Raw genomic sequence first — 72,089 nt, forward strand, 5'->3', positions numbered from 1 at the left:
AGAGAGAGGTGGAGTTTTCCATTGAGCTTATGCCAGGTACGGCTCCGATATCCAAAGCGCCGTACCGACTAGCACCGACAGAGATGGCAGAGCTTAAGAAGCAGATCCAGGAACTTCTCGACAAGGAGTTCATTCGCCCGAGCTTTTCTCCATGGGGCGTGCCAGTCTTATTTGTGAAAAAGAAGGATGGCTCGATGAGGCTTTGCATTGACTACCAGGAGTTGAACAGGGTTACAGTGAAGAATAAATACCCACTGCCGAGGATTGAGGATCTGTTTGACCAGTTGCAGGGAGCTTCGATTTTCTCCAAGATAGATCTGCGTTCCGGTTATCACCAGTTGAGGGTGAGAGATGCTGATGTCTCGAAGACAGCTTTCAGGACTCGTTATGGCCACTACGAGTTCCTAGTGATGCCGTTCGGTCTGACGAATGCGCCAACGATCTTCATGGATCTAATGAATCGCGTATTTCAGCCGTACCTCGACCAGTTTGTGATAGTGTTCATAGATGACATTCTCGTCTACTCCAAGAGTCGGGAGGAGCACTGCAGGCATCTGACCACAGTGTTGCAGACATTGCAGAAACATAAACTATTCGCAAAGTTCAGTAAGTGCGAATTCTGGTTAGAGAAGGTGGCGTTCTTGGGCCACATTGTTTCTAGCAGTGGCATTGAGGTAGACCCGGCGAAAGTTGCAGCAGTCAGAGATTGGGTTGTGCCTCAGAATGCATCAGAGATCCGCAGTTTTCTTGGGCTAGCAGGATATTACAGGAAATTCATTCAGGGATTCTCATCCATTGCCGTTCCACTCACAACACTTACCAAGAAAAATATGAAGTTTGTGTGGAGCGAGGAGTGTCAGAAGAGCTTCGATACTTTGAAGCAAGCTCTTATCTCAGCACCCGTTTTGGCTGTACCGTCAGGATCTGGTGAGTTTGTCCTTTATACCGATGCTTCGAAGCTTGGTTTAGGTGCAGTTTTGATGCAGCATGGGAGAGTGATAGCGTATGCTTCTCGACAGCTGAAAATCCACGAGAAGAATTACCCTACCCATGATCTGGAGTTAGCGGCCGTAGTTTTTGCTTTGAAGATTTGGAGGCACTATCTGTATGGAGAGAAGTGTCAGATCTTTACCGACCATAAGAGCCTCAAGTATTTCTTTACGCAGAAGGAGCTGAACATGCGTCAGAGGCGTTGGTTGGAGCTTGTGAAAGACTACGATTGTGACATTAGCTACCACCCGGGTAAAGCTAATGAAGTTGCGGATGCTTTGAGCAGGAAAGTCGCAGTGATGGCTCACTTGACGATGCAGAAACCTCTTCAGATTGAGATGCAGAGGTTTGATCTTGAGACTTACCCTCGAGGTAGAGTTACTCGTTTATCTACCTTGACTATCCAGTCCTCTCTTATTGACCGTATTCGCAGCGGTCAGGCAGCAGATGAGCAGTTGGCACAGTGGAAGAAGAGAGATGAAGCCAAGGGCAGTGTTTTGTATACAATCAGCGACGGTATTGTGAGATACCGAGACAGGATGTGGGTTCCTAGCAGTGGTTCTATCCGAGCAGATATTCTATCAGAGGCCCACATGTCCCCGTACTCTATTCACCCTGGGAGTACGAAGATGTACAAAGATCTGCAGCTATTGTATTGGTGGCCAGGGATGAAGAAGGACATCAGGCGTTTTGTATCCGAGTGCCTGACTTGCCAGTTAGTGAAGGCCGAGCATCAGAGACCAGCAGGTTTGCTCAAGCCTCTTCCTATTCCCGAGTGGAAGGAGGAGAACATTACCATGGACTTTGTGACCGGATTGCCGAGGTCAGCCAGAGGATCGAATGCTATTTGGGTGATTGTAGATCGTCTTACCAAATCAGCGCACTTCTTGCCTATTAAGACGACTTTCACCATGGTTCAGTATGCAGAGCTGTATATCCGAGAGATAGTCCGACTCCATGGTATTCCAGTTTCTATCGTATCCGACAGAGATCCCAGATTCACTTCCTCGTTTTGGAAGAGTTTGCATTCGACTATGGTTACGAAGTTGCTGTTTAGCACAGCTTTCCATCCGCAGAGAGATGGACAGTCGGAGCGAGTTATTCAGATCTTAGAGGATCTTCTCCGTGCTTGCGTCATTGATTTCTCTGGGAGTTGGGAGTCGAACTTACCATTGGTAGAGTTCACCTATAACAACAGTTTCCAGTCGTCTATAGGTATGGCTCCGTATGAAGCGCTGTATGGCTGCAAGTGTAGATCTCCTGTTCATTGGGATGAAGTAGGAGAGAGAGCAGAGTTGGGTCCAGAGATTGTTCAGCAGGCAGCAGATGTAGTAGTCAAGATCCGTGATAGAATGAGGACTGCTCAGAGTCGACAGAAGAGTTATGCCGATCAGCGGAGGAGAGAGTTAGAGTTTGCAGTGGGCGATCATGTCTTCATGAAAGTGGCACCTATGAAGGGTGTCATGAGATTTGGCAAGAAAGGAAAGCTCAGTCCGAGATTCATTGGACCGTTTGAGATCCTTGACAGAGTTGGGACGCTTGCTTATCGTGTGGCTCTTCCGCCAAATCTGGCCGGAGTACACAATGTCTTTCACGTCTCCATGCTGAGGAAGTATATGGCAAATCCTTCGCATGTGCTGAATTTCGAGCCGTTGCAGCTTACTCCGAACTTATCTTATGAGGAGAGACCCGTGCAGATCCTAGACAGATAGGAGAAGAAACTTCGGAACAAGCTCGTTAAGCGAGTCAAAGTCAAATGGCTCAACCATTCAGAGGAGGAAGCTACGTGGGAGTCTGAGCCGGAGATGAGAAGTCGATACCCTGAGTTATTCGGTGAGTTCTAATTTCGAGGACGAAATTTATTTAAGGGGAGGAGGATTGTAGAACCCGTAAATCAGTAGACGTATAAGCCATGCATAATTCTAGATTTTTAAATTTAATTGACTTCATTGCATGATTATTTTAAATGCATTTATTTGAAGTTAATTATTTATTATTTCAGTTCAGTAGATTGATTTTTAGCATTTCAGTATTTTCAGTGAGGCCGGACCGGAGTTGGAGTTTTGAGATAGAATTTAAGATTTCGAGAAATATTTCCAGAAGTTAATTTAGCCAGCAACCAAGTTCATTTAAGTTAGAAAGGGAGGTTTGAGGATTTAATTTAATTATTTGAGGTGATTAAGAAATGAACTCATTTAAGTTATTAAATTAAGGGGTTAGCTCACTAAATTATTTAAAGGATTAGTAAGGCTTTCAAGGATTATTAGTTGACTAGATAATCAACATTTCCCTTTATTTTATTATGCATTTTTCGGCCACCCTTAGTGCTAGAAGATTCATTTTCCAACTCATCAACTTTGACCAATTCTTTGCATGTAATTAGTAGGATAATTCTAGGATTTTTGGGAGCACAATTTAATTAATTAATGGACATATCCTAGACTAGAAAATAAGCAAAATTTCGGCCACTACCTCCTAGAAGCATCCACCAACTCATTTGATATCAATTCAAAATTTAAAATTCAAATGCATGAAGACTTGGTCTTGATATGATCCTTATATCTTGCACCATCCTCTTCACCCCTCATAACCACTCCATCACACTCCCTCCCCACCGAAATCAGACCCATTTTCAGTAGAAAAAACGTGAATAATAGCTAGGGAGAAAGGGAGAAAAATCGAGAGCAAGAAAGGTAAGGTAGAAAAGAGAAGCGCTCCATCTCCTCCGTGCCGCGTCGTCGTTGTTTCGTTCGTTTTCTTTCAAAACGAAACCAGGCATGTCTAGATTTCTTTCAAACCTCAATCAAGTCATATTATAATTTATTTTTCAGTACATGATCATGTTTATTCAAGTAAAAATCGAGATCCAAGTCAAAACATTTTGAAACCACACATGCAGAATTTTCGAATTCCTTGGCAAGCTTCACGATTTCTTTTGGTTTGTGAGTTTCAGGTATTGGATCGACTCCAGGCTCCCAAGGCGGCTTGTATACATGTAGTAGGATGCATTAGGACCATGTTGGTCCATTCAAACCAGCCCCATGCTTGCTGGAAATTCAGAATGACAGCAAGTCCCCATAGGTGCAGAAATGTTGTTCGAAAAATTCAGTTTGTTGTCATGGAGGAAGGATCTGATCTTGGCTGCCCCAAGGGCCTATAGCCATGGTTGGATCACTTCCCTAGCATGTCTAAGACGTGACTAAGTTGCCCTTTTGGTGGCTTGGTCCATGGTTCATCGGTTTTTAATCAAAAGATCACAACAGCCCCTATACCCCTTCGGCTACTTCGGTTGGACAGCTTTTGGTTTCGTTTCTTTTGTTGCTTGGTATGGATCTTGGTTGGCCTATGGCCCTTAGCCACGGTTGATATCATGCTCCTAGATGTCTAGATCGTGCCATGGTCAATCAAATGGCCACTGGAACGACGCAAGACATCGATCATAGCATAAACACTACACACGCATGCACGTTGCTCTCGGTTGGACCCTTCGGTTGAGTTTTGGTGTGATGCGGATTGTGGCTGGCCTAGGGCCCTTAGCCATGGTTCAAATCATTCCTTGGGATGTTGGTAAGAGTCTCTGGTTGGTGGTTCACTCCCCTAATGGCCGATAGTCTCGAAACCAACGCAAGTCTTGTAGTTGCGCAGCTGCTGGAAATTACAGCAAGTTGCTGTGTCGGTTCAGAGGCTCGTTCGAGTTCTTGGTTGGCTTTTAGCCCATGGCCTTGGACTGGACAGTGCCTCATTGAGTTAGGAAGGTCATGTTTTTGACCGTTTGTCATTTGGATCATTTTTGAGGTCGTACGAGAATTTACGGTGCAATGTGCCAAATTGACTCTCGAAAGAGCGTTTCGTGTTTTGGCCTCCATTCCACCTAGATTTCGACCCTATCATTTTAGGAGCATTATTTTATGATTTTTCAGCATATTTTAATCATGACTATACGTCGGTTCAGTGTCGGTTCAGGTTGGCTCGGAGTCATGATTAAATGCGAAGTCATTAGGCGTCATAGTCGCATCTTTTGAACGTAAATTGCATAGTTGGTCATGTTTAAGCTATTGCATATTTTTCATGGCACAGTTAGGTTGCAGCGAGCCTGGGAACGATCCAATCCAATACAGTTGGTAAAATTACGGGACATTTTCATTATGCCAGTTAATTATTTTACGTGCATTAAATAGAAAATGATTATTTTTGAGATTTATGCGATATGGCTTGTGGTTCATTCACTATGTGGGAGTGTTATTTTATACGGTCGCCAGTGGCCGATCAGTTCAGTATGGAACCACCCGGTCGCCAGTGACCGGCCAGCTCAGTTCAGTTTCAGCCTCCCCGGTAGCCAATTACCGATCAGTTCAGCTTAGTGCAGTGGCCACAGGCGTAAAACATAATCTCAACAGAAAATTTTACCAGATATTTCAGTACAGGCTCCAAGGAGCAAATATTTTTTTTACAGTAATTTCCAGTTCAGTTATGCACGTATTATAATTGCTCAGTACAGATTATTTTCAGTATGCCTCAGGACAGGATATGTTAACTCATGCATATTTTAAATTCAGATTTTTCTCGTTACCTGCGATATATGCATGCTGAGTCTTTAGGCTCACTAGACTTGATTGTTGTAGGTACTGATGAGGCCAGGGCCGAGGGCGGGGACCAGTGAGCCAGCTTGGGTCGGCAGTAGTGGCACCCGAGGACCTCAGTGCAGCAGTTGTTATTCCGCAAACAATTTTTATCAGTCGTTGGATAATTTTTAAATTGTTATTGTTGGCAAAACTTTAATTTTCTTCCGCTGCAATATTTTGAAATATTGAACTTGATTCACCAGTGATTTTATGAATGAGGCCATTTAAGTTCTTTTAAAAAGAAAATTTTCAATTTTCCGCAAATTTTCAAGAAAGGAGTTTTAGGCCCCTTCACAGTTGGTATCAGAGCGGTGGTTTTGTATAGGGTTTCACTACTACTGACCGCGAGAAGCTCACGAAGCCACGCCTTTGGTCTGTAAGTTTTTCAGTTCAGCATTTTGTTCAGCATTTTAGTTAAAGCATGAATTAGTTTGTCAGCATGCTTCCAGATTTTCAGTATTTCAGAGTTCATTTAAAATAAAGTATGGAACTATGCATGTTAGTTACGTATGGGTTATGTTGGAACAGTATGCCCCCTAGACGCATTTTAGAGCGCAACAGAGAGGAGGAGCCTCGCCGAGAAGACAGGGAGGAGCGTAGACCAGAGGGAGACCTACCACCTCCTCCACCGCCCCCACCGGACATGAGTGCCCAGATGTTAGCTGGGATGGCACAGTTCTTCGCACAGTTTGCGGGGGGCAATGCCGCAGCCGCAGCCGCAGCCAGGCCGACAGGGCCCGAGGCTGTGTATGAGCGATTCATGAAGATGCGCCCGAAGGAATTCTCTGGGGCATCTGACCCCATGGTTGCCGAGGGATGGATCAAATCCCTCGAGGTTATCTTCGATTTTATGGAGCTGGGGGACGCAGACCGAGTCCGATGTGCCACCTACCTGTTCACTGGAGACGCCCGCTTATGGTGGGAAGGAGCTTCGGTAGCCCTGACCTTGGCTACACTTTCTTGGACCCGCTTTACGGAGGTTTTCTACTCCAAGTATTTTGCTGAGGAGGTTCGCACCAGGCTGACCACCGAGTTCATGAGCCTGAGACAGGGGGATATGACGGTTACGGAGTTCATCCGTAAGTTCGAGAGGGGCTGTCACTTTGTGCCCCTGATCGCGAATGATGCCAGAGCAAAGCTGATGCACTTCTTGGTGGGTTTACGGCCGATCTTGCGTCGGGATGTTAGGGTATCTGACCCTGCTACTTATGAGATTGCCGTCTCCAAGGCCTTAGCCGCAGAGCAGGATCTGCGGGATATCGAGGAGGATCGCCAGGGCAAGCGCCCAGTCCAGGCACCGCACCGCCCTCATCCTCATCAGCATCAGCAGCAGAATAAGAGGCCTTTTCATGGACCGCCCAGGAACCGAGGCCAGCAGCAGCAGCAGCGGGGACGCCCAGCCACGAGGACTCAGGTGCACCCAGTCTGTCCCATGTGCTCACGTCGCCATCCTGGAGCATGTATGGCTGGCTCAGGAAAGTGTTTTAAGTGTGGCAGTCCAGACCACATGTTGCTGCAGTGCCCTCAGAGGAATCTGCCTACCCAAGGCAGAGTTTTTGCTCTCCATGCCGCGGAAACCAACCCGGAGACTATGTTGTTGACAGGTACCTTTAAACTTTAAGTTATTCTTCGAATTTCAGCATTTTGGGAATCGGGATTTAGATTTTTGCACTTAGAACTGTTATAGGATTGCATGCTCTACTCAGATTTATTTCAGAGGAATTAAGCTAGAGGAACCTTGACCTTTGCATGTCTATAAGTTTAGATCTTGTAGTGGGATTCAACTTAGAGCTCCGCTCTTTCAGGGAGAATTTTTATATCTGGTTCCGCTACCAAGGCCTTGATAGATTCAGGGGCCACTCACTCGTTTATTTCGGAGGTCTTTGCAAACTTTCTCAAGATCCAGACCATTGGGCTAGATACAGCCTTTTCAGTAGTGTTGCCGTCAGGCGAGGAGATGGCAGCTACCAATTTTATCCGAGATATAGACCTTGAGCTGCACGGTAATCTTGTTTATGCGGATCTGATCGTGTTACCGATGCCGGAATTTGACATCATCCTAGGGATGGACTGGCTATTGAGGAACAGAGTGTTGATAGACTTCCAGCGGAGATCCGTTCTTGTCTGACCGCCTGGAATGGAGCAGTTCTTATTTGAGCCGGACAGGTACTTTTCTTTACCGCGCATTATTCCTTATGTTCAGGCTAGGAAGCTCATGCATAGAGGGTGTCGGGCATTTCTAGCAACCTTTTTATCTGTCCCCGAGGAACCCAGCCAGTCAGCCTCAGATGTTCCGATTGTCAGAGATTTCTTAGACGTTTTTCCCGAAGACGTCTTTGGTATGCCACCCGAGAGAGAGGTGGAGTTTTCCATTGAGCTTATGCCAGGTACGGCTCCGATATCCAAAGCGCCGTACCGACTAGCACCGACAGAGATGGCAGAGCTTAAGAAGCAGATCCAGGAACTTCTCGACAAGGAGTTCATTCGCCCGAGCTTTTCTCCATGGGGCGTGCCAGTCTTATTTGTGAAAAAGAAGGATGGCTCGATGAGGCTTTGCATTGACTACCAGGAGTTGAACAGGGTTACAGTGAAGAATAAATACCCACTGCCGAGGATTGAGGATCTGTTTGACCAGTTGCAGGGAGCTTCGATTTTCTCCAAGATAGATCTGCGTTCCGGTTATCACAAGTTGAGGGTGAGAGATGCTGATGTCTCGAAGACAGCTTTCAGGACTCGTTATGGCCACTACGAGTTCCTAGTGATGCCGTTCGGTCTGACGAATGCGCCAACGATCTTCATGGATCTAATGAATCGCGTATTTCAGCCGTACCTCGACCAGTTTGTGATAGTGTTCATAGATGACATTCTCGTCTACTCCAAGAGTCGGGAGGAGCACTGCAGGCATCTGACCACAGTGTTGCAGACATTGCAGAAACATAAACTATTCGCAAAGTTCAGTAAGTGCGAATTCTGGTTAGAGAAGGTGGCGTTCTTGGGCCACATTGTTTCTAGCAGTGGCATTGAGGTAGACCCGGCGAAAGTTGCAGCAGTCAGAGATTGGGTTGTGCCTCAGAATGCATCAGAGATCCGCAGTTTTCTTGGGCTAGCAGGATATTACAGGAAATTCATTCAGGGATTCTCATCCATTGCCGTTCCACTCACAGCACTGACCAAGAAAAATATGAAGTTTGTGTGGAGCGAGGAGTGTCAGAAGAGCTTCGATACTTTGAAGCAAGCTCTTATCTCAGCACCCGTTTTGGCTGTACCGTCAGGATCTGGTGAGTTTGTCCTTTATACCGATGCTTCGAAGCTTGGTTTAGGTGCAGTTTTGATGCAGCATGGAAGAGTGATAGCGTATGCTTCTCGACAGCTGAAAATCCACGCTGAAATCGCGAAAATCCTTCGTAAACCCTGTAACTTCTCGGAGCACCACGCTGAAATCGCGAAAATCCTTCGTTTAGGCCTCCGAAACGTCGTTTTTGCCGTTTTAGGAAATATTCGTAAACCCTGTAACTTCTCGTAGGAAATTCCGAATTCGATTCCGTCAATTGTCCCGGAATCCTCTCGACATTTGCTTCGAATCCATATGTCAAATTCAAAACTTTCCATTTTTGGAAAAAAAAAAATACTTATTTAAATTTCGAAAATTTCATATATATTGCATATTCTCACTTGTTTTATACTGTCTATTTCGGATTCTGAGCATTTCCATTTTTGATTTCAGGAAATGGCTCCATCTACTCTCATGCGACCCCGTATTCGTGTCCAAGCTGCCTTTCGTTTGAAGGAGCTTGCCCTTCACTACTAGTCACGCCAGATTCGAGGACTTAGAGTCCGATTAAGTGAGAGGAGGAGTGAGGTCAAAACCTTAACCGCTGAGAAAGAAGAGATTCAGGTCCGCCTTAATCAGTCTATCTATCAGGGTGAACTAGTTAGGGGAGATAACATGGACCTACGGGACGTCATAGAGCAATGCAAATATCAAAATGGAAAGCTACGAGAGGATGCGGAGCGCTGTCGCAAGGAACTTGAAGAGGAGAAACAGCAGAATGCCAAGGGTAAGAGGAGACTCGAAAATTTAAGTGAGGCGATAAGCTGCATTGCCAAAGGGAACCACCAGCTGACTCAACAGGTTGAAGCGCTGAAGAACAAGATCAAGGAGAATAAGAAGGGGTACGAACTACGCCATCAGAGTACCATAGATCTGTTGGACGAGGCAGAGGCAGATGTTCAGGGGTGGAAGACACAGGTGGCCCAGCTTAATGCAGAGAATGCCCAGCTCACCCACATGGTGGAGCTACTGCAAGAGGAGGAGCCGGAAGAAGAGGAGCCGATAGAGATTGACGAGCCTATAGCTGCCATAGGAGATGGAGAGATAGATGATTAGAGTTCTTAGTTACCTTTCCCTATTACTAGGAGTTTATCTTTCCATTGTTGCTATTTTCAGTCAGTATGATTTATTTCCATTCAGCACGCTTTGTTCATTTAGTTGTTTCTTTACATTCAAAAAAATTAATAAAATTATGATTATTTATTAATCTCAGTTGTTCATGTATATTCAAGTTATGCTTACTTATTAACTTCAGTTGTTCCAGCATAACTTATCTATTCAATCTTGTTATATATACAACGAATTCTTAGAAGCGTTTAACTTGTAGGAAATGGCCGGTAGACCACCAAGACAAAACCGCAACCCCCGTTATGCTAACAACAACGGCAACAACAACAACAATGCCAACGAAGAAGGCAACGCACCTCCACCTCAGTTCAACCTTAATCAAGCAGATTTGATGGCTATAGCCAAGATCGTGGCGACAACACTCCAAGGGTTAGTGAACCAGAATGCCAATCAACCACCACCTCCACCACAGCATGGGGTCAAGTTTCATTATGAATCACTGCGCAAGAATAGGTGCCCAACTTTCAGTGGCGCTGCCGACCCCGAAGTTAGCCAGAATTGGCTAAAAAGCGTGGAAACTCAGTTGAGACTGTTGGAAGTCCCGGATGCACTAAAATTGGACGTGATAGTGCCCTTCTTGGAAGACAAGGCAGCTAAATGGTGGGAAGCAGTCTCGCCAGCTATGACCGCTGCTGGACCAATCACGTGGCGAATCTTTCGAGAAACATTTCTGAAACAGTACTACCCGGCAGAAGTCAGACTGCAGAAGCTAAGTGAATTTGAAAATTTCAGTCAGGCTCCAGACATGTCAGTAGTAGAATATACCTCTCAGTTCAACGCCCTTGGATTATATGCTCCAGCGATTATGGCAGACGAAGTTCTGAATTTGCATCGTTTCAAGAAGGGGTTGAATAGCAGGATCCAATCTGCTCTAGCAGTCTACCAACCTACCAACTTTTCAGACCTAATGGGTGCGACTATCCGAGCCGAAGCTGATATTCGTCGAAGAGAAGGGGAAACCAGGAACAAGCGACCCCTTAACAGTCAGCCCTCTCAAGGGAAACCAATGTTCAAGAGGCCCAATCAGTCAGGTGGACCTCCCTCAGGGAAATTCCCCGCCAATAACCATCAAGGACTTGAGCCATGCTCAACATGTGGCTTCAAGCACTCCGGGGAATGCCGAAGGGCCAGCGGTGTATGCTTTGGATGTGGAAAGTCGGGGCACAGAATTGCAGAGTGTCCTACCGCTGCCAACCAACCAGCAGGGCCAAACAGAGGAACTGGGCCAAATACGGGAGCAGGCCCTAGTAAACCAAAGGAGGACAAACCCAATGCTAGGATCTTTGCCATGACTCAGGAAGAGGCTGACAATGCAACTGAAGTCGTGTCAGGTACCATTCTAATTCAATCAGTACCTGCCTACGCATTATTTGACTGTGGTGCTACACATTCCTTTATGTCTAAGAGGTTTGCTAAGAAGTTAGGACGTAAGCCTGATAAACTAACTGAACCTTTCCGAATAGCCACACCTACTAATAGAGCCGTTGAAACGAACGAGATTTACAGAGATTGTAAAATCAGTATTAGTGATCAGACTTTTAGCTACAGTTGATCATGGTCGATTTCGACGTAATCTTAGGAATGGATTGATTAGCAAGAAACAGTGCAATAGTAGATTGTAAGGGGAAGAGAGTCAAACTCCGAACCCCAGATCGGGGAGAAGTCGTGTTCCACGGCAAATCCAAGGACCGGAAGTTGCTGCTCTCCGCGTCTCAAGCTTGGAAGGCCATGAAATCCGGAGAAGACATGTACCTAGCAATGGTCAGTGAAATAAAAGAGAAATCCAAGCTGAAATTGGAGGACATCCCTATAGTAAGAGAGTTCCCAGATGTTTTTCCAGAAGAACTCTTGGGGACGGTCCCGGACCGCGAAGTGGAGTTCGAGATCAATCTGGTTCCCGGTGCGACCCCAATCTCTAAAGCGCCTTACAGAATGGCACCAGCCGAACTCAAGGAGTTAAAAGAACAACTCCAAGAATTGCTAGATAAAAGGCAGATTCGACCGAGTGTGTCCCCGCGGGGAGCTCCAGTACTCTTCGTAAAGAAAAATGACGGTAGTATGAGATTATGCATCGACTACAGAGAATTGAACAAGATCACAATCAAGAACAGGTACCCTCTACCTCGGATAGACGATATGTTCGATCAGCTTAAAGGAGCCGCCATCTTTTCTAAACTGGATCTGAGGACAGGTTATCACCAGTTGAAGGTCAGGGCTGAAGATATCCCCAAGACAGCCTTTCGAACCAGGTATGGGCATTACGAATTCACAGTGATGCCTTTTGGTCTGACCAATGCACCGGCAGCATTCATGGACCTGATGAACAGAGTATTCAAGCCATTCCTGGATCAGTTCATAGTGGTATTCATCGACGATATCCTCGTCTATTCTCCTGACGAGACATGCCATGAAGAGCACCTTCACCTTGCTATGCAGACCTTAAGAGAGAATAAGCTCTATGCTAAGTTCAGCAAGTGTGAATTCTGGCTAAGGAGTGTGTCATTTCTGGGACACGTGATTTCGAGAGAAGGAGTGTCAGTGGACCCAAGGAAGGTAGAGGCGATTACTGAGTGGCCGAGACCGAAAAATGCCACCGATATCAGAAGCTTTCTTGGATTGGCAGGTTACTACCGGAAGTTCGTCAAAGGGTTCTCCTCGATAGCCGTGCCACTGACGAGACTCACACAGAAGAATTCTAAATTCAGCTGGAATGACGATTGTGAGAAGAGTTTCCAGTCACTGAAAGAGAAACTCGCATCCACGCCAGTATTGATCCTGCCCGCAGAAAATAAAGATTTCACTATTTACAGTGACGCCTCTAAGGACGGTCTAGGATGCGTACTGATGCAAGAGGGAAGAGTGATCGCCTACGCATCAAGGCAGTTGAAACCGCACGAACAGAACTACCCTACGCATGATCTGGAATTAGCAGCGGTTGTCTTCGCCTTAAAGATTTGGAGGCACTACCTCTATGGTGCTAAATGTGAAATCTTCACAGATCATCAGAGCCTCAAGTACTTGTTCACCCAAAAGGAACTTAATATGAGGCAAAGGCGATGGATCGAACTTCTGAAAGATTATGACTTGACCATAAGTTACCATCCGGGTAAAGCAAACAAGGTGGCTGATGCGCTAAGTCGGAAGGGCCGTGGCAAGGTAACTCTAGCATCCCTCTCGGCCCAGCCATGTCTGCAGGAGACCGTCAAGTTAAACCAGGATCGAGACCCGGTACTGACTAAACTTAAGGAGCAGGTCAGAGAAGGGAAGACTCAGGATCATCAGATTGATGACAAGGGAATTTTGTGGATGAAAGGAAGGCTGTGTGTGCCCGACAGCGACAACCTTCGCCAAGAGATAATGGCAGAGGCGCACAAGTCAAAATTCGCAGTCCATCCAGGCAGTACGAAAATGTACAGGGACCTCAAGAATAGTTTCTGGTGGAATGCCATAAAGAGGGACGTAGCGGAATTTGTCTCCAGATGTCAGGTATGCCAGCAGGTCAAAGCAGAACACCAGCGGCCTGGAGGATTACTGCAACCTTTGGAAATTCCCGAATGGAAGTGGGAGCATATTTCCATGGATTTTGTGGTAGGATTGCCAAAGTTTAGGCAAAGCCACGACGGTATATGGGTGATCGTGGATAGACTCACAAAGACTGCGCACTTCCTACCCGTCCGCATGAATTACAATCTCGATAAGTTGGCTTCTCTGTACATGGACCACATTGTGAGGCTGCATGGAGTGCCAGTGAGCATTCTATCCGATAGAGATCCGAGGTTCGTCTCGCGCTTTTGGAAGAGCTTTCAAGAGGCCATGGGAATGAAAGTGAGCCTAAGTACGGTCTATCATCCTCAAACCGATGGGCAAACGGAGAGGACCATACAAACTTTAGAGGATATGCTGCGAGCATGCGCTCTTGAATTCAGTAGCAATTGGAGCACCCATTTGCCCTTAATTGAGTTTGCTTATAACAACAGCTATCACAGCAGCATTGGGATGGCCCCATATGAAGCTCTTTACGGAAGGAAATGTCGGTCACCACTTTATTGGGATGAAGTGGGAGAGAAAGCCATAGTGGGACCCGAGCTAGTACAGATGACAGTGGACAAGGTTAAAATTGTCCGAGAAAAGCTCAAAGCAGCTCAAGACCGACAAAAGAGCTGGGCAGATCTGAAAAGAAGGCCGGTAGAGTTCAACGTGGGCGAGAAGGCGTATGTGAAAGTCTCACCTATGAGAGGCGTTGTCCGATTCAGTAGGGCAGGGAAACTGAACCCTCGATATGTTGGACCCTTCGAAATCCTGGAAAGAGTTGGCACGCTAGCATGCAGACTGGCATTACCACCAAGTATGTGAAGGATACACAACGTGTTCCATGTGTCCAAACTAAGAAGGTACATTCCAGACCCGAGTCACGTATTAGAAGTAGAATCGCTCGTGATCGAAGGGAACTTGGGAGAAGAACTGAAATACGAAGAAGTTCCTATCAGAATCGTGGACACCAAGGAACAAGTCCTCAGACGACGCATCATTCCCTACGTCAAAGTGCATTGGTCCAATCACACTGAGCGGGAAGCAACTTGGGAAGTTGAAGAGAAGGTGCGAAAGGAATATCCCTACCTATTTGGAGACCAAGCCAACTCCAGTTTCGAGGACGAAACTCCTCATAAGGAGGGAGGGATGTGAGAACCAAAAATTTGTATATAATTGAATATTGTAGGAAAATTTTAGAACAATATTTTATCATTAGAATAATATTTGTATATGGGAAATAGTTGTTGGAAAATCTTTTGTTAAGTCAATAATATTACACCAAAGCATGCAAATTTCGAAATTGGGAAGGAAAATTTTTGCAAGATTTGAGTATCATACAAATTAAAAGAATTGAGGTGGGATATTGCTAGGGAATCTCGAAAATTCCTCCTAGATTAATTGCCTAGTATGGGAATGGATAGATACTAGTGTACATGGAATTAAATCATCCAAGGTTGACCAAAATCCTTTTCACCTAGCAACCTAAATCTTGAACCAATGGAGAGCATGAGATCAAGGAATAATTTTCACTAATTAAGCATCAAGAATTTCGAAATAATGGCAAGGAGATGAGAGCCAAAATTGAGAGATTTGAACAAAATTTAGGCATGATTGTGCTATCATATTGAGCTCCACCCTTCTCCCCTATAAATACCACATCAAAGCTTAGCATTCCCTACACTAAAAACTCGAAATTCCCTTGCTGAAACTCACGAAATTCAGCAGCCTCTCCATAGCCAAACTCTGCCCGAAATCCACTCAAAGTCGTCCAAGGAAAATCGCGCCGAAGTGCCGCCGAAGTGAGGATCAAGGAGCGACCTATCTTCTAAGCCAATCATCCACGTTTTTAGCATCAAATATTCAGTAAGTGGGCTATTTTTTTTTAAACTTTAAAAATCTCGAATTTATGCATACATGTTTTCGATTTTTACAAGAAAAATAAATAGTCGAGTACAATCTTCTTTCTACTCTTTTTCGTGTAATTGTCATACGATTTCAAAAGCACTGTGAGGAGTCGACTGTATACGGGAGGGAATCCCAACCACGACGTACCCTTACGCGGTGGGGGACATAACCGCTATACGGCCTCGCCCCCTCAGAGGAGTAAAAATTAGGGACTGACGTCAGTAAACCGTAGAAAGTAGATGAGTCGCAGTGCTGTGTCAATGTTATGCATGTTTATGAAGTATGTATGCAAGTCATGTTTTATTCTCGAAATTTATGCATGTTGTCTTTATTGTGCTCGATTTTCTCCCATTTACTGAGTATTTCCAAAATACTCACCCCCCTTACAACCCTTCCCAGATAAGCCCGAAGAAGAACTCGAGGATGAGGAGTCCGAACAGTTCTGGGGATGGTGAACGCTCAAGGAATTTAGTTTAAGTTATTATTGATTAGATTTATGTTTCCGCATTTAAAACTCTGTCGTCTTATTTATTTTGGGAATTGTAAAGACAATGGTTATTTAATTTAAGATTATGATATATAAACTGGTTCGGTTTATACTGTGCTACAAGAGGCTTGTTGTTGCGATTGTGTGATTGTTAAACAACGCCGGTGTCATTCCCGAGTTTCGGGGCGTGACAGTGAAAAACCGTTGTCGTATGTCTTGTAAAACCGTTGTTAAAGACCCTGTGGTTAAAGAGTGTGCTCGAAGACAACGGTGAAAAACTGTTGTCGTAGATGTCTAAAGACGACGGGGAAAAACCGTTGCCGTAGCACTGAAAAACCGTTGTTAAAAGTCCTATGGTTAAATGGTTCGCTCAAAGACAACAGTGAAAAACCGTTGTCGTAGATGTATAAAGACAACGGTGATAAATCGTTGTCGTAGCTCTTAAAAACTGATGTCTTATAGAAACAACAACGGTATTTAACTATTGTCTTTTATCGCATTCGACAACAGTTTGTCAATGTTTTTAAACCGATGTCTTTCGCTGCAATATACAACAGTTTTACAACATTTTAATATGTTGTCTTTGGATTTGATTTACATCATTTCAAAACTGTTGTCTTATATATATATATATATAATCATTTTACCAAACCGTTGTATATTATATTTAAACCATAAATTGTTTAATTAATAAAAAAAATTGGGTGTGAAATATATATCAATTAACCCTTATATAAAATCAATTCAAACATCAACATACTTGATCAAGAACTACATGCATGAATTACAACAGAAATATGTCATTCATAGACTTGTAATCTACCAAACCAACAATTAAAAAAAGTATGTAACCATATTCAAAAAACTTTTAGTCAAGTTCACAAAAATAAAAATACCCTACAACCAAGACTTGCACATATCAACTCCAAAATATCTTCTGTAGCTTGTTGAAATGAATTTCTCTGCTGGTAGTGTCTGTGAAAATAAAAACCACATTATTTTAATCATTGTTAATTTTCAACACTTGCACAACTTAGCATTAAAACCATTAACATGTAGAACAAGTCATGTATAAAAAAGCAAAAAGTCTTGTTAGAAGACAATAAGCCATGAATTGAGAACAATATGCAATAGATAAGTTTGTAAAAAAATCGCTACAACTACTTAACAGTTACGAAGATCCAAAACATTCCCTAATGATAATTAATTATAAAAAATAATGGTTGGCTTAAAATCTGAAACAAAAAATGGTTTAAAATACTTTAAAACGGTCATTGACCTCAACAACTGTTCCATATGCAACAATGTCTGTGCTAGAATCCAATGTCAAAATAACTGGTTTCCCCTAAAAGACAAATAGTTATGTCAATGAATTGTACTAACTCTTTAGTTAAAAAATATTAAGTACTATATAACCACAAAAAATTATATACCTGTAAAGCAACAGATTTTTCCACAATTTCAATTCGACATCATTCAAATCTTCATAACTGGGGAAAAACTTGTCGATTTTCATTTCACTTTCCTTCACTTGATGTAATTTTACCGAGCAACTTCCTTTGTCATCAATCTCATTGTCCCATGCACCCTTTTTGTAGAAAATTGCTTCAAGTTTTTGAATGCGTGTATCTTGTTGTTGAAATAATTTTCTAGCCTCTATCAACTCATTTTTTTACTCAATCATTAGCTCTCTGTCAACATCCTCAGTCTTCCAACTTCTACCAACATTGAAATATAATGTTGGAGTGATGTGACCTCCAACATCTCTCACACGTCCACCATGTTCATCTGAATTGATTGCTTTCGTGAGAATATTATTTTTTGTCCCTTTTATTTCAAGTTTCCCCTCACGCTTTTGTTGTATGTAATCATCCTATCATCCACTTGAAAATACTAATTACTTTAAAAGGTTTCTTTAAAATAAAATAATTGATTTTTATGTATAGTTTGCTCACAATCTTTTCTACTGTTATTTGCAACTCCTGGCCATCCAAATCCCCTTATTTATTCACTCGCCCTTTTTTTCCAAATAATAGTTCTATTGATATCATCATTGTCACACAATTCACTTGCCTACATACAAGAACAATCAAATGATATTTGTCAAATAGGTTAAATGTAGAAAAAAAAAAAGCAAATGCAATGATATATATCACATGCTAGGAAAAAAACAGCCACCCATGTTACAAGTATTCATGCGAAGGAAAGAAACAGTCACTTCTTGGACAACACAAATGTTGAAATATACTTACTATTTCTTCAGCAAATCGTGCATATCCCTTACGAGCAAGGCGATGAGGGTATATGTTCTTCTTCCTTCTTTCTTGATATGAATCCTCGTACGAACGAATAGCAAACACTATTATTTCGAACTGTGCCCTTAGATCAATAACGTTAAAAGGGTTCATGTTGTGTCCCGATCTTTTGAATCAAGTGTGTGCGTGATTTTTACCTCTAAACTATAAAAAATTTAGCAACAAATAATCACAAAGAAAACAATCAAAAACTCGAACGAACCTTCAAAGAACAAGTCTATGACAATCCACACAAGAACGATTGACAAAGCTAAAAAGCATAAACTTTGATAAGTTTGATTTTTGATGAAAAAGAAAAAAGCTTTTAGTTGTTTGAGAGAAAACTCAAGAACAAAAATTCTATTTAATCAATCTATCCAAAAAATGTTCAAAATTCTCCCAAATATACATATCAAATCAAAAGATTAGAAAAGATAACTTCCTAAATTATCTAATGCATAAAATAAGGTAAAAATCGAGTTTTTTCCGCCAAATATATCAAAGGACATGGACCCCGTGTATGGGTCCGGAGTGGGGTCTGTGTAGGCACTGTAATTCTCATTTTCGAGGATAATTGACACGGACCCCGGGTACAGGTTTGGGGTGGGGTCCGTGTACACTCTGACGTTTTTCTTCTTTGAAATATAATGGTATTCGGGGATCTTCCTCAAGTATTTCTTGAATAATGTTCATTTGGTCCCCAAACGCACTCCTCTGCATCACGAACCCTTCGGAACTTTGCAACTTACGCGTAAGCCCTTCTTTATTGCTCATTACTCCTTGTAGTGCCTCTTTGAATTTCTTTAGTCGTCATCTCATGATTGGTCTCTCCGGCAACTCTAATGGACCCCATGCTTTCCTCGGAGCTTGGCCTACCATGATCGCATCAACGCCACGCCCATTCAGGTTCATATCATACTCCCCTTCTTCAAAAAGATTTGTCCCCAAATCTTGTCTACCTATGCAAAATGAAGCATGTCAGTAATAAAAAAAATTAAATTATCAACATGCTTACCTTTCAACTCAAGTTTGTAGGTGCTATCATTTGCTCGCTCCATCAGCACTGGAAGTCCCGACATCACCGTTGCCTTTCCTGTAAACTCATTAACCTCACCACATACCAAATAGCTAATGACACCATATGATAAAATATCATTAAGTATGACGAATATCAAATTTCTCCCCTTCTTAGACATAGTTAACACCAAGATAAAATCCATACACATGTACGACCATAGCTCTCTAGGTAAGATATAATTAATGCACGACATATGAGTACACTCGACATGTCATTCTTCCGTATGCAATGCATGTATCAAAATCACACTCAACATGTCGCTTCATATGCAACCAACACAAATAATCATGTATTATATCAAGGATAAAGTCGCAACAATATGCCTCACTAGCACGTAACTCAAACAATAAATATAAATTATCAATTTTTTTCTCTTTAAACATATACTCAACATGAACAAAGTAATTATCATGTCCAACCATGCACCTTTCAACAAGATCACCAAAAAATATAACTCATGACAATAGGACACACTACATGTACTATCCATGCAATCATTTAATTCATCACAAGAATTTAAGTCTAATGCAAGTGAACTCTTGTAGCAAACAAATCCCACTAACTTAGTAACTCGTGAGAAATCAATGTTCATAACAAGTACATTCATTTCATCAATAGTCTCAAATCCATAACAATCAAGGAATAAAGACAAACTGACACCAGGTCCCTTAAACACCAAACTTGCAACCCGATCTACAAATTCTTGAAAACAAAACAACACAACTTTAAGGTAACGAAGAAAGTCATACCTCATAGTTGTAGTGTTGGCAACTAACCTTACTTGTAATGCCTGAAGTAAATACCACAAGTTGTTGATTTAGTAATATGATATTACTAAATAATTAATGATTTTTAAAGAATGAAATATGACATATTTCGGTCATATGAAGTTCAAATGATTTGAAAATTGGATATAACGTAGAAAACTCAAAGATATAAAAGTTTCATGTTTTGAGTTTTGAAAAATTTGATCGTTTGACTAGTTCAAAGAGATATATCGGTGTTAAAATGTTAAATATTATAAATTATATTATTTTATTAATATAATATAATATTAAAAAAAAAGAAAGGATAAATTAGAAAGCTAGGTACATGAATTCTACAGAATTGACAAAGAGGAACGAGAGAGGTGAGAGAAATAAGAGTTTTGATTTTCTTTTCAATCGTGCGACTTATCGATTTATCCAATCGATGAACCGATTTCAGTTCTGGAATCGTTGACACGAGGTCTTCGATTTGAGGTATAAATTTTATATTTTTGATGATGTTTGAAATTCGTCGATTTCTGGAATAAATCCGATAAATTGTTAAATCATAAAGAAATTGAAGATTGTTGAATAGTGAATGATTTTAACGAAGTAGAGAAGATTATAGTGATGTTGTTTTGAATTATTCTCAATTTATTTTAATTAGGGATTTTAATTGTTGGATTGAGATTAGAGGGTTGTTTGTCAGTTGTTATTAATTCTCATTACATATTCGGAGTCTACGAAGTATATGCTTCATGTTGATATAAAATTTTCATAGCTTAACGGATGTTGTCAAATAACATATTATTTGAAGTTAATCAATTATGGTGTATTTGATGGTAGTATTGTGAATTAAATACACCAGAATATTAAATTGTTAAACGATAAGAATTTATAATCGAGTTTTATATTTTGTTGAATTAATTATTGTTGGGCTATTTGATGTCATATATTGAGACTGTTATGATTGTGTTGATATGGTAACAATGGTCTGATAAATATTGTTGAATTATTTAGAAATATCACAAGCCTCGGGATCAAAGAAATAGCCAGATTTTATATATACTTGATTATCAGGTACGTGTTGACGTACGAGCATACGTTGTTATTGTTTAGTATTGATAATACTATTGTGTTGAACGTTGTTAAATCACTGGAATTGGGTGATTTGATATTGTACAGTTGTTATTTATCATTGTTGTTGTTGTTGGCCATCGTTGTTGGGAGACGTCACGTTGATGTTGTTCGTTCAACGATATTGCTTTCGCCAGAGTAGGGGTACGACGTATCGTTGATGTTGTTCGTTCGACGATATTGTTGTCGCCGGTGTTGGGGTGCGACGTATCATCGATGTTGTTGTTTCAGTAGTATGGGAGTGATGACGTTGATATCATTGGTGGCTTGATTGTCCAGAGACAGCAAAATGAGTATTTCTGTTATGATTTCAGTTATATTTTATGTTGTTAATATAACTGTTATGTATTATGATGATGATTGTTGTGTATGCTCACCTTTTGGAGGCTGTTTCTGTTGGACATGTTACAGGACTATGCCGTGAGACAGAATAATGGTGAAGGACTAGGTATGTCTAGTCAAACAGTCGTGTAATCGATAGTAGATAGAGACAGTATAACTTATTGTGTTACTTGAGTTGTATTTGTGTATTTATTATATTATTTCTGCTACACTGATGTAGATAGTGTGATGATTGCACTATTTTGTCGTATATGCATTATATTGTTACATGGTCGAAAAGAAAATTTTTATGCATATAACGTCACATGTTGTATGATTACGTGGCGAGGTTTGGGGCACCACATTACTTTATCGGGATTGCACTTGTATTCTCGAGGCTCAAACCTTTGGGTTCTCCCTTCAACAAGACTCACTTGTCTCCTTGTCATGACAACTCCAAAATCCTGCAAATGAGAAATAGCAATGCTCAGGATTGAACCGGCTATATCATCCCAATGAGAATAAACCACTTTGTACAAATGTACATGAAAGGGTTTATGCAAAAGCAAACAACTCTCAAATTCAATCTTTTGGGCCATCAAATTATTTTTCTTTTACTTTTCTTTGGTCTCTTTTTCTTTTTCTTTCCTCTCTTCATTTTCTGCTCTTTTTCTTTCTATGGTCATCTCACTCTTTTGTTCACTCTTTCTTTCAACCATATCTTTTTCTTTTTCTAAGGCCATCTCATTTTTTTTAACGCTCTTTTTTTCGGACTCATCACTTTTTCTTTTCTTTAATTGGTCCTCCAATATTTGTTTTGGGGACAAGGGAAGTAATACAATCGGTTCTTTGTTTAGGACAAATGAGTACCTATTCTTGAAACCATCATGTGTCACTTTCTTATCATATTGCCAAGGTCTACCCAACAAGATATGATAAGCATGCATTGGCACCACATCACACAATACCTCATCAACATACTTACCAATAGAAAAGAACACAAAAACTTGCTTGTTTACTTTCACTTCTGCACAGTCATTCAACCATTGTAGCCTATATGGTTGAGGATGTTTTAAAGTATGCAGATTCAACTTCTCCATCATCTCACAACTAGCTACATTTGTACAACTCCCTCCATCTATGATAACATTGCATACCTTTTCGTTTACAAAGCAACTAGTATGGAACAAGTTCCCCCTTTGATTGGTCTCCTCCTCCTTGACTTGAGCACTCATGATACGCCTAGTCACCAACGCTTCACCTACAACCGCTTCATATCCCTCAACTTGATCCTCCAACTCATGCATGTTATCATCATCACAATCACTTTGAGATTCATAATCTCCATAAGTATTCATTATCATTACGCTCTTGTTAAGACATTGGCTAGCGATATGGCCAACTCCTTGACACCTAAAACACTTGATATCTCTAGAACGATTAATAGGAGTTTCAGATTTACCTTGCACTCTTTGTTTAGGTGTCTCTTGCTTAACGTCCGCTTTGGACTTGACCACCACCGTGCCGCCTTCACGTGTAATGTTAGATTGCCAAGACGTTGATGCACTCCCCACTTGGGTGGCGCGGCCAACTCCTCTCCTCTTTATTTGTTGCTCCACCTTTATGGCCATTTGCACCATCTCGTCTTATAAAGGCCCAAAAATTCTTACTTGAAAATTTGCGGAAAATTTAAAAATTTTCTTTTTAAATAATTAAAATGTCTCATTCACAAATTAAACTGATAAATAACGTTTAATATTCAAAATGGCAGCGGAAGAATTTAATGTTTGCAAAATAACCGTTAAAAAATAATCCAACGACAGATAAAAATATTTGATCATAAAAAAATAAATGTTGAAAAATGAGGTCCTCGGGTTCCACTACTGCCGACTCAAGCTAGCTCACTGGTCCCCGCCCTCGGCCCCGACATCATCAGTACCTACAACAATCAAGTCTAGTGAGTCTAAAGACTCAGCATGCATATATTGTAAATAACGAGAAAATAATATAATAAAATTTCATGGGATAAAAATATCATGTCATGAGGCATAATGTGAAAATGACTTGTCATGAGCAATTATAATACGTGCATAACTGAACTGAAAATCATAGTGAAAATGTTTGCTCAATAGAGCCCTGTAATGAAATATCATGTAATAATTTTCTAGTGAGATTATGGTCTACGCAAGTGGCCCCTGCACTGAACTGAACTGAACTGACCGGTAACTGGCGACCGGGTGAAATAATAATCGTCTGATCAGATTAATGCCACAGTATACTGGGTGGATTTGAACTGAACTGACCGTAACTAGCGACCGGATGATACAATGATCCCATGATAGTGAAATGGCCACAAGCAATATCGCATAAATCTCAAAAAATGAATATTTTATATTTTTATGCACGTAATATAATTAAATGGCATAATGAAATATCCTGTATTATTTTACCACATGGATTGGATCGTTCCCAGGCTCGCTGCAACCTAAATTTATCATGAAAAATATGCAAATGATTTAACTTGACCAAACTTTGTAATTGAATCCAAAAACGAGACAATTACGCCCAACGACTTCGTATTTAATCATGACTCCGTGCAAACCCGAACCAACACCGAACCATCATTTAGTCATGATTAAAATACACCTAAAATAATGAAATAATGTTCCAAAAATGATGCAAGTCGAAATTTTTGGTGAATGGAGGCCAAAACATGAAACGCTCTTACGAGAGTCGATTTGGCACATCGCACCGAAATTTCTCGTACGACCTCTAAAATGATCCGAATCACGAACGGCGAAAAACATGACCTTCCTAACTTGATGAGGCACTGTCCAGTCTAAGGCCATAGGCTAAAAGCCAACCCGGAACACGCCTCTGAACCGCAGCACGCTTGCTGTCAAAAATTACAACAGCTGTGCCTTCGATTTCTTGTGTCGTTTTCGAGACTACCGGCCATTGGGGCTTGAAACACCAACTAGAGGCTCTTACCAACACCCTAAGGAATGATTTGAACCATGGCTAAGGGCCCTATGCCAGCCACAATTCGAACCACACCCGAAACATGACAGTGCACCCACCCGAGAGCACAATTCTGCACGCGTGGGATTTGCTATTGTTTTGCTGTCATGGATCGTTCCAGTGGCAATCTGATTGACCATGGCACGGTCTAGACATCAAGAGGGATGGTATGAACCGTGGCTAAGGGCCAGAGGCCAACCAAGATCCACACCACTCCACAACAATCTCGAAACACAACACACGCACCCAACAAGAATTTCCAAAAACCGAGGGGCTGTTTTTGTTTTGATTTAAAACCGATTCCGTCGTAGAACAAGCCTAAAAAGGGTGACTTGGTCTTGTCTTATACATCACAAGGAGATGTTCTAACCATGGCTATAGCCCCTAGGGCAGCCAAGATCAGGAACATCCCCTTTTTGACAGCAAACACGAAAAATTTGAACACATGTGATGCAAGGGAAAGGTTGCTGTCATTCTGAATTTCCATCGTGTAGGGGCTTGAACGAACGGATCAATATGGTCCTAACATGTCCTAATACATGTCTAGATACAGCCTTGGGAGCCTGGACACGAGCCAACCACCTGTACTCAATGAAACAAGCAACCCGTGAAGCACAAGAGGGGAACAAATTCTGTGCAGATTTTCTTTTACCAAAAGCTTGCTGTAATTTCGGTTTTTGGTTGAAAAATCATGATCATGGGGTAAAAAAATTCATAATACGACTTGATTGAAGAGCAAATAAGAACATATGCATGCCTGGATATTTTTGTTTCGAAAGGAAAACAAACGAACGACGACGCGGCGCGGAGGAGGAAGAGGAGTGCTCATTTCTACCTTGTTTCTCTCGATTTTTCTCCCTTATTTTCTTACTGCTCTCACACGATTTTTACACTGAAATTACCTCTGATTTTCTCTCAGATTTCGGTGAAGAGGAGGGGGAGGGAATGGCTAGAAGATAGATGGGAAAGTTGACAAGATAAAGGAATGAAATGATCTTGCTATCTTTCTAATTGTGAGATAAGGAATGCTTAGGATATCACAAGATTTTTGAGGGATATTTTGAATGTATTTGATCGACAAATGAGTCTAGGAACAAGAAAAATTGCTTAATTAAATTATTTGATTGTCATTTAAAAGTAAGGAAAGAGCTCTACCAAAAAATGATTAAGGGAAGATCACAAGGAAAGGGTTGACAAACTAAATCCAATCTTAAAAAAAAAAGGTGGCTGATTTCATGCTTATAAATTAAGGGAGAAATTGCTTAATTGATTAATTATTGAGGATTAAAAGTTGAGGAATCATCTACCAAAAAAATTTGGATAAAGAGAGGAATCAAGGAGATGAGTTGTCCAACTTTATTTAAATCTTAAATGGTGATTTTCGAAATTTTTCAAATAAAATTTGAGGGTAGGGAATTGCTTAACTAATAATTTTTATTGATTACAAGGTGAGGGATTTATCTCCGAGAAAGATTAAGGAAAGACTTAAAATGGCGAGTTGTCAAAATTTGAATCCCTTAAAGAGATATGGCCGAAATTATAATAAAAATGGATGGAAAATATTTCTTACTTATTGAATTTTAAATCCCTAGTGTTTTATCTACCCATTAAATATTTTAGAGAATTAAGGAATTAATCATTGAACTTTATTTACTACTTATCTCAACTTATTTAAATAATTTCTTAAACCTTATTTTACAATAATTTAACTTAAATAAATTTTTGGAATGTTTTCTTAATTTTAAATTTTATCTCTTTACTCCAACTCCAGTCCGGCCTCACTTAATTACTGAAAAGCTAACAATTAAACTACTGCATAAAATAAATAAATTTAAAGAAAAGAATTTATATACTCAAGCAATAAAAATCATTTTAATTTAAATACTAGGAATTATGCATGGCTCATATACGTAGTCTAATTTACGGGTTCTACAATCCTCCCCCCTTAAAAAAAATTTCGTCCTCAAAATTAGAACTCACCGAATAACTCCGGATAGCGACTCCTCATCTCTGGCTCAGATTCCCACATAGCTTCCTCCTCTGAATGGTTAAGCCATTTGACCTTGACTCACTTAACCAGCTTGTTCCGATGCTTCTTCTCCTGTCTGTCTAAGATCTGCACCGGTCTCTCCTCATAAGACATGTTCGGGGTGAGCTGCAACGGTTCAAAATTCAGGACATGCGAAGGATTTGCCTTGTACTTCCTCAGCATAGAGACGTGGAACACATTATGTACTCCGGCCAGATTCGGCGGAAGAGGAACACGATAAGCTAGCGTCCCAACCCTGTCGAGGATCTCAAATGGTCCAATAAATCTCGGACTGAGCTTTCCTTTCTTCTCGAATCGCATGACACCTTTTATAGGTGCCACTTTCACAAAAACATGGTCGCCGACTGCGAACTCTAGATCTCTCCTCCGCTGATCTGCATAACTCTTCTGCCTACTCTGAGCAGCCCTCATCCTATCACGGATCTTGACTACTACATCGGCAGCTTGCTGAATAACTTCTGGACCCAACTATGCTCTCTCTCCCACTTCATCCCAATGAACAGGAGACCTGCACTTGCGACCATACAGAGCTTCATACGGAGCCATACCTATAGAAGACTGGCAACTGTTGTTATAGGTGAACTCTACCAACGGCAACTTCGACTCCCAACTCTCAGAGAAATCAATAACACAAGCACGGAGAAGGTCCTCTAAAATCTGAATAACTCGCTCTGACTGCCCATCTGTCTGAGGATGAAATGCTGTACTAAACAGTAACTTCGTCCCCATAGTTGAATGCAGACTCTTCCAAAATGAGGAAATAAATCTGGGGTCTCTGTCAGATACGATTGATACTGGGATACCATGAAGTCGGACTATCTCCCGGATATACAACTCTGCATACCGAACCATGGTCAAAGTCGTCTTAATAGGCAAGAAGTGCGCTGATTTGGTAATACGATCAACAATCACCCAGATAGCATTTGATCCTCTGACTGACTTCGGCAAATCGGTCACAAAGTCCATGGTAACATTTTCCCACTTCCACTCGGGAATAGGAAGAGGCTTGAGCAAACCTGCTGGTCTCTGATGCTCTGCCTTCACTAACTGACACGTCAGACACTCGGATACAAAACGTCTGATGTCCTTCTTCATTCCAGGCCACCAATACAATAACTGCAGGTCTCTGTACATCTTCGTACTCCCTGGATGAATAGAGTACGGCGACCTATGGGCCTCTGATAGAATATCTGCTCGGATAGTATCACTGCTAGGAACCCATATCCTGTCTCGATATCTCACTATACCGTCGCTGACTGTATATAACACACTGTCCTTGGCCTCATCTCTCTGCTTCCATTTGGCCAACTGCTCATCTGCTGCCTGACCACTGCGAATACTGGCAATAAGAGAGGACTGAATCGTCAAGGTAGATAGACGGGGAACTCTACCTCGAGGATATGCCTCTAGGCCAAACCTCTGCATCTCAAACTGAAGAGGTTTCTGAATCGTCAAATGTGCCATCACTGCGACTTTCCTGCTCAATGCATCAGCAACCACGTTAGCTTTACCCGGGTGGTAGCTAATGTCGCAATCATAATCCTTCACCAGCTCCAACCATCGCCTCTAACGCATATTCAGCTCTTTCTGTGTAAAGAAATACTTGAGGCTCTTGAGGTCGGTAAAGATCTGGCACTTCTCTCCATACAAATTGTAGAACCCGTAACTTAGACTACGTATAAGCCATGCATAATTCTAGTATTTAAATTGAAAATGATTTTATTGCATGAGTATTTAAATTTAATTATTTTATTATTTTATGTAGTCGTTTAAATTTTTATCATTTCAGTTAATTCAGTGAGGCCGGACTGGAGTTGGAGTTTTGAGATAGAAATTATGATTAGGAAATCATTTCCAGAATTTATTTTAGCTAGCAAGTAAGTTGATTTAAGTTAAAAAGGAAGTTTTAAGAATTATTTTAGTTTTTTGAGGTGAGTAGAAAATAAATTCATTTATGTTCCATAATTAAGGGGTTAGTTCACTAAATTATTTAAAGGATAGGTGAGACTTTTAAGGGTTATAAATTTAGTAACTAAACAACAATTTCCCTTCATTTTTATTGTAAGATTTCGGCTCCTAGATGATTAAGCAACATGCATTGCCACCTCACCACCTTTGACCCTTTCTTTGCATTTAATTAGTAGGATAATTCTTTTATTTTTGGGAGCACCATTTAATTAATAATCAACCTTATTCTAACCTAGACTAGCTTGTAAATAATCGGCCACCTCACCCCAACAAACACCAACAAATCATTTGATATCAAACCAAAATTCAAAATTCAAAAGGTGGAGACTTGCTCTTTATTTGTTCCCTATATCTTGAAACCATTTCCCTCACTCTCTTTACCACCCTTCCCCCCCCCCCCCCCCCCCACCGAATTAGAGAGTATTTCAGAGTGGAAAAACCGTGATAATTCAATGGGAGATAGGAGAGAAAAATCGAGTAAGAAGAAAGGTAGCAAAAGCGCCCCACCTCCTCCGCGCCGTATCGTCTTATTCATTCGTTTTCGTTCAAAACGAAACCAGGCATGCATATTTTCTTCCTTGACTCTTCAATCAAGTCCTATTATCATTTATTTTCATTGCATGATCATTATTTCTATGGCAAAAACCGAAACATAGCAAGATTTTTTCAGAAAACAACATGCAGATTTTTTCTCGATTTCTATGACAGCTTCACGGGTTGCTTTGTTTTGTGGGTTTCAGGTATTGAATCGATTCCAGGTTCCCAAAGCTGCTCCTAAGCATGTAGTAGGACATGTTAGGATCACATTTGTCCATTGTTTTGAGTCCCATGCTAGCCGAAAGCAACGAATGACAGCAACTCCCCATTTCTGCCCAAGTGTGTCTCGAAAATTGTTTCTGCTGTCAAAGGAGAAATGAATCTGATCATGGCTTCCCCAAAGCCTATAGCCATGGTTAGATAATTTCTCAGCATGTCTAAGACGTGACTAAGTCGCACTTTTGGAGGCTTGGTTCATGGTGAATCGGTTTTTACAATAAAACGCGCAGAAACAGCCCCAGCACCCCCTTCGGCCCCTCATTTTTGACAGCATGTGTGTTTCGAATTTGGTGGAATGGTGTGGATCTTGGTTGGCCTATGGCCCTTAGCCACGGTTCATACCATACCCCTAGATGTCTAGATCGTGCCATGGTCAATCAAATGGCCACTGGAACGACACGAGACAGCAAACGAAGCACAACACCACACATGCATGCAAGGTGTTCTCGGGTGAACTTTCTGATGTTTGCTGGAATGTTGCGAATTGTGGCTGGCCTAGGGCCCTTAGCCATGGTTCAAATCATTCTTGGGGATGTTGGTAAGAGTCTCTGGTCGGTGGTTCAAGCCCCAATGGCCAGTAGTCTCGAAAACGACACAAGAAAAGCACATGTACAGCTGCTGTATTTCTGGACAGCAACTTGCGGTGACGGTTCAGTGGCTCGTTTGAGTTCTTGGTTGGCTTTTAGCCCATGGCCTTGGACTGGACAGTGCCTCATCGAGTTAGGAAGGTCATGTTTTTGGCCGTTCATGATTCGGATCATTTTTGAGGTCGTACAAGAATTTACGGTGCGATGTGCCAAATTGACTCTCGAAAGAGCGTTTCATGTTTTGGCCTCCATTCACCTAGATTTCGACCCTCACCATTTTAGGAGCATAATCTCATCATTTTAAGCGTATTTTAATCATGACTATATGATGTTTCAGTGTTGGTTCGGGTTGGTTCGGAGTCATGATTAAATACGAAGTCATTAGGCGCACTTGTCTCAGTTTTTGTATGTTATTGCATAGTTTGGTCCCATAAATCTATTGCATATTTTTCATGGCATATGTAGGTTGCACCGAGCCTGGGAGCGATCCAATCCATTCAGTAAAAATTATTACAGGATATTTAATTGTGTTAATTAATTTTATTACGTGCAAAAATACTTATTTTGAGATTCATGCGATATTGCTTGTGGTCACTTTACTATCATGCTTAAGTCCGGTCGCCAGTTACTGGCCCGGTCGCCAGTTACCGGTCAGTTCAGTTGTTTCACCCAGTATACTGTGGCAGTAGTCTGATCAGACGTACATTATTAAGTCCGGTCGCCAGTTACCGGCCCGGTCGCCAGTTACCGATCAGATCAGTTCAGTTCAGTTCAGGGACCACTTGCGTAGACCATAATCTCACCAGAAAATTATTACATGCTATTTCAGTACAGGGCTCCAAGGAGCAAACATTTTCACCATGATTTTCAGTTCAGTTATGCACGTACTATAATTAATCATGAGACGATATTTTCACGATATGCCCCATGACATGATATTTCCACTTGCATGCAAGCTTACTATTTATTTACTTGTTATTTACGGCATATGCATGTTGAGTCTTTAAACTCACTAGACTTGATTGTTGCAGGTACTGATGTTGATGTCGGGATCGAGGGCGGGGACCAGTGAGCCAGCTCGAGTCGGCAGTAGTAGGACCCGAGGACCTCAGTTCAGCATTTATTATTTTATTGCTCAACAATCGTTGGATGAACTTTTTATTGTTATTTCGAAAAATTTTAAATTCTTCCGCTGCCATTTTAAATATCAAACTTTATGTATCAGTTCATTTATGATTGAGGCGAATTTTAATTATTTGAAAAGAAAAATTATAAATTTCCCATAAATTTTCAAGCACGGATTTTTAGGCCTCTACAGCTGGTATCAGAGCAATAGTTCTGTATAGGGTTGTACTACTACTGACCTCGAGAAGCTCACGAAGTCACGTCTTCGGTCTGTAAGTTTTACATTTGCGCATTTTATTCAAGCATGAATTATTTGACAGCATGTTTTCATGAAATGTTTTACGTCCAGATTTATTTTATTTTTAGTATTTCAATTTAAATAAATCAGGGAATTATGCATGTTAGTTACGTATGGGTTATGTATGGAACAGTATGCCCCCTAGACGCATTCTCGAGCGCACTAGAAATGACGAGCCTCGCCGAGAGGACAGGGAGGAGCAGAGACAGGAAAGAGATTTACCACCCCCACCCCCACCAGACATGAATGCCCAGGTGCTGGCTGGGATGACTAAGTTCTTCGCACAGTTTGCGGGGTACAATGCTGTGGCGACCAGGCCGACAAGGCCCGAGGCGGTACATGAGAGATTCATGAAGATGCGTCCAAAGGAGTTTTCAGGGACGTCGGACCCCATGATTGCCGAGGGCTGGATCAAGTCCCTCGAGGTTTTCTTCGATTTCATGGAGCTTGGGGATGCAGATCGAGTTCGTTGTGCCTCTTATCTGTTCGGAGGAGATGCCCGCTCATGGTGGGAAGGAGCTTCAGTAGCCCTTAACTTGGCTACGCTGTCTTGGGTACGCTTCACGGAGGTATTCTACTCCAAATATTTTACAGAGGAGGTGCGCACCAGGTTGACCACTGAGTTCATGAGTCTGAGACAGGGAGATTCGACTGTTACGGAGTTCATCCGTAAGTTTGAGAGGGGTTGTCATTTTGTGCCCCTGATCGCGAATGATGTTAGAGCCAAGTTGATGCATTTCTTGGTGGGTCTACGGCCGATCTTGCGCCGTGATGTTAGGGTGTCTGACCCTACTTCTTATGAGGTCGCTGTCTCCAAAGCCTTAGCCGCTGAGCAGGATCAGCGGGACATTGAGAGAGACCTTCAGGGCAAGCGCCCAATCCAGGTACCACACCGCCCTCCTCCTCAGCAGCATCAGCATCAGCACAATAGGCCTTTTCACGGGCCGCCCAGAAACAGAGGAGGACCTCAGCAGCAGCAGGGACGTGCCGTCCCGAGGACCTTTGAGCATCCGGCTTGCCCTAAATACTCACGCCGTCATCCCGGAGCATGCATGTATGGCTCGGGGAAATGTTACAAGTGTGGCAGCATAGACCATGTACTGCAGCAGTGCCCCCGGAAGAATCTGCCTACCCAAGGCAGGGTTTTTGCTCTCCATGCTGCGGAGACAAACCTCGATACCATGTTGATGACAGGTACCTTACTGCTTTAAGTTTACATTTGCATTCCAATGTTTTGGGAATCGGGATTAAGATTTTGAACTTAGATTTGCGATAAGATTGCATGCTCTACTTAGTATTTATTTTCGGGATTTAGTTAGAAGAACTGTGACCTTTGCATTTCTATAAGCTTAAATCTTGTGATTATTGGGTTCCGCTTAGTGTTCCGAACTTTCAGGGAGAATTTTCATAGCTGGCTCAGCTACCAAGGCCTTGATAGATTCAGGGGCTACCCACTCATTTATTTCGGAGGTCTTTGCCAATTTCCTCAAAGTCAAGACCATCGGGCTAGATATAGCCTATTCAGTAGTGTTGCCTTCAGGCGAGGAGATGGCAGCCACCAATGTGATACGAGACATAGATCTTGAGCTCCACGACAATCTTGTCTATGCGGATCTTATCGTGCTGCCGATGCCAGAGTTTGACATCATCCTAGGGATGGACTGGCTATTGCGGAACAGAGTTTTGATTGACTTCCAGCGGAGATCTGTTTTAGTCCGACCGCCTGGAATGACGCAGTTCTTATTTGAGCCAGACAAGTACTTTCCCTTACCGCGCATTATTCCATATGTTCAGGCTAGGAAGCTCATGCATAGAGGGTGTCGGGCGTTTCTAGCGACTTTTATATCTTTCCACGAGGCACCCAGTCAGTCAGCTTCAAATGTTCCGATTGTTAGAGACTTCTTAGACGTTTTTCCGGAGGATGTCTCTGGTATGCCACCTGAGAGAGAGGTGGAGTTTTCTATCGAGCTAATGCCAGGTACGGTTTCGATCTCCATAGCACCGTACCGACTTGCACCGAAAGAGATGGCAGAGCTTAAGAAGCAGATTCAGGAACTTCTTGACAAGGAGTTCATTCGCCATAGTTTCTCACCTTGGGGCGCGCCAGTCTTGTTTGTTAAGAAGAAAGATGGCTCTATGAGGCTTTATATTGACTATCGGGAGTTGAACATGGTTACAGTGAAGAATAGATACCCACTTCTGAGGATTGAGGATCTGTTTGACCAGTTGAGGGAGCTTCGATTTTCTCCAAGATAGATCTGCGTTCCGGTTACCACCAGTTGAGGGTGAGAGATGCTAATGTTTCGAAGACAGCTTTCAGGACTCGTTATGGCCACTACAAGTTCCTTGTGATGCCGTTCGGTTTGACGAATGCGCCAGCGATCTTCATGGATCTCATGAATCGCGTGTTTCAGCCGTACCTCGACCAGTTTGTGATAGTGTTCATAGACGACATTCTCGTCTACTCCAAGAATCGGGAGGATCACAGCAGGCATCTGATCACAGTGTTGCAGACATTGCAGAAGCACAAATTATTCGCAAAGTTCAGTAAATGCGAATTCTGGTTAGAGAAGGTGGCGTTCTTAGGCCACATTGTTTCGAGCAGTGGCATTGAGGTAGACCCAGCGAAAGTTGCAGCAGTCAGAGATTGGGTTGTGCCGCAGAATGCATCAGAGATCCGCAGTTTTCTTGGCTTAGCAGGATATTATCGGAAGTTCATTAATGGATTTTCCTCTATTGCCGTTCCACTCACAGCACTGACAAAGAAGAATGTGAAATTTGTTTGGAGCGAGGAGTGTCAGAAGAGCTTCGATACTTTGAAGCAAGCTCTTATCTCAGCACCAGTTTTGGCTGTGCCGTAAGGGTCCGATGAGTTTGTTCTGTATACCGATGCTTCGAAGCTCGGTCTTGGCGCCGTATTGTTGCAGCATGGGAGGGTGATAGCTTATGCTTCTAGACAGTTGAAAAACCATGAGAAGAACTACCCTACCTATGATCTAGAGTTGGCCGCAGTAGTTTTTGCCTTGAAGATTTGGAGGCACTATCTGTATGGAGAGAAATGCCAGATCTTTACTGACCACAAGAGCCTCAAGTATTTCTTTACGCAGAAGGAGCTGAATATGCGTCAGAGGCGTTGGTTGGAGCTTGTGAAGGACTATGATTGTGACATTAGCTACCACCGGGGTAAAGCTAATGTAGTTGCGGATGCACTGAGCAGGAAGGTTGCAGCGATGGCCCATTTGACAGTTTCGAGACCTCTTCAGTTTGAGATGCAGAGGTTTGATATGGAGACTTATCCCTGAGGTAGAGTTCCCCGTCTATCTACCTTGACCATTTAGTCTTCCCTTATGGACCTTATTCGCAGTGGGCAGTCATCATATGAGCAGTTAGCAAAGTGGAAGCAGAGAGATGAGGCCAAGAGCAGTGTCTTGTATTCAGTCAGCGATGGTATTGTGAGATACCGAGACAGGATATGGGTTCCTAGCAGTGATTCCATTCGAGCAGATATTCTGTCGGAAGCCCACATGTCACCGTACTCTATACACCCTGGGAGTACAAAGATGTACAAAGATCTACAGCTATTGTATTGGTGGCCTGGTATGAAGAAGGACATCAGACGATTTGTATCTGAGTGTCTGACCTGTCAGTTAGTGAAGGCCGAGCATCAGAGACCAGCAGGTTTGCTCAAGCCTCTTCCTATTCCCGAGTGGAAGTGGGAGAATGTTACCATGGACTTTGTGACAGGATTGCCGAAATCAGTCAGAGGATCAAATGCTATTTGGGTGATTGTAGATCGTCTTACCAAATCAGCGCACTTCTTGCCTATTAAGACGACATTCACCATGATTCAGTATGCAGAGCTGTATATCCGAGAGATAGTCCGAATCCATGGCATTCCAGTTCCTATCGTATCTGACAGAGATCCCAGATTCACTTCCTCGTTTTCGAAGAGTTTGCATTAGACTATGGGTACGAAGTTGCTGTTTAGCACAGCTTTCCATCCGCAGACAGATGGGCAGTCAGAGCGAGTCATTCAGATTTTGGAGGATCTTCTCCGTGCTTGCGTCATTGATTTCTCTGGGAGTTGGGAGTCGAGCTTACCATTGGTTGAGTTCACCTATAACAACAGCTTCCAGTCTTCTATTGGTATGGTTCCGTATGAAGCACTATATGGCCGTAAGTGTAGATCTCCTATTCATTGGGATGAACTAGGAGAGAGAGCAGAGCTGGGTCCAGAGATTATTCAGCAGACTGTCGACGTAGTAGCCCGGATCCGTGATAGAATGAGGACTGCTCAGAGTCGACAGAAGAGCTATGCAGATCAGAGGAGGAGAGATTTAGAGTTTGCTGTCGGCGACCATGTCTTTCTGAAGGTGGCACCTATGAAGGGTGTCATGCGATTTGGGAAGAAAGGAAAGCTCAGTCCGAGATTCATTGGACCATTTGAGATCCTCGACAGAGTTGGGACGCTAGCTTATCGTGTGGCTCTTCCGCCGAATCCGGCCGGAGTACACAATGTCTTTCACGTCTCTATGCTGAGGAAGTACATGGCGAATCCTTCACATGTCTTGAACTTCGAGCCGTTGCAGCTTACTCCGAACCTATCTTATGAGGAGAGACCAGTGCAGATCCTAGACAGGCAGGAGAAGAAGCTTCGGAACAAGCTGGTTAGGCGAGTCAAAGTCAAATGGCTCAACCACTCAGAGGAGGAAGCTACGTGGGAGTCTGAGCCAGAGATGAGGAGTCGATACCCCGAGTTATTCGGTGAGTCTTAATTTCGAGGACAAAATTTCTTTTAAGGGGGGAAGAATTGTAGAACCCGTAACTTAGACTACGTATAAGGCATGCATAATTCTAGTATTTAAATTTAAAATGATTTTATTGCATGAGTATTTAAATTTAATTATTTTATTATTTTATGCAGTCGTTTAAATTTTTATCATTTCAGCTAATTCAGTGAGGCCGGACTGGAGTTGGAGTTTTGAGATAGAAATTATGATTAAGAAATCATTTCCAGAATTTATTTTAGCTAGCAAGTAAGTTGATTTAAGTTAAAAAGAAAGTTTAAGGAATTATTTTAGTTACTTGAGGTGAGTAGAAAATAAATTCATTTAGGTTCCACAATTAAGGGGTTAGTTCACTAAATTATTTAAAGGATAGGTGAGACTTTTAAGGGTTATAAATTTAGTAACTAAACAACAATTTCCCTTCATTTTTATTGTAAGATTTCGGCCCCTAGATGATTAAGCAACATGCCTTGCCACCTCACCACCTTTGACCCTTTCTTTGCATTTAATTAGTAGGATAATTCTTTTATTTTTGGGAGTACCATTTAATTAATAATCAACCTTATTCTAACCTAGAATAGCTTGTAAATAATCGGCCACCTCACCCCAACAAACACCAACAAATCATTTGATATCAAACCAAGATTCAAAATTCAAAAGGTGGAGACTTGGTCTTGATTTGTTCCCTATATCTTGCAACCATTTCCCTCACTCTCTTGACCACCCTTTCTCCTCCCCCATCACCGAATTAGAGAGTATTTCAGAGTGGAAAAACCGTGATAATTCAGTGGGAGATAGGAGAGAAAAATTGAGTAAGAAGAAAGGTAGCAAAAGCGCTCCACCTCCTCCGCGCCGTATCGTCTTATTCATTCGTTTTCGTTCAAAACGAAACCAGGCATGCATATGTTCTTCCTTGACTCTTCAATCAAGTCCTATTATCATTTATTTTCATTGCATGATCATTATTTCTATGGCAAAAACCGAAACATAGCAAGATTTTTTCAGAAAACAACATGCAGATTTTTTTCGATTTCTATGACAGCTTCACGGGTTGCTTTGTTTTGTGGGTTTCAGGTATTGAATCGATTCTAGGTTCCCAAAGCTGCTCCTAAGCATGTATTAGGACATGTTAGGATCACATTTGTCCATTGGTTTGAGTCCCATGCTAGCTGAAAGCAAGGAATGACAGCAACTCCCCATTTCTGCCCAAGTGTGTCTCGAAAATTGTTTCTGCTGTCAAAGGAGAAATGAATCTGATCATGGCTGCCCCAAGGCCTATAGCCATGGTTAGATCACTTCCCTAGCATGTCTAAGACGTGACTAAGTCGCCCTTTTGGAGGCTTGGTTCTTGGTGAATCGGTTTTTACAATAAAACGCAGAAACAGCCCCAGCACCCCCTTCGGCCCCTCATTTTTGACAGCATGTGTGTTTCGAATTTGGTGGAATGGTGTGGATCTTGGTTGGCCTATGGCCCTTAGCCACGGTTCATACCATACCCCTAGATGTCTAGATCGTGCCATGGTCAATCAAATGGCCACTGGAACGACACGAGACAGCAAACGAAGCAAAACACCACACACGCATGCAAGGTGTTCTCGGGTAAACTTTTCTGATGTTTGCTGGAATGTTGCGAATTGTTGTTAGCCTAGGGCCCTTAGCTATGGTTCAAATCATTCTTTGGGATTTTGGTAAGAGTCTATGGTCGGTGGTTCAAGCCCCAATTGCCGGTAGTCTCGAAAACGACACAAGAAAAGCACATGTACAGCTGCTGTATTTCTGGACAGCAACTTGCGGTGACGGTTCAGTGACTCGTTTGAGTTCTTGGTTGGCATTTAGCCCATGGCCTTGGACTGGACAGTGCCTCATCGAGTTAGGAAGGTCATGTTTTTTGCCGTTCATGATTCGGATCAATTTTGAGGTCGTACAAGAATTTACGGTGCGATGTGCCAAATTGACTCTCGAAAGAACGTTTCATGTTTTGGCCTTCATTCACCTATATTTCGACCCTCACCATTTTAGGAGCATAATCTCATCATTTTAAGCGTATTTTAATCATGACTATATGATGTTTCAGTGTTGGTTCGGGTTGGTTCGGAGTCATGATTAAATACGAAGTCATTAGGCGCACTTGTCTCAGTTTTTGGATGTTATTGCATAGTTTGGTCCCATAAATATATTGCATATTTTTCATGGCATATGTAGGTTGCAGCGAGCCTGGGAGCGATCCAATCCATTCAGTAAAAATTATTACAGTATATTTAATTGTGTTAATTAATTATAATACGTGCAAAAATACTTATTTTGAGATTAATGCGATATTGTTTGTGGTCACTTTACTATCATGCTTAAGTCCCGTCGCCAGTTACCGGCCCGGTCGCCAGTTACCGGTCAGTTCAGTTGTTTCACCCAGTATACTGTGGCAGTAGTCTGATCAGACGTACATTATTAAGTTCGGTCGCCAGTTACCGGCCCGGTCGCCAGTTACCGGTCAGCTCAGCTCAGTTCAGTTCAGTTCAGGGACCACTTGCGTAGACCATAATCTCACCAGAAAATTATTACATGCTATTTCAGTACAGAGCTCCAAGGAGAAAACATTTTCACCATGATTTTCAGTTCAGTTATGCACGTACTATAATTAATCATGACACGATATTTTCACGATATGCCTCATGACATGATATTTTCACTTGTATGCAAGCTTACTATTTATTTACTTGTTATTTACGGCATATGCATGTTGAGTCTTTAGACTCACTAGACTTGATTGTTGCAGGTACTGATGTTGATGTCGGGATCGAGGGCGGGGACCAGTGAGCCAGCTCGAGTCGGCAGTAGTAGGACCCGAGGACCTCAGTTCAGCATTTATTATTTTATTGCTCAACAATCGTTGGATGAACTTTTTATTGTTATTTCGAAAAATGTTAATTTCTTCCGCTGCCATTTTAAACATCAAACTTTATGTATCAGTTCATTTATGATTGAGGCAATTTTTAATTATTTGAAAAGAAAAATTTTAAATTTCGCGCAAATTTTCAAGCACGGATTTTTAGGCCTCTACACAAATAGTGCCTCCAAATCTTCAAGGCAAAAACCACGGCGGCCAACTCTAGATCATGGGTAGGGTAATTCTTCTCGTGGATTTTCAACTGTCGAGAAGCGTATGATATCACCTTCCCATGCTGCATCAATACTGCGCCAAGACCGAGCTTCGAAGCATCGGTATACAGAGCAAACTCACCGGGCCCTGACGGCATGGCCAAAACTGGTGCTGAGATAAGAGCTTGCTTCAAAGTGTCGAAGCTCTTCTGACAATCATCGCTCCACACAAATTTCACTTTCTTCTTGGTCAATGCTGTGAGTGGAACTGAGATAGAGGAGAATCCCTTAATGAACTTCCGATAATATCCTGCTAATCCAAGAAAACTGCAGATCTCTGATGCATTCTGCAGCACAACCCAATCTCTGACTGCTGCAACTTTTGCTGGGTCGACCTCAATACCACTGCTAGAAATAATGTGGCTTAAGAACGCCACCTTCTCTAACCAAAATTCGCACTTACTGAACTTTGCGAATAACTTGTGCTTCTGCAAGGTCTGCAGCACTGTGGTCAGATGTCTGCTGTGATCCTCCTGATTCTTGGAGTAGACGAGAATGTCGTCTATGAATACTATCACAAACTGGTCAACATACGGCTGAAATACGCGATTCATGAGATCCATGAAGATCGCTGGCGCATTCGTCAGACCGAACGGCATCACAAGGAACTCATAGTGGCCATAATGAGTCCTGAAAGGAGTCTTGGAAACATCGGCGTCTTTCACCCTCAACTGGTGATAACCGGAATGCAGATCAATCTTGGAGAATATCGAAGCTCCCTGCAACTGATCAAATAGATCTTCAATCCTCGGAAGTGGGTACTTATTCTTCACTGTAAACCTGTTCAACTCCCGGTAATCAATGCAAAGCCTCATAGAGCCATCCTTCTTCTTCACAAATAAGACTGGTGCACCCCATGGAGAAAAACTAGGGCGAATGAACTCCTTGTCAAGAAGTTCCTGAATCTACTTCTTAAGCTCTGCATCTCTGTCGGTGCTAGTCGGTACGGTGCTTTTGAGATTGGAACCGTACCTGGCATAAGCTCGATAGAAAACTCCACCTCTCTCTCGGGTGGCATACCAGAGACGTCTTTCGGAAAAATGTCTAGAAAATCCCTGACAACTGGAAAATCTGAAGCTGACTGACTGGGTGCCTCGGGGACAAATATAAAAGTTGCTAAAAATGCCCGACACCCTCTATGCATGAGCTTCCTAGCCTGGACATAAGGAATAATACGCGGTAAAGGAAAGTACATGTCCGGCTCAAATAAGAACTGTGTCATCCCAGGCGGTCGGACTAGAACAGATCTCCGCTGGAAGTCTATCAACACCCTGTTCCGCAATAGCCAATCCATACCTAATATGATATCAAACTCTGGCATCGGCAAGACAATCAGATCCGCATAAACAAGGTTGCCATGAAGCTCCAGATCTATGTCTCGGATCACATTGGTGGCTGCCATCTCCTCTCCCGAAGGCAGTACTACTGAGTAGGCTACATCTAGCCCAACGGTCTTAACTTTGAGAAAATTCGCAAAGACCTCTGAAATAAACGAGTGAGTAGCCCCTGAATCTATCAGGGCTTTTGTAGCTGAGCCAGCTATGAAAATTCTCCCTGAAAGGTTAGAACACTATGCTGAACCCAATAATCACAAGAGCTAAGCTTATAGACATGCATAGGCCAAAATTCTTCTAACTTAATTTCCCCAAAAATAATACTGAGTAGAGCATGCAATCCTATCGCAATTGTAGGCTCAAAATCTCAACCCAAAACATTAAATCCCAAATATAAATTTAAAGCTTAAAAGTACCTGTCATAAGCATGGTCTCCGGGTTCGTCTCCGTAGCATGGAGAGCAAAAACTCTGCCCTGGGTAGACAGATTCCTCTGAGGGCACTGCGGCAGCATGTGGTCTGAACTGCCATACTTGTAACATTTCCCTGAGCCGTACATACACGCTCCAGCATGGCGTCGTGTGCAGCTAGGACAAACTGGATGCTCAAAAGTCCTCGGGGCTGGGCACCCACGCTGCTGCTGCTGCTGCTGACCTCTGTTTCTAGGTGGGCCGTGAAAAGGCCTCTTGTTCTAATGCTGTTGTTGAGGAGGAGGGCGGTGTGGTACCTGGACTGGGCGCTTGCCCTGGCGGTCTCTCTCGAAATCACGCTGATCCTGCTCTGCGGCTAGAGCTTTGGAGACAGCGACCTCATAAGTAGTGGGGTCAGACACTCTAACATCACGGCGCAAGATCGGCCATAGACCCACCAAAAAATGCATCAACTTGGCTTTAGCATCATTCGCTATCAGGGGCACAAAATGACAACCCCTCTCAAACTTACGGATGAACTCCGTAACAGTCAGATCTCCCTGTCTCAGGCTCATGAACTCAGTGGTCAATCTGGTGCGCACCTCCTCAGTGAAATATTTGGAGTAGAATACCTCTATGAAGCGCGTCCAACTCAGTGTAGCCAAGTTCAGGGCTACTGATGCTCCTTCCCACCATAAGCGGGCATCTCCTCCGAATAAATATGTGGCACATCGAACTCTGTCTGCATCTCCAAGCTCCATGAACTCGAAGATAACCTCGAGGGACTTGATCCAGCCCTCGGCAATCATGGGGTCTGTCGTCCCTGAAAACTCCTTAGGACGCATTTTCATGAATCTCTCATAGACAGCCTCGGGCCCTGTCGGCCTGGTCGCCACAACATTGTTCCCCGCAAACTGTGCGAAGAACTGAGTCATCCCAGCTAGCATCTAGGCATTCATGTCTGGTGGAGGTGGAGGTGGTAAATCTCTCTCCTACCTCTGCTCCTCACCATCCTCTTGGCGAGGCTCAACATTACCTCTCGGGCGTCCAACATGGCGTCTAGGAGGCATACTGTTCCATATATAACCCATACATAACTAACATGCATAATTCCATAATTTATTTAAATTTAAATACTGAACAATAAAAATCTGGACGTAAAAATAATTCATGAAAACATGTTGTTAAATAATTCATGCTTTGAATAAAATGCGTAAATGTAAAACTTACAGACCGAAGACGTGACTTCGTGAGCTTCTCGTGGTCAGTAGTAATACAACCCTATACAGAATCATTGCTCTGATACCAGCTATAAAGGCCCGAAAATTCTTACTTGAAAATTTGCGAAAAATTTAAAAATTTTCTTTTTAAATAATTAAAATGTCTCATTCAAAAATTAAACTGATAAATAACGTTTAATATTCAAAATGGCAGCGGAAGAATTTAATGTTTGCAAAATAACCGTTAAAAAATAATCCAACGACAGATAAAAATATTTGATCATAAAAAAATAAATGTTGAAAAATGAGGTCCTCGAGTTCCAATACTGCCGACCCAAGCTAGCTCACCGGTCCCCGCCCTCGGCTCTGACATCATCAGTACCTACAACAATCAAGTCTAGTGAGTCTAAAGACTCAGCATGCATATATTGTAAATAACGAGTAAATAATATAATAAAATTTCATAGGATAAAAATATCATGTCATGAGGCATAATGTGAAAATGACTTGTCATGAGCAATTATAATACGTGCATAACTTAACTGAAAATCATAGTGAAAATGTTTGCTCAATAGAGCCCTGTAATGAAATATCATGTAATAATTTTCTGGTGAGATTATGGCCTACGCAAGTGGCCCCTGCTCTGAACTGAACTGAACTGAACTGACCGGTAACTGGCGACCGGGTGAAATAATAATCGTCTGATCAGACTAATGCCGCAGTATACTGGGTGGAACTGAACTGAACTGACCGGTAACTGGCGACCGGATGATACAATGATCCCATGATAGTGAAATGACCACAAGAATATCGCATAAATCTCAAAAAATGAATATTTTATATTTTTATGCACGTAATATAATTAAATGGCATAATGAAATATCCTGTATTATTTTACCACATGGATTGGATCGTTCCCAGACTCGCTGCGACCTATCATGAAAAATATGCAAATTATTTAACTTGACCAAACTTTGTAATTGAATCCAAAAACGAGACAATTATGCCCAACGACTTCGTATTTAATCATGACTCTGTGCCAACCCAAACCAACACCGAACCATCATTTAGTCATGATTAAAATACACCTAAAATGACGAAATAATGCTCCAAAAATGATGCAAGTCGAAATTTTTGGTGAATGGAGGCCAAAACATGAAACGCTCTTACGAGAGTCAATTTGGCACATCGCACCGAAATTTCTCGTACGACCTCTAAAATGATCCGAATCACAAACGGCCAAAAACATTACCTTCCTAACTCGATGAGGCATTGTCCAGTCCAAGGCCATAGGCTAAAACCCAACCAAGAACCTGGAACACGCCTCTGAACCGCAGCACGCTTGCTGTCAAAAATTACAGCAGTTGTGCCTTCGATTTCTTGTGTCGTTTTTGAGACTACCGGCCATTGGGGCTTGAACCACCGACCAGAGGCTCTTACCAACACCCTAAGGAATGATTTGAACCATGGCTAAGGGCCCTAGGCCAGCCACAATTCGAATCACACCCGAAACATGACAGTGCACCCACACGAGAGCACAATTCTGCACGCGTGGGATTTGCTATTGTTTTGCTATCATGGATCGTTCCAGTGGCCATCTTGCGAGAACCCGGATTTTTCGAAGCAAAGAACCTCAAAAATCTCGGAAAGTAGCTCAAAAAAAAGCCGAGGCAATGCAAAACCTTGAGAATTAAGGGTATGTCGCTCGGAAGAAGAAATCCTCAGCTCACAAGCTAAAACCCTCAGCTCAAGGAAGCTCCAAGATTCTTGGAAAAGAAACTCTCAGCTCAGAAGCTAAAACCCTCAGCTCAAGGAAGTTCATTCAATCTTGGGGAGAAAACCCCTTGCTTATGAGCTCGATCTTTCAGCTCAAAGAAGCTCCACCATGATTGTCCTAAAAGACCAAAAAGGGAGCTAAGGGAGGAGCTAAAGGTTTGGACAAATTAAGTGTGCAAGAAATAACCTTTGAGTAAACCCATAAAGGAGCTAAGGGACGAGCTAAAAGACTAAGACATATTGATGATGCAAGAAATGACCCTATAGAAAACATGGTGACTCTTGAAGCATGCATGGGATTTTGGACTACAATTATGACTAGTCTTGGATTTGAGGAATGCATGGAATTTTGAGACTACAATTATTACTTTCTTGGGCATCAAGATTTCGGCCATGAGGGGCAAAAATTACTCTATAAATAGCACTCAATGGTTGAAGGAAAAATGCTTCCAAAACCCAACCAAAATTTCGGCCCTTCCCCTCACTCTCCAAGAATTCGGCCAAGCAAGCAAGGAAGAAAGAAGGGAAGTTCGTACAGTCCAAAGCGGAATTCCTACGTCGAGGTGCTGTGTGATTGAAGACTGCATTTTCCAAAGTTGCGCCGAAGTGCTGCCCGATTTTTTGAGAAGACGTGTTGTATCAAAATCTGCAAATACGTTAAGTGGGCTTTTGTTATATATTCGTTTGTATTTTTAAACTTGAATATATATTATTACATGCATGATTGTGTGTCTCCATTTTCAAAAATATGAAGTCTGTTCGTTTAAAATTTCGATCGATTATATGCTCAGTCTGTTATTCGAAATTCTTTGGTTCCGCTGAATCCGTCTGAAACTCTGATATCTGAAAACTCTGATACGTTCTGTCTGGTAAATCTGAATTTCGTGTTGCACTGTTACAAATTGATTTGAAATGGGACGAGAATTGTGATTCTGTCTGGCCCCCAATGGTGGGTATAAAACCATTTCTGTCTGGCCCCCATTTGTGGGTATAAAACCATGTTCTGGCCTCACCCCTTAGAGGACTAAAAAATTGGGGACAATTTGACCATGGAAATGAGATGAGTAACAGTGTTCTGTCTGTTCCGATCTGTTCTGTTCTGAATTGTTCTGATCTGTTTCTGAACTTCTCTGAATCGTCTGATAACCTCTGTCTCATATTTGTTTCGTTTCTGTTATGATGAGTTAAAAGTAATAAGATTTGAAAGTTTGTTAAAGAAATGTTCTAAAGATTAAGTTCTATATGTATCATTGGAAATCGATCGACCCCCACTTGCTGAGTGTTTCCGAAAACATTCATCCCTTACAAATTTCAGATAAAAACGAGGAGCAACTGAATGAGGAAGAGCAAGATGCATTTTTTGGGGATGGTGAATCAAGGATCGAGATCAAGATTCAAGAATTTTATTTTCCTTTGTTTAGTTCCGCATTTGCAACTCTGATGTATTTTATTGTCAATGTAAAGACAATGTTTTAATTATGAAAAAGACTGGTTTTTGGCATTTCGATATGAGGCTTAATTGTTTTCAAGAAATTGTTAAACAATGCCGGATGTCACCGACGCTTCGGACACGGGGCGTGACATTTAAGTGGTATCAGAGCCGCATGGTTCATAAACCCGCTGGGATTTTGACAGACAAAATTTGAAGAAGTCAAATTTTGGCAAAAATCTAGTACATTCTGAAACAAACTCTCATTCTTTCCAAAATTCTTTGAGAAATTCGAAATCTAATTCCTTCAATCGTTCTGAAAACTCCTAGTATCGAAAATCCCACGACAACTTTGTTTATGCATTTCTATTCTTTATTCGATTCTGAAATTTTACCTCCACGGATGCCTTCGTGCTCGTGCTCAATCCGTCCTTCGCAAGCATCAACATACCATTGAAACCCAAACACGAGAGATTGCAACCCTAAAAGATCAACTCGCTATAGAAAAACAAGAGAACAAGAACTCGTAAAGATTAAGAACCTACTTCAAACTGATATACGTCGTCTCACCTATCGCCTTGATAGATCAAAGAGCCAGCTCGCCCCAACACTACGTAACCCATCTCACGTGATACGACCCCTAATCGAAAGTTTATAGTAAAGATTGAAACTGAGAAGGATCTTGCTAACCGCTCTCTTATTCAACATGAAGACCTTGCTAGCAAGCAAGAACGTTACATCGCCGAGCTTCATAGCGCTATGGATAGACTGCAAGAACAACATAACTATATGCACCTTGTCATGGAAAACATGGAAGAAGAAGAAGAAGCACCTATGGAAGTAGTGGGAAGATAAGGTAGGCTGGACTGGTATTATGGTTAAATGATATGAAAGAAAGAAGTGTAACATTTTTTTGAGAATGTACAGAGATAAGTTGAATTATATTTTTGGGAACATACCTATCAGAGATAATTTGACTTATATTTTTGGGAATATAAATACTCTGATATAAGTTAACTTACATTTGGGAATTTACTTATCGAAGATAAGCTTCCGACTTAAGATGAAATGTTTGATTCGGGGATAATAAATTATTTATGAAAATATGAGATAAGAATTATATAAGTTTTGATATTCGGAGATAAAAGTTGATTTTTATGTCAATAATTAACGGTATGGACATTTAAATTTGGGATATTAATCGATAAATTTAAATATGAAAGATTTTGGAATATTTAATAAAGATAAGAAACAATAACTTAAGTTAAGAAATTAAGGTCATTACCTTAGGTAAATAAAGAGAGTTATGAGATATTGGTGGACATCGAGGGAAATGTAGCATGCATAATAGGTTTCGACTCTTCTTATAGTAAAAAGAAAAATAGGGGAAAGATTTGTGGAGAAAGACATCCAACGAAACTTGTTTGTATTAAAGCATGTTAGGCTCATAGTTTTGATTAAAGACAGATTTAGTAAAAGAAAAATTGTTTGAGGAATTAGTTTCTTCCGTACAAGGTTGAAAGAAATTTTAACTAGGTTATTGAGACTTAAGTCAATAGGCTGATAAAGAGTTATGTTTTAAGATTCTATATTGGTTTTAAGTTTTGAGATATTAATCGTGATAATTTTAAGATAGAATAAAATAAGTATGGATACGCATATATTCAGTGCCGATTTTATTTAGTGTACTATGGTAAATTTCAACGTCATTCCGAGAATTGGTTGGTTGGACAAGAATCATGCAATGGTAAATGGTTCGGGGTAAGAATGCCAAACTCCAATCCAAGAATAAATCATATTTTATGGTAAGGATAAGGAACCGAAATCCTTTCTTTCTGCCTCTCAGATCTAGAAAGGCATGGAGTATGGGAAGAAGTCTAACTAGCAATAATGAGATAAGCAAAAGAAGGAATTAAGCTCAAGATATAAAATATTCCTGTGGTAGCGAGCTTCGGAAAGGTTATTTGAATTATCTCAGATTGTGAAGTAGAATTCGAAAGTAACTTGATAGCTCGTGCTACACTAAAATCTAAGGAACCCTAGCAAATGGCTTCAGTTGAACTCAAGAAGCTAAAAGATCAATTCCAAGATTTGTTAGTCAAAAACAAATCAGACTAAGTGCCTCTCCTTTGGAAGCTTCAGTCTTATTGACACAAAAGATTGGTGAAAGCACAAGATAGTATGTCGATCTACAAAGAACTCAATAGGATCAAGAACAAATGTCATCTTTCCAAGAATAGATGACCTTTTCTATCAGTTAAAAGGAGCTAAGATCTTTTCGAAGCTCTACCTAAGGTCAGACTACCACAATTGAAGGCCAAGGCAGAGATTATTCCTAAAACAGCCTTAAAAAGAAAAGGGTATGGACACTATGAGTTCACGATAATACCTTTTGGCCTGACCAATGCTCCAGCAACATTCATAGAACTCATGAGCAGAGTGTTCAAGAAAATTCCTTGACAAGTTTGTGGTAGCATTTATTGAGGACATTCTTGCATATTCAACAAGTTAGTAAGATCGCAAGGAAGATCTTCGTCTTGCTCTACAAATGCTCAGAGTAAAATCACTATATACTAAATTTAAGAAATATGAATTTTGACTAAAAAGCGTCATATTCCTTGATCATATAATCTTTTAAATAGGCATATCAGTGGGTCACAAGAAGGTGGAGACAATAAGGGATTGACCTTGATCAAATACTGGAATAGAAATTCGAAGTTTTTGAGATTAGTTGGCTATTAAGAAAATGTGTTGAAGGATTTTCTTCCGCTCACCAAGCTCACTCAGAAGAACTCTAAATTAAATTAGAGTGAAGAATGTGAGAAGAGTTTTTAGATCTTAAAAAAAAAGAAACTCGTTTCTACGTTAGTATTAGTACTTTCTGAAGAAAGCAAAAATTTCACAATTTACAATGGTGCATCAAAAGAGGATTGTGATGTGTTCTCATGCAAGAGGGCAAGTAATTACCAATGCATCGATGAAATTAAAATCATGTGAGCAAAATTATCCAACATATGATAGTGAATTAGCCACAATTATATTTGAGCCAAAGATCCAGAGAATTAATTTCTTTGGTGTCAAATGTGTGAAATTTATCGATCATCAAAGCCTCAAATATTGTTCACACAAAAGGAATTAAACACGAGGCAAAGACGGTGGATCGAACTATTGAAGATATTTTAGGGCGTGTGCCATGGACCTCGGAGGAATTAAATAAACACCCCCTTTGATTGAATTTGCCAATAATAATAAGTATCATGGAAGTATTGAAATCAGAGAGAAAGGTATCATGGTACTTGAATTGTTGATAAAGTAGCTATTATCAAGGAAAAAAACGCAAGGCAGCTCATGATCGACAAAAGAGCTGGGCTGATTTAAAGTGAAGACCATTGGAGTTTGAAAATGGTGTGAAAGCTTATTTTAAAGTTTACCCTATGAAAGGAGTGGTTCGATTCAGCAAATCTAGAAAGATAACTCCAAGATATGTCGGACCCTTCGAAATACTGAGAAAAATGGGAAACCTAGCTACCACAAGGCATGTCAAGGATTGACAACGTCTTCCACGTCTCACAGCTAAGGAAGTATATCTCATATCCAAGTAGCATTCTTGAAGTTGAACCGCTACTAATCAAAGGAAATGTGAATGATGAAATGAAATATGAAGAAGTCCCTATTTACGTAATGGACACCAAATACCAAGTGTTGAGATGCCAAACAATTCCATATGCCAAGATACGATGGTCAAATCATATGGAACGAGAAGCAACTTGGGAATTTGAAGAACGTATGCGCACTCGGTACCCTCATCACTTTAAAGATCTAGCTAACTAAAGTTTCGAGGACGAAACTTCCAATAAGGAGGGTGGGATGTGAGAACCCGGATTTTTAGAAGAAAAGCACCTCAAAAAGCTCGGAAAGTAGCTCAAAAAGAAGCTCAGGCAATGCAAAACCTTGAGAATTAAGGGTATGTCGCTCGGAAGAAGAAATCCTCAGCTCACAAGCTAAAACCCTCAGCTCAAGGAAGCTCCAAGATTCTTGGAAAAGAAACTCTCAGCTCAGAAGCTAAAACCATCAGCTCAAGGAAGTTCATTCATTCTTGGGGAGAAAACCCCTAGCTTATGAGCTCGATCTTTCAGCTCAAAGAAGCTCAATCATGCTTGTCCTAAAAGACCAAAAAGGGAGCTAAGGGAGGAGCTAAAGGTTTGGACAAATTAAGTGTGCAAGAAATAACCTTTGAGTAAACCCATAAAGGAGCTAAGGGACGAGCTAAAGGACTAAGACATATTGATGATGCAAGAAATGACCCTATAGAAAACCAAGGTGACTCTTGAAGCATGCATGGGATTTTGGACTACAATTATGACTAGTCTTGGGTTTGAGGAATGCATGGAATTTTGAGACTACAATTATTACTTTCTTGGGCATCATGATTTCGGCCATGAGGGGCAAAAATTACTCTATAAATAGCACTCAATGGTTGAAGAAAAAATGCTTCCAAAACCCAACCAAAATTTCGGCCCTTCCCCTCACTCTCCAAAAATTTGGCCAAGCAAGCAAGGAAGAAAGAAGGGAAGTTCGTACAGTCCAGAGCGGAATTCCTACGTCGAGGTGCTGTGTGATTGAAGACTGCATTTTCCAAAGTTGCGCCGAAGTGCTGCCCGATTTTTTGAGAAGACGTGTTGTATCAAAATCTGCAAATACGGTAAGTGGGCTTTTGTTATATATTGGTTTGTATTTTAAACTTGAATATATATTATGACATGCATGATTGTGTGTCTCCATTTTCGAAAATATGAAGTCTGTCCGTTTAAAATTTCGATCGATTATATGCTCAGTCTGTTATTCGAAATTCTTTGGTTCCGCTGAATCCATCTGAAACTCTGATATCTGAAAACTCTGATACGTTTTGTCTGGTAAATCTGAATTTCGTGTTGCACTGTTACAAATTGATCTGAAATGGGACGAGAATTGTGATTCTGTCTGGCCCCCAATGGTGGGTATAAAACCATTTCCGTTTGGCCCCCAATGGTGGGTATAAAACCATTTCTGTCTGGCCCCCATTGGTGGGTATAAAACCATGTTCTGGCCTCACCCCTTAGAGAACTAACATATTAGGGACAATTTGACCATGGAAATGAGATGAGTAACAGTGTTCTGTCTGTTCCGATCTGTTCTGTTCTGAATTGTTCTGATCTGTTTCTGAACTTCTCTGAATCGTCTGATAACCTCTGTCTCATATTTGTTTCGTTTCTGTTATGATGAGTTAAAAGTAATAAGATTTGAAAGTTTGTTAAAGAAATGTTTTAAAGATTAAGTTCTATATGTATAATTGGAAATCGATCGAACCTCACTTGCTGAGTGTTTCCCAAAACACTCACCCCTTACAAATTTCAGATAAAAACGAGGAGCAACTGAATGAGGAAGAGCAAGATGCTTTTTTTGGGGATGGTGAATCAAGGATCGAGATCAAGATTCAAGAATTTTATTTTCCTTTGTTTAGTTCCGCATTTGCAACTCTGATGTATTTTATTGTCAATGTAAAGACAATGTTTTAATTATGAAAAAGACTGGTTTTTGGCATTTCGATACGAGGCTTAATTGTTTTCAAGAAATTGTTAAACAATGCCGGATGTCACCGACGCTTCGGACACGGGGCGTGACACATCTGATTGACCATGGCACGATCTAGACATCAAAGGGGATGGTATGAACCGTGGCTAAGGGCCAGAGGCCAACCAAGATCCACACCGCTCCACAACAATCTCGAAACACAAGACACGCACCCAACCAGAATTTCCAGAAACCGAGGGGCTGCTCTTGTTTTGATTTAAAACCGATTCCGTCGTGGACCAAGCCTAAAAAGGGTGACTTAGTCACGTCTTATACATCACAAGGAGATGTTCTAACCATGGCTATAGCCCCTAGGGCAGCCAAGATCAGGAACATCCCCTTTTTGACAGCAAACACGAAAAATTCGAACACATCTGATGCAAGGGAAAGGTTGTTGTCATTCTGAATCTCAAGCGTGTAGGGGCTTGAACGAACGGACCAATATGGTCCTAACATGTCCTAATACATGTCTAGATATAGCATTGGGAGCCTGGACATAAGCCAACCACCTGTACTCAATGAAACAAGTAACCCGTGAAGCACAAGAGGGGAACAAATTCTGTGCAGATTTTCTTTTACCAAAAGCTTGCTGTAATTTCGGTTTTGGTTGAAAAATCATGATCATGTAGTAAAAAAATTCATAATACGACTTGATTGAAGAGCAAATAAGAACATATGCATGCCTGGATATTTTTGTTTCGAAAGGAAAACAAACGAACGACGACGCGGCGCGGAGGAGGAAGAGGAGTGCTCTTTTCTACCTTGTTTCTCTCGACTTTTCTCCCTTATTTTCTTACTGCTCTCCCACGATTTTTACACTGAAATTACCACTGATTTTCTCTCAGATTTCGGTGAAGAGGAGGGGGAGGGAATGGCAAGAATATAGATAGGAAAGTTGACAAGATAAAGGAATGAAATGATCTTGCTATCTTTCTAATTGTGAGATAAGGAATGCTTGGGATATCACAAGATTTTTGAGGGATATTTTGAATGTATTTGATCGACCAATGAGTCTATGAACAAGAAAAATTGCTTAATTAAATTATTTGATTGTGATTTAAAAGTAAGGAAAGAGCTCTACTAAAAAAAAAAGATTAAGGGAAGATCACAAGGAAAGGGTTGACAAACTAAATCCAATCTTTAAAAAAAAGGTGGCCGATTTCATGCTTATAAATTAAGGGTGCTTAATTGATTAATTATTGAGGATTAAAAGTTGAGGAATCATCTACCAAAAAAATTTGGATAAGGAGAGGAATCAAGGAGATGAGTTGTCCAACTTTATTTAAATCTTATATGGTGATTTTCGAAATTTTTCAAATAAAATTTGAGGGTAGGGAATTGCTTAACTAATAATTTTTATTGATTACAAGGTGAGGGATTTATCACCAAAAAAAATTAAGGAAAGACTTAAAATGGAGAGTTCTCAAAATTTGAATCCCTTAAAGAGATATGGCCGAAATTATAATAAAAATGGATGGGAAATATTTCTTAATTATTGAATTTTAAATCCCTAGTGTTTTATCTACCTATTAAATATTTTAGAGAATTAACGAATTAATCATTGAACTTTATTTACTACTTATCTCAACTTATTTAAATAATTTCTTAAACCTTCTTTTACAATAATTTAACTTAAATAAATTTTTAGAATGTTTTCTTAATTTTAAATTTTATCTCTTTACTCCAACTCCAGTCCGGCCTCACTTAATGAACTGAAAAGCTAACAATTAAATTACTGCATAAAATAAATAAATTTAAAGAAAAGAATTTAAATACTCAAGCAATAAAAATCATTTTAATTTAAATACTAGGATTATGCATGGCTTATATACGTAGTCTAATTTACGGGTTCTACACGTCTAGATCAAAGTAGTGCCTAAGCTTCACTTGATCATGAATTTCCCTGTTCAAGCCACAAAGAAAACGTGACATCGTTGCCTCAATATCCTCCTCTATATTGGTCCTGATCAAGATTACTTCTAACTCCTTATAGTAGTACTCAACACTCCTCGTACCCTGCTTCAAGTTTTGCAACTTTTTAAACATCTCCCTATAGTAATGGTTGGGCACAAACCTTTTTCTCATGACTCTCTTCATCTCATCCTAAGTTTCTATAGGTCTCTCATTGCATCTTCTCTTAGTGGTCACTAATTGATCCCACCAAATAAGTGCATAATCTACAAACTCAACCACTGCCAACCTAACCTTGTTGAGTTTGGAGTATTGGTGACAATCGAAAACAAACTCAACTCGCTTCTCCCATTCTAAATATGCCTCCGGGTCAGATTTCCAATGGAACGATGGAATCTTCATCTTAATACTACCCATGTTACCATCTTCCATATTCCCATCATTGTACCTACCCCGTTCGTCTTCTCTTTTTCCTCTACCTCTTCCGGTCCTACCCCAATTCTCATTTTGGCTCTCTTCTTCTCGTCCCAAATCATATTCTTCCTCTTCTTCTCCTCTACCGAAATCTTTAGGCTTAGATTTATCTCCACTAATACTAACTTCAAGCCTACTCATCTTCTCATGCAACGGCTCCAACTCAACCCTCATCATCCGAGTGAAATGTCCAAACAACGCCTCCATTTGAACCTTAGACAACCCCTGGTTCGAATTATCTCCTACCTCCCTCTCCATTTACTTTCGGACTTGTACCTACAAGAAAATGTTAGTGGAAATAAAAGATATTCCTCACCCAAATGCTCACGGTCACTCCAAAGAAAAAGTCGCTCGTCTCTCCTCTCTTATTTTTTTTTTGCTCACAACAAATACTCACCAATCACTCCAAAGAAATAACGCTCGCACTCAAGTATTACTCAAATTTGATAGTTCTCTCAAAAGTGTGCTCAAGCTTCGTATTTGGATGGATATATCAAACAATCAAGTTCAACTTGTGAACAATTGCGATCGACTCACTTAGACTGCGTAGACAAGCAATTTGAATATATATGAAATATTGTTTTTTGACTGTGAGAGACAATTTAATGTGAATCTCCAAAGGAAATAGAACAAAATACCAAAAAAAAATAATGGTGAATTTTAGGATTTTTTTTGGCTGAGTGCTACTCGAAAATCCCAAAAAAATAAAAGAATCATAAAATTTTGAGAATAACCGATTCACGGAAAAAAGACGAAGAACGATAGAACGACGCAGATCTCACAAACAAACGAAAGGATAACACAGATCTGAAAATTTATGAACAAGATAAACTTACTTAAATTCAATCAGCCACAGCTCTGATACCAAATGATATGAATCCTCGTACGAACGAATAGCAAACACGATTATTTCGAACCATGCTCTCAATTCAATAACGTTAAAAAGATTCGTGTGGTGTCCCGATTTTTGAATCAAATGTGTGTGTGATTTTCACCTCTAAACTATAAAAAGTTAAGTAACAAATAATCACAAAGAAAACAATCGAAAACTGGAACGAACCTTCAAAGAACAAGCCTATGACAATCCGCACAAGAACGATCGACAAACGCCACAAAGCATAAATTTTCATAAGTTTGATTTTTTATAACAAAGCAAAAAACTTTTAGTTATTTAAGAGAAAAATCAATAACAAAAATTATATTCGATCAATATATCCAAAAATTGTTCAATATTCTCCCAAATATACATATTCAATCAAAAGATATGAAAAGATAACTTACTAAATTATCTAATGCATTAAATAAGGTAAAAATTGAGTTTTTTCCGCCAAATATATCAAAGGACACGGACCCCGTGTATGGGTCCGAAGTGGGGTCTGTGTAGGCACTGTAATTCTCATTTTCGAGGATAATTAACACGAACCCTGAGTACATCTCCGGGATGGGGTCCGTGTACCCTCTGACGTTTTCCTTCTTTGAAAGATAATGGTATTCGGGGATCTTCCTCAATTATTGCTTGAATAATGTTCCTTTGGTCCCCAAATGTACTACCCCGCATCACGAATCCTTCGGAACTTTGCACCTTACTCGTAAGCCCTTCTTTATTGCTCATTACTCCTTGTAGTGTCTTTTTGAATTTCTTTAGTCGTCCTCTCGTGATTGGTCCCTCCGGCAATTCTAATGGATCCCATGCTTTCCTCGGAGCTTGGCCTACCATGATCGCATCAGCGCCACGCCCATTCAGGTTTATATCATTTCCTTCTGTTGATCACTTAGTTCCATGTCAAGTGATGAATTACACATATCAAATTTTTTTAAATTCGTCAAATACTTCATGGTCGACTTATTTTCAAAAAACAAAAAAGATACTTACAATGAATTTATCAGACATGCGAGTCATGACAAAAGAAATCCAGTCATCTCGTGCAAGAGCATAGCCAATAGGTGGTTGATCCAACTCCTCTGGTTTATCAACCTTGTTCGAAATGAACGTTTGAGTGAGATGCAATTTAAATTGATGCCACTTATTATTTGCCGAACTTAAGCATCCCTTTTTCCAGCTTGGGGGAACATCAAACGTCAACTGTAAAACATCAAAATTGGAAATACATTAAAACGAATGACATAACATAAAATATATATAAACAATATGAATATTAATTGTGAAAAAACAATAGAATTTACATTAACAGATTTCCATATCAATTCTTCAACTTCACTTGGAACTTGCTTCCATGTCTTGTATGAGAACCTGTAATTTGATATTTGCAATCACATGCTCGTGTATCTGAGCATCATAAGTATTCTGCAACTCCAAGATTTTGGAACTTCCAACTAGTTGCCCCCGAAGTTCAATCTCAATGTGCTGAAATTCTTCTCTCTGTTTAGCCACTGTCTGAAGTCTCTGCTGCAAAACATTGTTGTCCAAACCTCTATCAACAGTTATTGAGCAGAAATCCACATTAATTGACTCTCTCCCATGCTGCACCTTAATACAACACATCAAATCAGCTTAACTTTCACTCACGTTGACGTTGATTCAGTTAAAAAGAAAAACACAGGGAAGCAAATTCCAACTTCAACGAAGCCCGATTATTACCTCGTATATCAATCTCTCATCAGCTTGGCCCATTTTTGAACGCTCTACCTCCTGCGTATAAAGAAAACCAGAAAAAAATAAAAAAAGATACCATTTTAAACCCTAACCTTTTGATTCATTGCTACGACATAAATCAATTTCAAAACAAAGACTAAAAGCACCCACATTGAACACAAATCACGATGAAGCAAATGTAAGTAACATTTCTCACAGAAATCTACCTCATTAGCTGCGTTTCGAACCATTTGCTCAGAAACAACGCGCCACTCCTTCCGAGAAGGCTGAAAAGACGATGAAAGCGGCAGCGAAACCACTCCCCGTGTGGCGGCAGCACCGGCCGCCGTCGTGTCCATTAATTCCAAAAAAACAACTGCACACTACCCCCTCTCTCAATTTTCGTATCAGCAAGGAGAAAAAACAAATTCCCAATAAAAACCCTAGAAAAGAAGAGATCGAAAATGGAGAAAGGCAAAACCTAGAGCGAGTAACAGTGAGAATTGGGGAATTAGATCAACGAACAGCGGGATCGAACAATGGATTTTTATACCTTTTTCGGGCGAGTGATCGAGGAAATTTGGGCGAATATGGTGTTTTACAACTATAAACCCGTGGGTACACTCACCAGGGACCAGAAGAGGAGGCAACGAGCAAGGAAAGCCGCCAGCGATGTTGAACCTCCGCTATTTAAAAAGAGATCACAAGGGCATTTATCAACTACATGCGCGTCTATTTAAATGTAATATTTATGTCTTTTTGTGTGCATTGTGTGTATCCATGTATGCTTAGTTAGTTAAATCTTGTTTTTAAAACACAATATTATTTCACCTTTTAGATATTTAAACACATATTTACTAGTTAAGTGAAAGTTCGTCAATTTCACCTACTTTATTATATACCAGTGTTCCAACGCAAATATTTTTTATAATTTATTTGGTTTATATCTATAATATCTTACTAAGTTTGAGACACTTAGAGTAACTAACTTTGGTGTAATGATTTGTTTTAATAATTATATATATTAATGAAATGCTAAAATTTTAATGCAAGTTATATGTAGTTCAGCGGTTAGAGTCTTTATTTTTTAGGGTTTAGGTTAAAGGTTCAATTCTTATTGAAATCATTTTTTTATTCTTTTATTATTTAATTTATTTTTTAATTTATATATCAAAATTACAGTGTAGTCTCTCACTATTTCTTATAATTATATTTTGATCCTCATTTAAATATAAATCAAATGAATTATAAAAAATATTATACAAGCACGCAACGCGTGCGTCGGTGCACTAGTTTAAATGAAAATCAATATGTAATTATAAGAATTAGTGAATGACTATACTGTAATTTTGATATATGAATTAAAAAAATAAATAATTAAAAGGAAAAAAAATCTCAAGTAAAAACTGAACCTAAAACTTGATAATTAAGAAAAACAGACACTATCCGCTGAGCTACGTGTGACTTGCAAAAAGTTTTTAACACTTTATTAATATATATAATTGTTAAAACAAATCACAACACCAAAATTAGTTATTTAATAATATAATATAGATATTTTAAAATCTATAAATATTTTTACAATTTATCGATCCAAACATAATCATTACATTGCGCCTGGAAACACTTCTCCATGTTTTGAATTAATAATTAAATTTACATGTTTTGTTTTGATAACTATTTTCCATTTAAAAAAGACTCCCAAATTATTTTGCACAATAATAATTTTATTGATACATATAGAAATAGATTTGATAGACACGATGGGAGATGCTTACCAAAGAAATTTTAATATTTTGATATATAATTACTTTTGCACTGTTTAGATATTTAACTTTGAACAATGCATAGAATTGAGTGCTGCATGCTTAATACTATTTTTTCCTCCTATTGGGAATCGAAAATAGTCCCAGAACTGTCCATTAAGATAGATTAACCAACCTCAGTACAACCATCAAACCTGATATTAAGCAAATGACAGCCCATATTAATATCTCAAAGGAATTGTACCTATGTTCTAACTCATTCCTACAATCACATTCTGCTAGAATTCCTAAATTTAACAATGAACCGAATCACCTGCACAGACTTTAGGTTAGGAGGACAACTTGAGTCATTCAACGTGAAAGAAAATGCAATAAAATATAATCAGAAATCTTGCATCTATGTTTTTAATCGGATCTAACGTGAATTCCTACAAAATTTTGACAATAATCGAGTGAAATTCTTACACAAACGGATGACAAATCGCGCGTAGAATAGGACTAAGATTCATGACCTTGCCTTGCTCAAAACTCCTAATTACCGTTGCAATCAAGGTCGACCGGACCTGTCGACGACGAACGGACGGGCTGCAGCTTTGATTCGGCTGGGAAAGAGGAGGGCGACGGTATAGGGTTTGGGGGGATGTGTGTGGCGCGACTTCTATTAGGTATAAAGTGTGTGTTATGCGAGAAGTGTGTGAGAATAAGTTGGGATATTGGTTTTTTTAACAACAATTTTTTAAACAATGTTGTTAAAGGATTTAGAGTGTTGCTTTGAAACCTATATTTTTTTAGTAATACGACAACGGTTTTTTTAAATCGTTGTCTTAGGCCCTAAAAATGTACATAAACAACAATTTTATAAACCGCTGTGGTATCTACTAAAAAAACCGTTGTCTTTCACTGATGTTAACAGACAACGGTTTTAAAAACCGTTGTCGATCGTAACCCATAAAAGACAACGGTCTTAATAAAAACCGTTGTCTTAGCTAAATAAAAAACCAGAAATCTTAGCGACCAAAAAGCACGCCCATAGACAACGGTTTGCTAAAATAATTGTCGTTGACCCATAAAAGACAACGGTTTTTAAAAAACGATTGTCTTTGACAAGGAAAAAAATCACAAAGACAACGGTTTTCGTCAAAACAATTGTTAAAAGGAAAAAGACTATGGTTTCTGATAAAACCGTTGTCATTTGAATTTTGTTGAATGTGGAATTTCTTGTAGTGTATGTTTAAGTTGATCGATAAATGGTTCTTATAAGCTAAATAGTTAGACGCTTAGATTAAATTGCATGTTGGTCACGTTATAATTTGGAACACATCCAAATATAATTCCTCCTAGATGCGCACCTAGTACTTATAGACAGACTGATGCTCATGAGGATCGTAGATAATGCACCCGCACCTCCCAATGGGGATGCTGCTACTAGAGTGCTGGAGGGTATGACACGCTTCTTTGAGTAGCAGGCTCAGCATGCTCCAAGGCCACAACATGATGTGTATGATTAGTTCAGGAGGTTGGGCTTGGAGAAGTTTTAAGGTACCACCGACCCATTTGTTGTTGAGGGCAGGATCATATCCCTTGAGGTGCATTTCCGTTATCTGAATATGGGGGATGCTGATCGATTCATGCGTGCCACTTATATGCTACGGGATGATGCTTCTCTTTGGTGAGAAGGAGTTGAGCAGGGTGTCAATCTAACCACACTTACTTGGGTGAGATTCAAGGAAATCTTCTATGAGAATTATTTTACTACTGACGTTAGAGGACGCTTGAAGAGGGAGTTTATGAGTTTCCGTCAGAGAGACACTTTTGTGGCTTAGTTCATAAGGAAGTTTTATTGGGGTTTTGACTTCGTGCCCCTCATTGATAGAGATACTGCTGAGAAACTGAAGCATTTCTTGGATGGCCTCCAACCCACTATTCTCCAAGATGTGATGTTGATGCGACTGATAGATTATGCAGCTGCCATTGCTTGTGCTTTCCAAGCTGAACAAGCCATGAAAGATATTGACTTTGAGATGCAGCAGAAGAGGCAACAGCACCAACAGAACTCTCAGCCAAACAAGAGCCAGTTCACAGGACCTCCTAGTGCTCAGGGGCAGCTAAAGCCCCAAGGACAATGGAAGAAGCCAGGGTAGCAGAAGCCACCACAGTTTGGAGCTGCCCCAAAATCTGAAGAAAGGCCACTGTGCAAAGAGTACAATCGCCCACACTACGGTAAATGCATGTGTGGATCATTTAAGTGCTTCATTTGCAAGAAAGAGGGCCATAAAGCTGCGGATTGTTCGAGGAATAAGGGACCTTCTACTGGTAGGGCATATGTAATGCATGCTGAGAAAGCTGAAGCAGAGCCAGACACGACTTTGATCATTGGTAACCTAACTACTTAACATTCTTTCATAGCTTTTATTGCATGGAATTTAAATTGGTTAGTAGAATTGATTGGGATAACAAGGAACTTAGAAGAAACTAGGTTGCATGTACTACTTTAGTTGATTTAAGGGATGATATTGAACATTTAGAAATTGGGCATAAAATATGAGCTTTAAGAATATAAAGGAATAAATTGAATCCAAAAAAGGATTTTAAGGCTTAAAAATGAAGGAATCAAAATTATGAAGCGCTTATTGAATAATTCGAAAACTAGAAGGGCCAAAGTGTAAACAACGAGAGATTAAGGGTCTAAATGCACAAGGCCGAGAAATTCAGATGCTGTTTCCGTAAGTTCAGGAATTTTAGGGATCAAAACAATGAATTTAGAAAATATATGGCCTAAATTGATTAAGTTCGAAATTTATTTGGGGCAAGATGCAATTTTTGAAATTTTAAGGACCAAAATGCAGAATTTTGAAACTTTAGATTTAGGAGCTACACATTCATTTATATCCGAGACGTTTGACAAGTGACTGGAGATTATACTCGAGAATTTGGATTTAGGCTTTAGAGTTTCTATTCATTTTGGGTGATCAAATGGTTACCACGATCATTGTGAGGAATCTGGAGCTTCGTTTGCTGAAGAATGCGGTTCAGGCAAATCTCATCTCCCGATGCCCGAGTTTAACATCATTCTTGGCATGGATTGACTATCTTTCAATGGAGCTTCGATAAATTTCCGGCAGAGGTCGGTATCCATTCGACCACCTAGCGGGAAATCTCTTGTCTTTGAGGTAGCAAGGAACAAGTAAATGTCGCACATTATCTCCTGCATTTGTGCAAGCAAGCTTATGAGACGAGGCTACCAAGCTTTTCTAGCGAGTGTTAATTCAGTACATGTTCCGGACAGTCATAAGCTAGAGGATTTTGAGGTTGGCTACGACTTTTCTATCGTTTTTCATGAGGAAGTTTATGGCATTCCACCAGACCAAGAAGTGGAATTTTCAATTGAATTTATGTCGAGTACAGTGCCAATCACTAAGGCACCCTATCGTCTAGCATCAGTTGAGATGAAAGAGCTGAAGGATCAAATTCAAGGGTTGCTGAACAATGGTTGTATTCGCTGGAGTTGTTCTCTGTAGCCCTCACCGGTATTATTTGTAAAGAAGAAGGATGGTAGGTGCGACTCTGCATTGACTATAGATAGCTGAACAGAGTCACCATCAAGAATAAGTATCCCTTACCTAGAATCGAGGACTTTTTTATCAGTTGCAAGGATCTTCGATTTTCTCAAAGATAGATCTTCGTTCGGGATACCATCAGCTGACAGTGAAGGAGCCAGATGTTCAAAAGACGGCTTTCGTAACTCGATATGGGCACTAAGAGTTTATGGTGATGCCATTCGGATTGATCAATGTGCCAGCAATTTTCATTGATATCATGAATTGCGTATTTCAGCCGTATCTGGATCATTTAATCATAGTCTTTATAGATGATATTATGATTTACTCGAGGAGTAGAGAAGAACATTGCCATCACTTGAGATGCCAGCAAGTTAAGGCAGAACACCAGATTCCAGGCGGGAAGCTTAAACCACTTCCTATACCAAGTGGAAATTAGAAAATATTACGATGGACTTTGTAGTGGGATTGCCAAGGACTGTTAGGGGATTCAATGCCATTTGGGTGACAGTTGATCGTCTTACGAAATTAGCGCACTTTCTACCTATTAAGACGAAATTCACCATGACTCAGTATGTAGAGCTGTACATTCGAGATATATTCGGACTGCACAGAATTCCAATGTCTATTGTTTCAGACAAAGATCCGAGGTTCACATCGTCCTTCTGGAAGAGTCTGTATTGAGCTATGGGGACGAAGCTATTGTCCAGTACATCGTTTCATTCTCATACCGATGGTCACTCCAAAAGGGTGATTCAAATTTTGTAAGATCTACTCCGAGCTTGTGTGATTTATTTCCAGGTCACTTGGGAGCCGAAGTTACCTCTAGCGGAGTTCACCTATAGTAATAGCTACCAATCGTCTATAGGTATGGCTCCTTACGAGACACTTTATGGGAGCAAGTGTAGATCACCGATACATTGGGACCAGGTTGGTGAAAGAGGATAATTAGGACCAGACTTGATCAAGCAGACATCAGAGCTAGTAGTCAAAATCCGAGATAGGATGAAGACTGCTCAAAGCTGCTAGAAAAGCTACGCTGATAAGCGGCAAAGGGAGCTAGATTTTGCAGTAATGACCATGTGTGTCACACCCTTACTCTATACTTGACATGATTATCATAATCAAAATAGCATTTGAATGTTATATCTATGTTATGAAACAATTCAAACAAGGGACATCAATTTGACGGTTTATAAAAATTTTGGCTTGATGTCCCTCTATTTCGTAAACACCAATAACTCAAGCAACAACAACAATACGTACATATAATCATATTCTTATAAACAACCATACTCGGTATCATTGTACACATAGACATAACATTGTAAAATTTGTTTCAAACCCTGACATTGCATTCACTATAATACATATGCGGAAGCTATACAATAAGACGTCTAGATTCTTGTCGAGGTAAGGCACGTCACAAGCATCCCTTGGCGAACCGACATCCTATGTATCTTCATTACCTGATCCTGTAATACATGAGCTACGTGAGTTTATAAAACTCAATAAGTTGACACTTATACGTATCAATATGCATAGAAAGAACATACGTATTAAGTCGTGATCAACAATGAATCTTTAAACAATGTCATATCATACCGTATATTCATGTTCGTGTTTGTACTTGAGCCTCATTAGTTGACCTGTACTACTGTGCTTGCTTTATTATATAGCTACTACTGTGTTGGACATCAGGGAGCACCTTTGGCAACCCCACGCCCCATGAACATATATTGACCAATATGTTTGGTGGACTTAAAGCCACCCATGATGTGAACAAGCGCTATATCATGAAAAAAATCAGTCATTTTCTTTTCATGTTCATGTTCATGTTCATGACATAGCACCCATCTTTAATATTCATGAGTTCCTTTCATATTTAATACATAACAATGGAATATGGTTCTATGTTTTCATCAATAAACATACTAACAATTTAAATATAGCAATAATCAATGATAATTATTTGAAAACATAATATTACTCTTGCATTACTTCAAAAACATGCCAAATTATAGTTCAAGTATACGAATACTGGTTTGAGACGATGTTTCTCACTCCTTTACTGTCAAATATATCAATAGTTCAGTTACTATGTCTATACTAGATGAAAGTTACTTTTCTACATGTACAACAACTAAGAGAAAATAAAACTTACACCCTTAGAAACTCCTTGTGAGGGTGAACTTATTTCTAACTTTAAAATGATGAAAGGAATGAAGAAGGGAGCTTTTGGGAGGAAGAAATCTTGTTTCCTTCGTGTTTTGCTGGTAAAGGAGGTGAAGAATGGTGAAAATGCTTGGAAAAGTCGAAACTTAACTTTTTATACATGAAACGGCGTGCAGGCGGACGTCTTTTACGGCCCGGGCGAGGAACTCTGGGCCCTAAACTTTTTAATTTTCATGCATCGGCGCTCGGGCGGACATTCTCTTTGGCTTGGGCGAGCAACTTTCGGCCCTGCACACTGTTTCATCAAAAATCGCTCAACAATTGTTTCTTCCTTTAATAATCTGAAAAAGTGGTAAACATGAAAGTTGTAGCTCTATGTCCTGGCCTTAATCTCCAACTAGTTTCATGTCAGTTCGAGGTGTGAGTAAAAGGTTATACTTATTATCGCTACATGTGTCAGTGAAAGAATGATGATATACACGACACACTTCGGGGCACTTTTGGCTTGTCTTCCACAATGATTTGGACAAATTCTGAAACATGAAAGTTGTAGCATTATATCTTAGCTTTCTAATGGTTATGGCCTCACACAATTTGGATCAATGTTCAAATCATTATGCTAAAACTCATAAAAACTGCCATATTTTCATCTCATTTCCTACCAACTTCATTGCACTACTTCCACCTACACATCTTACTATAACTATTTAAATACATATTCATTCTCAATACAACATGAACAATCTAGAAATCATATTCAATCTCAATATCGATACCTCAATCAACATGTAAAACATAATGAGCTAAATAACTACATATTAAATGACATAAACACATTATTATCATTTGTACGAGTAACCGAGCATTACAATTCTCCCCTCCTTCAAAGAATTTTGTCCTCGAAATTCGATGTACCATATAGTTCAAGGTATCTCTGTTGAATCTCGTCTTCTCGCTCCCAATTGCTTCATCAATCGCATGATTGCGCCATAATAGTTTCACCAAGGGTATTTCCTTTTCTCGTAACACTTTTGATTTCCTGTCAAGGATTTGGACCTGCTATTCTTCGTACGAGAGATTCGATGCAAGCTCTAATGGTTCGTAATGAAGAACGTGAGAAAAATTGACCAAATATGTCCGTAGCAAGGAAACATGAAAGATGTTATGAACGTTTGATAAACTCGGTGGCAATGCAACTCGGTAGGCTCTGTCTCCTATTCTTTCCATAATTTCAAATGGATCGATATATCTTGGACTCAATTTTTCCTTCTTAACAAAATGTAAAATGCCCTTCAATGGTGATATCTTTACAAATACATGGTCCCCAACCTGAAATTCCAATCGATGACGTCGCACATCAGCATAGCTTTTCTGTCAGCTCTGGGCAGTGTGCATTCTTTCTCTGATCTTAGTTACCAATTCAGCTGTTTGTTGTACAAATCCAGGGCTTAATAATTTTCTTTCTCCTACTTCATCCTAATGTACTGGAGAGCGACATTTTCTACAATATAATGCAGTATATGGTGCCATTCCAATGCTTGACTGATAGCTATTGTTATATGTAAACTCAGCCAATGGTAGTTTACTGTCCCAACTGCCTGGAAAATCAATAATACAGGCCCTCAACATATCTTTTAATATCTGATTTACTCGTTCTAATTGTCCATCAGTTTGAGGGTGGAATGTTGTACTGAATGCTAATCGAGTTCCCATGACATGATGTAAACTTTTCCAAAATTCATACGTAAATTTGGGATCTCTATCAGATACAATGGACACTGAGATGCCATGAAACCTCCCTATCTCTTTGATGTATTCTTCAACATATTGTTTCATCGTGTATGTGGTTTTCACCGGAATAAAGTGAGTTGATTTCGTAAGTTGATCCACAATAACCCATATAGCATTAAATCCTCTTTGTGTTCTTGGCAAACCAAGAATGAAATCCATTGTAATGTGTTCCCATTTCCACTCAGGAATGGGTAGTGGTTTCAAGAGTCCTGCTGGTCTTTGATGTTCAGTTTTGACCTTTTGACAAGTTAGACATTGTGCAACAAATCGAGCAATGTCCTTTTTCATACCTGGTCATCAAAATAATGGTTTAAAATCTTTGTACATTTTCGTGCTTCATGGATGGATCCAATAGGGTGTAGCATGTGCATCTATAAGAATGTCGTTTCTGATCGTTCCTTACTTTGGCACAAACAATCTACCTCGATATGTCCAAATTCCTTTCCCATTCAATTCAAAGTTCTGATTTCCTTTTTCTTCATCTCTTTGATTCAGTTGTTGTAATTCATTTTCCGCATTTTGTTCGGCCTTAATCCTGTCTGCAAGTGTTGGTCAAACCATGAGGGATGATAATTGGATTACAGTTCCCTTTGGCATAACATCAATCTTCAAGTTCTGTAAATCCCGTAAAATTTGTTCTTGTACTTGCATTGCGGAAATAGAACTGAATTTTCAACTTAACGCATCTACAACAACATTGGCTTTACCTGGATGATAATTAATAACACAATCATAATATTTCACCAATTCCAACCAACGTCGTTGTCTCATATTAATTTTTTTTTGCGTGAATAAATATTTCAAACTCTTGTGGTCCGTGTAAATTTCACACCGTTCACCATACAAATAATGGCGTCATATTTTCAACGCAAATATCACTGCTGCTTGTTCTATATCATGTGTGGGATAGTTCTTTTCATATTCTTTCAATTGTCTTGAGGCATAAATAATTACCTTCCCATGTTGCATTAAAACTGCTCCTAATCCTTGTTTCGAAGCATCACTGTATACCACAAAATCTCCTGGTCCTTCTCGTATCGCAATGACTGGTGCTGATGTCAATTTTGTTTTTAACTCTTGGGAACTTTGCTCACATGCTTTGTTCCATACAAATTTCACATTCTTTCGTGTTAAAGCAGTCAAAGGCAATGCTATCTTAGAAAATCCCGCTATAAACCGACGGTAATAACCAGCTAACCCTAGGAAACTACGTACCTCAGTAACAGTAGTTGGTCGTAGCCAGTTATTAACAGCTTCAATTTTACTTGGATCCACATATATGCCTTTTTTGAGATGATATGGCCCAAGAATGCTACTTGTTCAAGCCAAAATTCACATTTTTTCCATTTAGCATACAAATGTTGATATTTCAAAGTCTGCAAAACTAAGTTCAGATGTTCTCGATGCTCCTCTGCAGTTCGTGAGTAGATGAGAATATCATCTATAAACACAATCACGAACTTGTCTAGAAATGATTTGAAAATTTTGTTCATTAAATCCATAAAAGCAGCAGTGCATTCGTCAGTCCAAATGGCATTACAAGAAATTCATAATGCCCATGAATTCAGGAGGATTCAGACGTCGAAAGCGATCATATACACATGTTTGAACATGCCCTTGTCTGGGTATCATGGCTTGTGTATGTGCCTGCTCATGAGTAGTCCGTTGCATCTCAAGTAATTTCTGTATCTGCTCCCCATGAACTTTTGCTTGTTGTTGGAGCAGCTAAGCAAAATCATCTATAGGTCGTGGCGCACTGCCTTCACCTTCGACTGCTGAGGCCTTGCCCTTAGATGACTCTCCTTTATGTACTTTATGTTTAGGTGACATCGTCTTTTATCATAACCTATATGTAGGATACATAAAAGTACATAACTTAGCATAAACTATGGAATACAAAGATACTTACTTGCCGAGTTCCCCATGTGTGGATGAAGTGCAGTGTCTTCCTTGTCGAAGAACCGTGGGCTCTGATACCATTCTAAAATGTCACACCCTTACTCTATAGTTGACATGATTACCATAATCAAAATAGGATTTGAATGTTATATCTATATTATGAAACAATTCAAACAAGGGGCATCAATTTGACGGTTTATAAAAATTTTTGCATGATGTCCCTCTATTTTGTAAACACCAATAACTCAAGCAACAACAATAATACGTACATATAATCATATTCTTATAAACAACCATACTCGGTATCATTGTACACATAGACATAACATTGTAAAATTTGTTTCAAACCCTGACATTGCATTCACTATAATACAAATGCGGAAGCTATACAATAAGACGTCCAGGTTCTTGTCGAGGTAAGGCACGTCACAAGCATCCCTTGGCGAACCGGAATCCTATGTATCTTCATTACCTAATCCTGTAATACATGAGCTACGTGAGTTTATAAAACTCAATAAGTTGACACTTATACGTATCAATATGCATAGAAAGAACATACGTATCAAGTCGTGATCAACAATGAATCTTTAAACAATGTCATATCATACCGTATATTCATGTTCGTGTTTGTACTTGAGCCTCATTAGTTGACTTGTACTACTGTGCTTGCTTTATTATATAGCTACTACTGTGTTGGACGTCAGGGAGCACCTTTGGCAACCCCACGCCCCATGAACATATATTGACCAATATGTTTGGTGGACTTAAAGCCACCCATGATGTCAACAAGCGCTATATCATGAAAAAAATCAGTCCTTTTCTTTTCATGTTCTTGACATAGCACCCATCTTTAATATTCACGAGTTCCTTTCATATTTAATACATAACAATGGAATATGGTGCTATGTTTTCATCAATAAACATACTAACAATTTACATATAGCAATAATCAATGATAAGTATTTGAAATCATAATATTACTCATGTATTACTTTAAGAACATGCCAACTTACAGTCCAAGTGTACGAATACTGGTTTGAGACGATGTTTCTCGCTCCTATACTGTCAAATATATCAATAGTTCAGTTACTATGTCTATACTAGGTGAAAGTTACTCTTCTACAGCTTTTGAGAGGAAGAAATCTTGTTTCCTTCGTGTTTTGCTGGTAAAAAAAGTGAAGAATGGTGAAAATGCTTGGAAAAGTCGAAACTTATCTTTTTATACATGAGGCGGCGCGGGCGGACGTCTTTTACCGCCCGGACGAGGAACTCTCAGCCCTAAACTTTTTAATTTTTGTGCATCGGTGCTCGGACGGACATTCTCTTCGGCCCGGGCCAGCAAATTTTGGCCCTGCACACCGTTTCATCAAAATCTCTCTACAATTGTTTTTTCCTTTAATAATCTGAAAAAGTGGTAAACATGAAAGTTGTAGCTCTATGTCCTGTCCTTAATCTCCAACTAGTTTCATGTCAGTTCAAGGTCTGAGTAAAAGGTTATGCTTATTATCCCAACATGTGTCAGTGAAAGAATGACGATATACACGACACACTTCGGGGTACTTTTGGCTTGTCTTCCACAATGATTTGGACAAATCATGAAACATGAAAGTTGTAGCATTATATCTTAGCTTTCTAATGGTTATGGCCTCACACAATTTGGATCAATATTAAAATTATTATACTAAAACCCGTAGAAATTGCCATATTTTCATCTCATTTCCTACCAATTTCATTGCACTACTTCCACCCACACATTTTACAATCACTATTTAAACACATATTCATTCTGAATACACCATGGACAATCTAGAAATCATATTCAATTCAATATAGATACCTCAATCAACATGTAAAACATAATTAGCTAAATAACTACATATTAAATGACATAAACACATTATTATCATTTATACGAGTAACCAGGCATTACAATGTGTTTATGAAAGTAGCACCTATGAAGGGTGTTATGAGATTTGGCAAGAAAGGCAAACTCAGTCCGAGGTTCATAGCACCGTTTAAGGGTGTTGTGAGATTCGGGTTTAAACCGAGACTTCGGTTCATGTTTTAAATCGAATTTCGAATTTATTTAAGGGGGCTTAAGTTTACGTATAAGAAATGTTTATGGTGAATTTTAAGGTGTTATGGTAAGTTTGGATAGATTTGGATTGTCTTTTAAGGTCCAGGGGTAAAATGGAAAAGTTAGGGTTTCAGGGGCAAAACGATCATTTATACCTGAAAAATGATAGGAGTCCTGAACGCAGTGACGAAGGTTAAAATGGTTATTTTGAGAGGATATCGAATTTTCTGATAAAAATTGCAAAATTTTTAAGAATAAGTTGCATGCTTGGTTTTAATAAAATGTTATATGCGTGAAATTTTTATAAATGATGGATATGTTAAAATATGTTGAAGGAGGTGATTTGATTATGACTAATACGAACACAAATACGAATATGAAATGAAACAATGACATGTAAGGCCAAGTCTCAGTTGACGGGCGAGAGTGTCGCTGATGTCCCCGCCGCCTGGTACCATATGGTAATACGTAAGATTGATTAATCGACAAACAGCTGTTAGAATGTCACAATTAATGATCTGAATTCATCTAAGGGGAAATGTATATATATATGTTTATGATGAAAGGAAAAGTATATGATGAAAGAAAATGTTTATTTTTATGCATATTCATGAAAAACTATTTTTATTAAAATGTACACGTATTACTTGTTACTATGGTTAAGGCTTGTTGAGTTAATATACTCACTTGGTGTGAATGATGCAGGTGATGATTTTGATGTGGAGACAGGAGGGTTGAATGACTGAATTGGCTGCGCGGATGGTGCACTAACCCGAGGACTTATGCATTACTAGTTTTTTCCGCATAGTTAAACTGAGTCACATTTTAGCATTTTGTTAAATATGAAATTACACAAAATACAAAAAAAAAAACACACACACACCCATATATATTCCACCGAGGCAGATGTGTTGCGTGTATCATGAATATATGAGGCTGATATATTAAACATTCATGATATTATAAAACCATGACACCAAAATATTTTGTACTTGAATCATGAAAGACAATGGATTCCAAAGCTTAAATAAATCTATCAAACTCAATTTGTTACATGATATAGGTTTCGATCATAAAAAATAATTTTCTTTTGAAGCCGTACTATCATCTCATGTGAAATAATGATAAACTTAAATGTAAAAGAAATAAACAAATAGTAAAAAATTGTCCAAAAAATATCAGAATATCATCAAACTAAAATATATTGAATATAAAAACCTCAAATTTGTCTTCTAAATCCAACTAATAAATTGAACAAAAAATAATTAAAATGTATTTATCTTTAGGCATTGTATGCATAAGCTGAACTCTCTCTGCTCTAGTGTAATAAAAAAAATATTCATTTTATCGAATCATACATGTGGGGACCCAAACCTAATTTATTTTCTTAATCATTATTAGGATCAATTAATTAATCTGGGTCTAAATATTTTTTTTTTAAATACACGAGTGCGCAACATATGAAATAATTCTTATTTCATTTACAAGATCAACATTCAGATCTAAAGTACAAGTCTTGTACGAAAGTAAATCATAACAAACTACTGTTCATTCAATACATATCAGGTGATGAAACAAATCTACTTCTAAGTCCGGATCTCCACGCTAATCTTGATCTATCATCCTCTTCTTGACCCTGATCCTGTCCCATCTGTTGTCATGCACACATACAAACACAACAACAGCCGGATAACTCCGGTGAGAAATATATTCCCAGTATAAACCATATATACATGCAATCATATAAACAGATATAAAAGCATGAAACATATATCAATAACATGTATCATCATCTGAAAGACATGATACGATATAAAACTGTAAATAAACTCTTGACTCATCATCTCAGACTCGACTCATCTCTAATCTAGGGATCCCGGTTCCTGGACATTGGCACAATATACCGAATCTCTGCAATAGAAGCCGATCTGCTCCTACGCAACATCGATATAAACCAAACATCCAGTGTCTTGGCACATCCGCCAAAGACTTGGCACCTCCGGCAATGACCAGGCACATCCGCCCATGACTCAATACATGGTTTGCTATAAATCAATAAACTAATCATATCAATCTCATGAATTGCAAACATCAATGCAATAACATAAAGTATGTGGTTTTGGGAAACTCAAGTCAAATCAAACTCGAGTCGTATCTTCCCGGTTCAACATTGATTTATACCTTTCTCTTCGTCGATTTGATGAAGTCGAAGTCTCGAATTCAAATCTGTCAATACTCAATCTGGCAATGACAATATTGAGGAGTACAATATCAATATACAACCCAATCAATACTGAATATAATCAGAATTCAATCTAATTCTGTTTCAACGGCATAACGGCACAATCTCGATATACCCAGCAATACAATATCAACAGATATCAATCTCAACAACTCATAATCGATTGATAAACACAATCTAATATGAAATCTGTATAATCTCAATCAAATTCAATTCTGAAAATGATAACAATTTCATACAGTTTCTGTTCTTCGATCTGATTTCAATTATATGATGACAACTATCTCAGGAACACATAATATCAGTTATATCAGGATTTCTTCCATACCATATTTCAAAATCATATCAGAAAGTAATAAAACTTACGTCCAGTTGAAGTTTTTGTCGATAGCAACACAGTACTAAGTCGGATTGAAATTCAGACGGTTGGATCTTCCGTAAATCACAA

General features: G+C 39.9%; 2 protein-coding genes across 4 annotated transcripts; one reads left to right on the forward strand and one right to left on the reverse strand.

Annotated features, from left to right (window-relative positions):
* The first annotated feature begins 10,273 nt into the window (after positions 1-10,273).
* Positions 10,274-11,623, forward strand: LOC142505039 (uncharacterized). The gene has a single exon (XM_075617864.1). It carries the CDS (start codon positions 10,274-10,276, stop codon positions 11,621-11,623), a length of 1,350 nt encoding a protein of 449 aa, XP_075473979.1.
* Positions 11,624-17,093: 5,470 nt separating this feature from the next.
* Positions 17,094-56,820, reverse strand: LOC142505464 (uncharacterized). 3 transcript variants are annotated; one of them, XM_075618444.1, is made up of 7 exons: positions 56,362-56,820; positions 56,141-56,191; positions 55,726-56,029; positions 55,415-55,624; positions 17,950-18,067; positions 17,428-17,867; positions 17,094-17,339 (listed from the first exon to the last, which is right to left on the reverse strand). In XM_075618444.1, exons 1-3 carry the CDS (start codon positions 56,491-56,493, stop codon positions 55,757-55,759), a joined length of 456 nt encoding a protein of 151 aa, XP_075474559.1. In that variant the 5' UTR covers positions 56,494-56,820; the 3' UTR covers positions 17,094-17,339; positions 17,428-17,867; positions 17,950-18,067; positions 55,415-55,624; positions 55,726-55,756. The 3 variants fall into 3 exon arrangements, with proteins under 3 accessions (XP_075474559.1, XP_075474561.1, XP_075474560.1); XM_075618446.1 differs by lacking the exons at positions 17,094-17,339; positions 17,428-17,867; positions 17,950-18,067 and adding an exon at positions 54,784-55,302; XM_075618445.1 differs by lacking the exons at positions 17,094-17,339; positions 17,428-17,867; positions 17,950-18,067 and adding an exon at positions 54,784-55,312.
* Positions 56,821-72,089: the final 15,269 nt, after the last annotated feature.

This window comes from Primulina tabacum, chromosome 10 (genome assembly GCF_025594145.1).
Source record: "Primulina tabacum isolate GXHZ01 chromosome 10, ASM2559414v2, whole genome shotgun sequence".
NCBI lineage: Eukaryota > Viridiplantae > Streptophyta > Magnoliopsida > Lamiales > Gesneriaceae > Primulina > Primulina tabacum.

Excerpts from the sequence above, each read along its gene's own strand:
- LOC142505464 (XM_075618444.1), bottom strand. The coding sequence starts at position 56,493 with ATGGACACGACGGCGGCCGGTGCTGCCGCCACACGGGGAGTGGTTTCG. Across the intron at positions 56,192-56,361 it reads TTCGAAACGCAGCTAATGAG|GAGGTAGAGCGTTCAAAAAT; the intron begins GTAGATTTCTGT and ends CTTTATACGCAG. Across the intron at positions 56,030-56,140 it reads ATGAGAGATTGATATACGAG|GTGCAGCATGGGAGAGAGTC; the intron begins GTAATAATCGGG and ends TGTTGTATTAAG.
- LOC142505039 (XM_075617864.1), top strand. The coding sequence starts at position 10,274 with ATGGCCGGTAGACCACCAAGACAAAACCGCAACCCCCGTTATGCTAAC.